Raw genomic sequence first — 72089 nt, forward strand, 5'->3', positions numbered from 1 at the left:
CTGCAAATGTATATATTAAAAATAATTTCCTACCATACTTCATGGCGAAGGAGGCATCTGAAACTGTCCCATACCAGGCTTGCTTCTGGTTGCTCTATTTTATATTTCTCCTTGGCCCACATTTTATAAAGCACGTGGCCACCTAAGGGACGGACCCACCTCCATCTTTTTTTTTATGTCTTCCAGCTTCAGACCTTAGCAGTTCCCAGCCCACCAGGGAGGTTTTCTCTTTCTTTTTTACCTGCCAGTTTTTCTCTTTATCTAAATCATCAAGGCTGGTTTGGTTACCTGGATGCAGCTTGATAACCCTTGGACATCCTTTCTCTGAATATACATTCATATATATTTATCTGAATATACCCTGAAAAATACAGGGCTTAGGCCTATTCCAAAATTCAGGGGAAGTAAGAGAGGCCTAGATGAACTGGCCTAAAGGGCATGTTGCCTTTCTGACTGTTACCAAGTCCTGTTTAGTATTACTATGAAAATTTAACTCCTTTCTGAGAACTTCTGTAGTATCTATAGTGCATTCAGGAAGCCTGCCAGGAAAAGGGACAAAATGATAGAACAGAATTTGGTGATATGCGTACCTAGCTAGAATACCATTATGATACCAAACTTGACGCTGTATCTCATAAATGCACTTCTTTGTCATCACAATTTTAATGCAAAAGTTATTGTCAATCAAAACCACCCTTGCATCACTTTAGCGCCTGCTGTATGTATTTTGGTTTTAAACTGATATCTGAGATAAATTGAAGCTATTAGGGTATTTTTGTCACACCTTTTGTGGAATCTGGGCAAGGGCTGATGCAATCACATTGGCCCTTCTTGTCATGTTACTGACCATTGACCCCAGAGTAAACACCACAATACCATTTTCCTCTGGTATTGCAAGAGCTCTGGGCAAACTTGGATTTCCTGTGGAGAAAGATTTGCTTCATAAAAGAAAAACAGCACAGCAAACACTATTGAAAGGATGGCTACAAACAACTATCAAGAGAAAAGTAAGTATTATCAGGAATTAATGTAGTGCCTTTTAAAAAATTGTAGTAAAATACACATAACCTGAAATTTGCCATCTTAAAATTTCCTAAGGGTTCAGTAATGTTAACTATATTCTTTTTGTTATACAAACAATCTGCAGAACTTTTCATTTTACAAATTTGGAACTATACCCATTACAGAGTTTTTCCTCATTTCCACTTTTCATCAGTCTTTGGCAAATGATATTCTACTTTCTGTTTTCGTGAATTTGACTAGATACGTCATATATTTAGAGTCATGCAGTATTTTTCTTTTGTAAGTAATCCATTTCACTTAGCATAATGTCCTTAAGTTTAATCCATGTTGTAGCATGTGTTAGAATTTTCTCTATTTGAAACTTGAGCATATTCCATTGTGTATAAATACCAAATTTTGTTTTTTAATTCACCTGTTGATGGACACTTACATTGTTTCCACCTTTTGACTCTTGTGAATAGTCCTGCTGTGAAGGTGGGTGTTCAAATGATCCTAATTTCCGTTGTTTTGGATATATAACTATAAGTGGAATTGCTGGACTCAATGATACTTCTATACTTAACTTTTTGAGGAAACTCCATTTCTTTTTCATCAGTAGCTGTTTATAGCATACCTAATCTCCCATTTCCTTCCGGACTGTACAAATGATCTGTTACATATTTCTTTTATAATGTATATTGGTGAAATGTGTGTTTGTGTGTGTAAAAGCAAGAAGTGAAATACAGTCTGTACATAGTACTGAGGAGGAAATGCCCTTAGACAATATTATATCCAATCTTTTCATTTATAATTGTTATTAATTACTAACATAGATTCTTGGAAGGCAGCCAAACAGCAGGCTATTAACTCGCCTTTAGTTCTTTATTTTTATAGTTCTACTTAAATCACTTGTGTTTAATCTCAGCTGGTTTTTTAGAGAATTATATTTTTGTTTTGTTTTTGTATTTTATTTCTCTCACTATAAACACTAAGGAAAAGTATATTATGACCTCACCTTAATCTTTGTCAGTATTTCTGAAACTCTCCCCCTAAATCATTCTTTAAAGGCTGGAGGTTCAAGGCTGTCATTCATGAGTGTGGCTTTCCTGTTTGGAATTTCCATTAAATAGCCCTAAGATTTCTTTTTATAATTCAGAAATGCTATAATTATATAGTACTTATTTGAGTGACCATATTTCTGTCTTGTTTACACATGACAGCTTTTGCCCTGAAATCATATTGCAAAATGGATGTCCTAGTAGAATGTGCTATGTGAAACTGGTTATGAGGGGGCCTTATCATCACCCAAGGGAGCACCTGCCCCACAGTGGGAGAGGTACAGCTGGGCTTTCTGCAGCGGAGATCTGGTCACCCTCTTACGTAGCTCAATTCAAATTCAATTCATATTTATAAGGTAGGTGCAAAAGGAAGTGTGGTTTTGCAATTTCAATCTTTTAAACTGAAATTACTTTTGCACCAACGTAATATATTACTTTCTAGGTTAGAGTAATTCCTCATTGCTCAATGTACTCTTCTACCAATAACACAGTAGACAAAGCCAAAAGTTTCCTTTATATTTTATCAAAACTGCATAGTCATCTTTTTTTCCCCCGTCCTGTTTTAATTTATTATTTGTTATTTTCTCTCTGGAAAACAGTGACCTAGTCCTTCCAATATAAACAATATATTTTCTCATCCTTTCATCCTAATCGTTGTAAAGCTTCTTTTTCAAGTTGTTTGTTTGTTTGTTTGTTTACAGAATAAAGAAAACAGGAAAACTTTTTCAAACTTACACCTTGCAAACTGCATTGTCCCGAATATTCTTCAAAAGTATAATTCCACCCTGATGGCATTAGTTTCATATGAACATCACTGTATTTTTCTATGCTTAACATTGTGAATCCTCATAAGCTGTGGGACTCCAGTAACCTGTAGCAACATTATAGTTACCTGTGTTCAGTGTTTTGTCTCATTACCTCTCTGCCAATACCTTTCTTCAACTGTGCTGTGGAAGATGGTTCCCTAGAGTACTATGGTAATACAGCCTCTCCTTATAGATTAAGTCTTTGACATAGGCTGGTCATTTCATTTTGTGACATCGTTATAAAAATGAGACATGCTCATTGATAGAACATCTGGAAAAGTATGAAAAGAAGTCAAAAGGATCCAAGATTCACCCCTACTTCTCATTCAGGAATATCCTCTATGTGAAATTTATATGCATGTTTACACGTCTGGATTATTTTTATCTATAGTTTCTTATGAGTATATTATAAAGTCAAAATCTATATGCATTTTTAAGAATCTTGTTGCCATTTGCCAAATTCTTCTTTTTAAAAAATTTTTATTAAAATATAGCTAACATATAATATTGTATTAGGTATACCCCATAGTTATTCAACATTTATATACTTAAAGCAGTGATTGCCATGATAAGTCCAGCAACCATCTGACACCGTACCGTACTATCACAATGTTATTGACTATGTAATGCTGTACATTACATCCCTATGACTTATTTCTTCTATGCCTGGAAATTTGAACCTCTTACTCCCCTTTATTTTCCCCCTACCCCTTTTAAAAATTTTCAATTACAGTTGGCATTCAACGTTATTTTATATTAATTTCAGCTGTACAGCATATTGTTTAGACATTTATATAACTGAAGAAGTGATTCTCCTGAATAGTCTAATAGCAGCCTTGCACTATACATAGTTATTACCATATTATTGACCATATTCCCTATACTTTACATCCCTATGACTATTTTGTAACCATAAGTTTGTACTTCTTACTCCCTTCCTCTTTTACACCCTGCCTTCAACCCCCTCCCATCTATCACCCCAACAAATCTAGTACCCATCTGACACCATACATAGTTATTACAATATTATTGACTATTCCTTATGCTATACCCTACATTCCCATGATTACTAGTTAACAACCAATTTGTACTTCTTAATCCCTTCCCCTCTTTCACTCATCCCCAACCCCCTCCCATCTGGCAACCATCAAAATGTTCTCTATATCTATGAGTTTGTTTCTGTTTTGTTTGTTTGTTTTGGTCTTTAGAGTCCACATATAAGTGAAATCACATTGCATCTGTCTTTCACTGTCTCACTTCACTCAGCACAGTTCCCTCCAGGTCCACCCGTTCTGCCACTGCAGATGGCAAGAACCCATTCCCTTCCCTGGCTGAGCAATATTCCATTGTATATATGTACCACCTCCTCTTTATCCACTCATCCCTTGATGGACCACCCAGGCTGCCTCCACATGTTGGCCATTGTAAACATTGCTGCAATCAACATATGGATGCACAGGTCCCCTCGAGGTGGGTTTCTTCAGATAAATACCCAGAAGTGAGATTGCTTGGTCCTTGTCTCTTGTTACAGCTTTGTTTTAAAGTCTGTTTTGTCTGGTATTAGTATTGGTACCCCAGCTTTTTCCCCCCATTATCATGAAATATCTTTTCCCATCATCCCTTTACACTCTGTCTGTGTGTGTCTTTCAATCTGAAGTGAGTCTCTTGTATGCAGCATATGTAAGCATCTTGTTTCCGTGTCCATTCAATCCTCTTAGGTATTTTGAGTGGAGCATTTAATTCATTTACATTGATAGATATGTAGTAGATATGTAGTTATTGCCATTTTTTAATTCATAATTTTGATTATTTTTTTTTCCATCTTAAAGAAGTCTGTCTAACATTCCTTTTAATGCTGGTTTGGTGGTGATGAACTCCTTTAGCTTTTTCTTGTCTGGAAGGCGCTGTAACTGTTCTTCAATTCTAAATGATAGTTTTTCTGGGTCTAGTAATCTTGGTTGTGGGTCTTTGCTTTTCATTACACTGAACATTTTGTGCCAATCCTTTTTGGCCTGCAAAGTTTCTATTGAGAAATAAGCTGACAGTCTTATGGGAGCTCCCTTATAAGTTACTACTTTACTTGCCTTTCTCTTGCTGCTTTTAGGATTCATTTTTTGTCTTTAACCTTTGCCATTCTAATTGTAATGTGCCTTGTGGGCCTTTTTGGTTTCATCTTGATTGGGACTCTGGCTTTCTGAGTTTGGATGTCAATTTTCTTCACCAGGTTAGGAAACGTTTCAGTCATTAGTTCTTCAAATAGGTTCTCAATCCCTTGCTTTCTTTTCTCTTCTCTTTCTGGTACCCCTATGATGTGAATGTTGCTATGCTTCATGTTGTCCAGAGGTCTCTTTTTTTTGTATTCTTTTTTCTTTCTGCTCTTCCAATTAGGTGTTTTATGCTATCTTGTCTTCCAAATCATTGATTTAGTCCTCTTCTTTATCTAGTCTGATGGTGATTCCGTCTAGTGCATTCTTCATTCCAGTTATTGCATTTTTCACTTCTGACTGGTTCTTTTTATGGTTTTTATGGTTTCTATGACATTTTTTATGTTTGCTTTCTTTTGGTTGGAGTTCTCACTAAATTCCTTGAGCATCCTTATAACTCTTGTTTTGAACTCTGTTTCTGATAGGTTGCTTGTCTCCATTTTGTTTAGTGCTTTTTCTGGAGTTTTCTCCTGTTCTTTCATTTGGGATGTATTTCTTTGTTTCTTCATTTTGGCTGCATTTTGTTTGTGTCTATGTATTAGGTAGATCTCCTATATCTCCCAGTCTTAGCCAGGTGGCCTTGTGTAGTAGGTGCCCTGTGGGGCCCATTGGTACAGTCTTTCTGGTCACCTGCACTGGGTGCTCCAGGAGTGTCCCTTGTGTGTGTGCCCTCATAGTTGAGCTTTGATTGCTATCGGCACCTCAGTGAGTGTTACTGACCCTCAGGGTGACTGGCTGGGGGATTTTGCTACATCCACAGCTTACAGGCTGCTGTGCAGGGTCCTTACCCCAATGAATGGGATTTGCCCCAGTGGGCTCTAGTGCCTATTGAGACCACCCTTTGGATGTGCAGCTTGTGGGGCTAATTGGGTAGTGCTCTGCTGTGATCTGAAGCTAACTTCCAGATATGTTGGTTCTGGAGCCTCTTGCGAGGGGCTCTGCTGCAGGCCCAGGTCACCCACCCATAGCCTGTGGCCAGCTAGGGGCAACCTAGTAAGAGCTACAAAACAATACTTGGTTGTTCACTGCCTGCACTAACCCTGGAGGCATATGGGAGAGGACATGCTGTGAGCTGAGGGCGTCTGCCACCAGTGCCAGGCCTTGGGTTGCTTCCCAAAATGCCAGAACACCCTGAGGCCTGCTGCCACCTGCCAGCTCCTTTAAGGTTCAGCTACCGATAAAGCCTTGTGTGGTATGCAAGTTGGGTGAGGCAGGGTCTCAGGGAATCACTAGAGTGGGAAGAGTGATAACCAGGTTAATGTAAATTCTGTGTTGTTGCCAGTGATGAGCCTGAAACTTCTCAGCAAAAGTCTGAGAACACACTGAGGCCAGTCACAACCTGCCTGGGTTCTTTAGGACTCTGATAGTTTTCCAAGAAAGAGTGCAATATAGTTAGGGCTTGCTGCTCTTGGAGAAAGTGCCTCCTTCATTGAGGGAGTTGGGTAGGTTGGGGTCCCAGTGAGTCAGCAGAGTGGAGCTGTGGAACTCATCAGGCCAATCAGGTTCAGATTTGACCGTAAGCACAGGGAGATGGATCAACACAGAAAACCTTGCTCCCACCTGCCAGCTGCACAGGATCAGAACCCCTCACAAGTAAAAAAATGTTGACTGTCCCTCCAGCCCTTAACTCAAAGCCATACAACTCAGTGTGTCCCCATATGTCTCTGACACCCTCCACTGTCCCTCTGCTGGAGCACAAGGTGAGTGCCTGGGAGTAAGAGGGTCTGTGCACAGGACATGTAAGAGAACACCTGGGTTTCCCTCTGCTTTCCGTCCTCCCCGAATGGTCGAAATCCCCAGTTTCACAGCCAGAAGTTATGGGGGCTCCTCATCCTGGAACCGGTACTCTGGGTTGGGGAGGCTGGTGTGTGGCTGGGGTCTCTCGCTCCTCTGGGGTAACCTCCATGGATGAGATATCCCTCCTGGTTCTCAGCCTCCACACGGAGGTTTGGGGTTTGCCTTTTCTGCATCTCCACCCTTCCTACCAGTCTTAATGTGGCTTCTTCTTTATATCCTTAGTCATAAAACTTCTGTTCAGCTGGACTTCTGAAGGTTCTCTACACTGAATGTTCTATAATTTAGTTGTAATTTTAATTTATTCATGGAAGGAAGCAGACAGTGTTTATATCTACTCTGCCATCTTGAATCTATCCTGTATTGTACGTTTTCCCTGTCATCATTTTTGACAGGTAGCTATGATGATGAGAAATATTTTTTGCTGAGGAATCTTGACTGAGATTTTGTACAGGCTTGGTGTATATATGGCAGAGAATATCTGCTGTAATAAGCAAATCTCTTTTATGCTCTAGGTGTCAAACCCTGGGATCTTAAATAAGAAATTGTTTAAATGCTGTAGTGAAGGCAAGTGAACTGGGTTGGGTTTGTTTGCCAATATTATTGGGACACACATTCATATCATTGAGAAATGGTGTTCCCTTTCAGCTAGAATACTGGTGATAAGCCTAAATCCTTACAATTTTTTTTTCAGTATTTCAGCTTGCTCATCTGATCACCAAATTATGTATACATTTACTTTTAAGTACTTCACATGTTCTCATATGTTCTCTATGACTTTGATAGAAAGCAATCTTGATCTATTGGAAACCAGTTCTTATTAAATAAGGAATCATATCAAGATATGATGACACATATTAGGTTACTAATAATATCCTTGGTTATATTAACAAAAATAACAATAGTGATAATAGTTAATACTCTGTATCACTATGTGCCAGAGACATTTTAAATATTTTATGAGTATTAGGTAATTTTTTTCTATTGAATAGAAATATGAGGTTAATTATATAAGAGTAGGTGTAGTCATATTTTTAATGTTTAGCTTTCCATCACGTGTTGCCTGAACTCACGCAACAACCTCATATATGGTCTGCCTTTCCACTCTTGCTCCTGTGCAATTCAATCCAGTGACTTGTAACTTGAGGGGTTTTTTAAAAAGGAAATCTCATCTCTCTCAATTTTCACTCCCTTTTCTCCTTTTCATTGGCTCCTGAATCCTTTTATTTGATGCTTCAAAATACTTATAATTACTTATCTTTAACTTCTCCAGCATCACGTGCCTCTTTATTCAACCCCTTCCTGGTGTATTGAATTGAACTTTTTGGGAACTTGTTATTCTTCTTGCTTTATCTTTTGTGTCTTTCTATCTCCCTATCCCTTCCTCCTATTACTGCACATATTTCAGGTCTCAATTATCAATGATATGAAATACTTTGTTTGATCCCTGCTGGGTGTCTCAAATATTGTGGTTTTTCCTTATAATACTTTTCACACAATTTTTAATTACTTGTTATATTCCATCTTTTCCAGTAGAATGTTACATGTCTATGATGGATATTGTGTCTACATTGTTTCTCTGAATGTCTAGCTTTTTAGTACTTATCTCTGGACTAGGCTAGTCACTTTAAGAATATTCTTTGAATGAATGGTCGACAGTTTCTTATGTGTTGAATAATTTAATTTACTTAATTAACTGACCCTATTTCTAAAGTCAACCAGATATAATACTTTATTTTCTAACGATAATGAAATTCAGATTCTTCTAATGGTATTGAAATATTTAAAATTTTAATTGTCAGTTCATTTTACCCGGTTCCTCATGTCTCTCACATTGTGATCAAACATTCTAAACAAAGCACACAGATATACCCCTACTGAAAATGCAAAAGAAAGCAAAACAAACAGTAGTAGGTTTTATCTCAGGTAGGGCATTAGCAGGTTTGCAGTGGCGTCCTACAACAAATTCAAAATGTGGCAAGAGTGGATGAGGAAATTCAAAATTTTAGTAGCTTCGAATGAGCCACATTTCAGCTTTCCCCTTTTATTATTGTAGTGGGTTTAATTATTTATTAATTATTGTAGTAGGTTTTCCTGAAGGGAAAAGGAAACAAAAGGTAGAAAAATTAGAATATTGTAATATGAATATACCAGGTAATTTTCTAAAAGGATCTTAGAATAATGTAGAAAAAGATGTTTAAATAAGGCGCCTTGGTTTGAAAATACATACATACATACATATATATATATATATACACACACACGTGTGTGTGTGTTTATGTACAAAGTATAATAAACTTTTATGTCTAATGTCACAGCAATATATTCAGAATTATAAAAATTATTAATCTATGTCAAACATTTATTTACTGTGTAAAGCTTCAAAATTAACTAATGCAAATGTAAACAATGATTTCAACTCTTCAATCAATTAACCCTACATTCACATGAAAAGCAACTTTCCGTAGAACACCCAGTTTAGATTCTATAATTTAGCAAGCTATTCCCTTGTTCCTAGATTTTCCAAGTAAACTGTGAGGTTTTTGAGAGTTTGGCTACTATCACACTTGTTTCACGTTAAGAACTTAATTAATATTTGTGTAGTAAATAAAAGCATGTGAAGAAAATAGCTGAAAAGCTTTCACGAAGAATGGAAAAAGATGTGTCCACCCTTAATTTTGGCTCATTTTGTCTTTAATGGAGAGACATAGTTTTTAAAAAAATATTAGCTAATAACTTGATTGTCCACCCTTCAACAAGATTTTAGGTGTTTAAAACAGGTGATTTGTAAGTACTTAGTGAAGGAATGTAATTACTCGGTTTCCTAAGTCTGAAATAGAGCCACTTGATCTCTCAATTGTGAAAGATTCTTCAGGTAATATGGCAAAATAATTTCAATGAAAATAAGCTATAAAAGAGGAAACAATTTTCTTAAAGCTCCATGGGAATCGTGCTAGGAAAAAATCGTAACTACTATACATCTGCTTTGATTCTAGATAGTGAAATTTCTAATGCCTTTATTGAAGATGGATATATATATATACATATATATACACATATATATATATTTATGTGGGATGAATATGCTCTGACTATTCATGTCAGGCAGTGAGACTACTCTGTACAATACTCTAATAGTAGATACATGACATAAATTTGTCCAAAATCATAGACTGTATGTCAAGAGTGAACCTTTATGTGAACTGTGGACTTTGGATGGTGATGATATGCCAATATATTTTCATTAATTGTAACAAATGTAATTCTCTGGTAAGAGTGTTGATAATAGAAAGCACATGTGATAGGACAGGGTATATATGGTAAATCTACTTAATATTGCTGTAGACCTAAAAGTCCTCTGTAAAATAAAGACTATTACAAACAAACAAACAAACAAACAAACAAGAATGGGTATGTGACTGCTTAAATTTGTGGTCTCTAACTTCCTGGAATGTCCTATATTAGTAATTGACAACAGGGTTCAAAATGACCTTATAATTTAAGTATTCTATAATATTTATGAGATTGAAAGATCACTTTATGATTTTATCATTTCCCTTATAAAAGACAAATTCCTCTAACTTACTATTTATACAAACACCTCCCAAGGTACTGCAAAAGTTAGGACTTCATGCTACCAACTGAAAACATGACTTATCTATTACTTCGCTGTAAAACTGATCCCACTTCTTATGAAATGTTTGGAACCAGAAGTCAAAGTAAAACATATATGTTATATTTTGTACTCTCTCCATGAATGTCATTGGATCACTTAATCCTGACATAACAATAGGTACGTTGGATGGAGGCCTGGAAGTCCTCCACTATACTTTTCAATTGTGTACTCTGGAAAGAAGCGGAGACTGTATTTTAAGTAGCTCAGCCAGCAGCTCACCACAGGGTACCACGGCATCTGCAAAAATGACATCAAACCTTGATTCTCTTGTAGTTGTATCATAAGTTTCTTGTTAAAAATGACAATTTACAGAGCTTTTCACCATAGTTAGAAAATTCTGCAAATATTTCTTGCATTAGTGAAAAATATGTCCAAAGTGTATCTTTTGACTTATACATACCCACTTAGAGATCAGCTGTATGAACAAAACCTCCAAATCATCTTTTGTTAAAGATGTAGGGTAAACCTCAAATTTAATAGCAGATGGTGTGTTGGGATCAATAAGAATGGAAGATGAAGATGCCAGAACAATCACTTCATGGCCTCTTTGGACGAGTTCATCCAGGATTGTCTTCATATTGAGCCAATGGCTGTATTCTGTGGGCCACACCAGCACCTTTCCACAACTCCCTGGGCTAAAGTAACAACTCAGCTGTAGCAGAAGCAGAACTGAAATCCACTTCATAGACATCCTGGTGGAATGTAATGGTTCTTTTCAAATCACTGTTCCCCTACTGTCATTGCTCATGCTTATATCCAAGGAGAAATCAATTAGAAAGTTAAAACATAACTCCCTACTCCTCAAAGTAAGTACATTGTACGAACACTCAGAGCATGTAGATGGCAAGTGGATAAAGCAAAAGGTAGATGAATACCTAGGTGATGATGACACAAAAATGTCTCGTAGTGTTCTTACCATACAGTTAGTAGATTTTCACATGAAGATGCACACATACACAACAGATAAATTTGTTAACTGTGTGGCCTGATAATTACTCTTCACTCAGTGGAAGTGTATTATGCTGAATGTCTTCATCCTTGTTTTCTTCATGTTGAGTAGACTGAGGAGGGGTTGCTCTTGCTGTCCAGGGGTGGCTAAGGCAGGAAAGTTAGAGGAGGTGAGAGGAGAGGCAGGCACATTCGATGTAACTTTACGGTCTAATGTCAATTTTTTTTTTTCTGGCTGTACTGCTTCTGTGTCTTCTTACTCATCGAATGGCTCATATGGTAGTTGTATTTTTAATTTTTTGAAGAACCTGCATAGTGTTTTCCATAATGGCTGTACCAATGTACATTCCACCAACAGCACAGGGTTCTCTTTTTACTACATCCTCGTCAACACTTGTTACCTCTTGTCTTTTTGATGATGGACATTCTGACGTGTGAGGTGATGTGTCATTGTGGTTTCGATATGCATTTTCCTGATAATTAGTAATGTTGAGCACCCTTACATGTCTCTGTTGGCCCTTGTATATCTTCTTTGGAAAAACATCTATTCAGATCTTCTGACCATTTCTTTTTTGATTTGGCATAATTTATTAGTATGCATATAAAACCATGTAAGCATCACAAAGCAAATGCTTTATCCCCCACAATAACCAACAGATAATCTGCCATGACCTTCTGACACCCTATTTTAACATACGTTTCACAGAAAGTCATCGTCATACAAATAGGACCATGTTTCCCTGAAAATAAGACTTAGCTGGACCATACTCTAATGCGTCTTTTGGAGCAAAAATTAATATAAGACCCAGTATTATATTTACATTATATTAGCTCCAAAAGATGCATTAGAGCTGATGGTCCAGCTAGGTTTTATTTTCAGGGAAACACAAGATTATAACATATTTTTTAGGGAAAGGATTTTTTGGTCCACATTTTCTGTTAAAATCAACTAACAAACACATATTTTCCTCTTTGACAAAAGAGGTTAAATTCGACACAGTGAACTCACAAAGCAAACTCAGATAAAAGCCACTGAACATGAGGTACAGCTGAGGTCTAATCTAATCTGGAATTAGAGACACATACTCCGGAGGAAAAGTATTCCTTACAAAGTCAGTTCAGTACCCAACCATCTCAGTAGAAAAGCTCTATGTAGATTTGTCCTTGGTCACTTTTGTCAGAAAACACTTGTAATAACTTTTGTGTTTCAGAGTAAAATGTGAAGAAATTTACAGGAAGTGCGGGCATCTGACCTCAACATTATTTTTAATCTGAACTACAAAAATATCTGACACTGTAATTCACACTATAATTGCTATGCCACCTTCATTCAGTTTGTTGGGAGAACAGTTTTGGTTGCTGTTAAGTCTCAGCATTTGGCTTTGCAGATCTTTTGAGAAACTGGATTGGCATGTGAAAGCCATATAGTATCTGCCAGGTCTGAGGTGAGGAAGAAACAAAGTGTGATGGAGGCCAGTTTATAAGGGATCCAGTTCCTTCAGGCGATGGCCCTGATGTCCCCTGCAGGCCAGAAACCTGCTCTATTCATGCTCTGACCGGCCTTTGCACATCCCCATCTGGAGTGGAGCCCAAGAACAGGCATTTGATAAGGTAGTTGTGTGTGTGTGTGTTTAATCTGCAGTTATAATTGCTGACAACCACCCTGGTGTACTTCAACACTTAAGTAATTTCATTCTTTCTAGAAGAATGTTAATGATGTTTTTAATTCTAGTTATCTAAGGAAAGGAAATGAGCCACAATAACAAGATTAAGTTTAAACAGATCTGCTGCTAACACTATCAGATAAAATATATTTAAAAAGTGAACATACTATTGTATACCTTTTTGCGACAGTTGCATTCTCCCACTTAACCTCTATGCAGAACTAAAGTCTGATAAAGACAATAAATTACTTTAATTCTTGTTAAATATAACTGTGGAGATTACATATCCATAAAGCAGCTCAGTATCGCAGAGAAATGAAAATATCTAAAAATTTTCATTTTTCCAGCCCAACAAAAACCAACAGACTCTTGCCCTAAGGGTCAGAACAAAAACAACTGCACAACTTTGTAAATGGTATGAGAGGTGGACTCTGGGAGTCCTGTGCAGAATCCTATTCCCTCTCTCTCTCTCTCTCTCTCTCTCTCTCTCTCTCTCTCTCTCTCTCTCTCTCTCTCTCTCTCTCTCTCTCTCTCATCTCTCACACATGCACACACGCACACACACTTGAACACCTCTCCCTTCTTCCAGTGCTGCACACAGCTCGATGCTCAGTACCACAGCAGGTTTATGTCACAGTGTGTTTACAAAACCGCAGTCACCGCCATGTGGTTGAGAGGTTTGAGGCAGTCTTTGAGGGCTAAATAAGCATCATTCATCTGTGGCTTCTGACAGTCGTGCTCTGCGATTAAGCAGTGGCTGGCTTTCGGCTGATGGAGCTCTACGGCCTTTAGTAGCCTGTGGACGTGGCGCCACCTGTCGCTGCAGCCAGGGAGAAGCCGCCAGAAGAGAAGGAGTGCTTGGGCGCCTGCTGAGGCCCAGGCATAAGGTAGCCGCTCTGCGCGGAGAAGGTGTGCGCGCGGGACAGGTACAGTTCCAAAAGGGTGTGGCATACTCGGGCTCCGGGTTAGTCTAGGGCAGCGCGGGCTCCTGGCCACGGGTGCGGAAAGGGCAGTGGTAATGGCTATGGGCCTCAGCTTGGGTGATCGCCCCGCCTCGTCTGCCTCAGTGTCCATGAGCCTTAAGGTGGAGCACTTCCAGTGACTGTCCCAGTGGCAATCATGAAAGACTTCTGGTAATCTGCCACATCACTTGTGATGATATCATACTTTTATGTCGTCTTCTTTTCATTATCATAGCTGATAGCAAATTCAGTTGACTGATGTCTGGCAGAGGGATATTTAGTCTGCTTCCAACAACTTGTTTTCTGAGTCTTAGTGGATCTATAAGGATTTACTTTCTTCTTCCTCTGTCTAGGGATTGCAACAATTCCCATTCCAGCAATCAGCAAGGAAGAACACCAGTGGAATAGCAACCATTGTGAGGTTTATTCCTGTGGGCATTTTTTCAGAGGGGGATAAGTTTTGTGATAGTTTCGTCATCTTTTTTAGTTGAACCAACAGAATTTGGACTTATTTTGTGCCACATCAATGAGTTGTTTACCTAGTGTAATCTGGCAACCAATGAGCTCCACTTTCAAGGCTATCCTCTGGTGCCATGCCGGAGGGACAACCTGCACATATCTGCCATGGCAGGAAGGAGGAAATCGTTCCTTACTAGATCCTGAAAATTAAAGTTGCCCTGAAACACCTTTTCCTCATTATTCACAATTCCTTTGTAGGTCCTCCACTTGGAGTTCTTGTTTTTGAAGTTCATCACAAAACTCTTAACATAAAAGTTAAAATTTGACTGTGTGGCTTCTGTTGTCCTAATTCATGTTATTTTCTTTTTCTCTCCCAAATCTATCTCTAGCCACTCTCGTTGTGTTTTTTGCTGCTGTCCGCTGAAGCCCATGGTGAGGCCTTGGTCCTGACATCCGGCTTAGCCAAGAAACAGACAATGAACTCCTTCTCCAATCTCATTGACCCACTGCCAAGAAGAAGGTCTGATTTGCCTGTCAGTTTCTCAAATCTAGAATCTGCTGCAACCATTGAAGATAAACAGAAATCGCTTGTCTGAGACGGAACCATCCCTTAAGAGCCCACCATAGGTCAGGATTCCTTCCTGTCCACTTATCCCTTTGCATTGACGCATGCTATCTGACCACCCGATTCATCTCCAATTATTCCTGCATGGATGACGACTGCACAATAAAGAGGTATCTCTATACCCATCCACTACATTCCCAGAAATGTCTCCTGCTCTGTCTCTACAACCAGCTGGGCAGAATTTGCTGTGTTCTGTCTTCAAGTAATGGTTAGCTTCTTCCAAGCACGTTATTAAGTCTGGATGGTTGCTGCTGGCATAATAGCAAAAACCGCCTCCCGGAAATGTGGGATCTACTCTCAGAATGAGCAGTTACTTTGTTTGTGTTCACAGGAGTTCTTTGGGAACATTCATACTTCCACGATATGGTCAACATTGATCTTATTGCTGGTGAAGAGAAGATAGTCAGAAGCACAGGTCTGGGACTCAATATCCAAACCTAGTATCAGAATCAATGTCTTCCCCTTCAGTGCTGTGATTGTTTTTTCAGTGTGATTGGGGTAACCCCTTAGTTGTCATGGTGCCATTGTCCTGATAGGTTACTGTGTGCCCAAAGCCATCACCCAGCTCCTCTCTCTGCAGCCAGCGCCAGCAGAAAGCATGAGCAGCAGGGTCAGATGGCTGCTCTAGGTAGCCCCAGACAGTGGGCAGCTGCTGCGGGCACCAGCTTGACAAGGACAGCCTCCCCACGCCTGGTGCAGCTGGGTTGCTATCGGCGGAGCCTCTTCCGCCACGGCCAAGCGTGATGCCTGCAGTGGGCACACTGCAACATGGCACAGAATCCCATAAAGGCTACCTCCATACGTCCTGCCTAGGGTGTCTCCCGCCCTGCTCATTCGTGCCTGCGGGCCCCAAAGGAAGAAGTATGGTTCTCCCTCAGTGACTATGGGGGAGCTCTTCTGACCATTTTTGAATCAGATCTTTTTTGTTTGTTTGTTTGTTTTGCTGTGGAGTTGTATGAGTTCTTTATATAATTTGGATGTTAACCCCTTATCAGATATAAAATTTGTAACTGTTTTCTCCCATTCTGTAGGTTGTTTTTTCATTTTGTTGACAGTTTTCTTTGTGGTGCAGAAGCTTTTTAGATTGATGTAGTACAACATCTTTATTTTTACTTTTGTTGCCTTGGATTTTAGTGTTAAAAAAAAATAATTGCCAAGACTGATGTGAAGGAACTTATCACCTACATTTTATAGGGGTTTTATGGTTTTAGGTTTTATATTCAAATTTTTAATACCATTTGAGTTAACTTTTGTGTTTGGTGTAAGAGAGTGGTCCAGATTAATTCTTTTGCATGTGGCTGTCCAGTTTTCCCAATACCATTAATTCAAGAGACTGTCCTTTCCCCATTGTGTACAGGCATACCTTGGAGATATTGAAGGTTCAGTTCCAGACCATTGCAATTAAGTGAATATTGCAATAAAGTGAATTACATGAACATTTTGGTTTCCAAATGCATATAAAATTTATATTATACTGTAGTCTATTAGGTGTGCAGGAGCATTATGTTACAAAAAAGGAAATACAGTAATTAAAAAATTTTTATTGTCAAAATATGCCAAACATCATCTGAGCCTTCAGCAAGTCATAAAAAATAAAGTTGATTCTTAACTCACATCATGTACAAAAATTAATATGAATCAAAAACTTTATGAACTATAAAACTGTTAGAAGAAAACATAGGAGTAAATCTTCTTGACCTTGGATTTGACAGCAGTTTCTTGAATATGACATAAAAGCATAGGCAACCAAAGTAGAAATAGATAATTTGACCTAATGAAAAAAATAAAAAAAAGTGTGCATTAAAGGACACCATGAAGAGAGTGAAATGACAATCCACAGAACTGGAGAATATATTTGCAAATCATGAATCTGATAAAGGACTTGTATCAGGAATATATAAGGAATTCTTACAATTCAATAGAAAGACAAAACAACACAGTTAAAAAAAAAAGGGGGGGGAGGGAAAAAACGTAGAATATCACCACCCTGAAATAACAGACAGCAAGAAAAAGGCAAAGAAACAATGAAGACACTGAGCCATCAGAAAACAAAAGATAGAATGATAGAAAAATCCTCATTTATCAATAATCACCCTAAATATAAATGTCAATCAATCTAAATATAAAAAGATAGAATGACAGGAAATCCTCACTTATCAATAATCACCCTAAATGTAAATGGACAACTCACCAATAAAAAGGCACATTGGATAAAAAAACGAAACCCAACCACATGCTGATTCAAAGAGACACATGTCAGCTACAAAGATAAATATAGACTGAATGGGAAAGGGTGGAAATTGATACTCCAAGCAAAAGGAATTCAGAGAAAAGCCAGTGTATTCATATCAGATAAAACAGACTTCAGGATAAAAACGGTAACGAGACAAAGACATATTTCATAATGATAAACGGGACTATACAACAAGAAGACATAACAGTCATCAATATTTATGCCCACAATCAGGGAGCACCGAAATATACCAAGCAACTACTAACAGAACTAAAGTGAGAAATTGACGAAAAAATGGGAAAAGGTTCTGAATACACATTTCCAAGGGAGTTGTCCACAAGCATATTAAAAAGGTGCTTAATATCATTAGGCACCAGTGAAATGGAAGTCAAAACCACAGTAAGATATCTCTTTGCAACCACTAGGACGACTAAAAAGAAAAAAACAAGTTTTGGCACATATGTGGAAAAATTAGAAACTTCATACCTTGCTGCTGAGACTATAAAATGACAGGTACTCAAACCAAAGCTTGTGAATATTCATAACAGCAGCATTCACAATAAGCTACTTATGGATATAACCCATCAATAGATTAATGAAAAACCAAAATGTAGTATGTCTATACAATAGGATAGATTTCACCATTAAAAGGAATGAAGTAATGGTACATGTCATAATGTAGATGGTATTGAAAACATGCTAAATGAAAGAAGTCAGACACAAAAGGCCGCAGTTGATTCCATTTATATTAAATATGAAGATTAGGTATTCCATAGATATAGAAAGCATTGTAGTGGTTTCCAGGGGCTGGGACATAAGGAAATGGGAAGCAATTTTTTAATGAGTTTCCTTTGAGTGACGAAAATGCTCTGGACCTAGACTGGTGATATCACACAAAATTATGAAAGTATTAAATGCCCTAGGAATCACACACTTTAAAATGGTTAAAATGGTACATGTTATATTATATGAATTGTCACGTCCAGCATGACGTGGGTTGTGGGGAAGGAAAAGGGCGGTGCAGTGTTAAGAAAAGACATTAGTCACACGTAGAGTATAAGCATGGGCCAAGGGGAACAGTCTCAATGGACTGAACCCCGAATCGAGCCAACGTGTAGTTTTTATTGGTAAACTTCTAAAGAGGTAATGATTGTTAATCTTAAGATCTGTGTGTTACGCGTAGCCTGCTTGCTGTCTCTCCAAAGGTTCCCATGGTGTTCCAGCCTGAACTTTGCCTTCTCACACACGCACATCTCCAAGGAATCCATTGAAGGGGAGGGACACACATAATTCCATCAAGTCTCAGTTTGCTGAGACTTCCCCTCCAAGGAGCTTTTTCGATATCTCTCCATCGGGCCTCAGTTTGCTGAGGCACTCCTTTGTGAAATCCTGGGAAGAGCGTGGGGGAACAAACGGTTTGGCAGCTGTAAGGCAACAATGAATTTTACCTTAATTAAGAAAAAATGATACATGGCTGGCCAGAATTAGACCAGAGTCATTAGTTAGTAAGCCAATTAATTATACCATAAATTAAATCCCTACATATTTGAAGTAGAAAATATTGTTATTTATAAATTTCCATTTGAAAGATATTACATTTAAAATATATATTAGGTAATTTATGTGTAGACTAAGATTGTGAATGCAAATTTAATTTTGCTATATACAGTAACTATATACAGCAACTGTTTTTAGAGCTTTCTCATATTAATGCATTCATCCTTTAAAAAACCCCTGAAGTAGTTAATACCATTAGTATAAATACATTTCACTGGTGGGGAAACTGAGGCATAGAGAGGTTAAGTAACTTGCTGTGGGGACAGAGCCCCAGAGAGCAGTTTCCAGGCTCTCGGCCTCATGTGGAAAGGTGCTGGCTCGAGTAGTAGATGGCCGTCAGCTGTAACCATTGAGCCATTGGCCAATAATATAACTGTTGTGGCTACGTTGGGGAGTCGAGGAGAGTCGGTTGGTTGGCAGCAAAGCGGACAGCAGGTCACACGTTGTGTGAACCCAGCCTCCAGTGAGAACATAGTGGTGTGACTCCCCTATCTGTGGCTCCGTGGGTGTTCCTTTTTGGCCTCACCACATCCTGTGTTCTTATGTGGGGAGCGGGAGCAGAGACCCCGCAGGCCGCCCCGCATGACACTTGCCCAACTCCACATAACTGTAGTGGTTTTGCAGGGACTGGGTCCAGAGTGCAAGCTATTAACCACCATGCTATAGTGACTCACCATTTTGGATTACAATTATTTTCAAAATGTAACATTTATAATTTCACCTATTTATAGCTATCTATAGCTATAATATTGTTACAAATGTATTTTAAAAAATGTAGAAATATTGTTACAGATGTCTATCACTGTATAACAAACTCCCAACAAATGTAGGGGCTTAGAACATCAATAAGCATCATTCTCTCGGTTCTGGGTGTTGGCTGAGCTCCGCTAGTTGCTTCTTGCTTGAGTTCGTTCTTGATTCTTGGGTTTCTCAGGTGGTTATAGTCATATGGTGGCTGAGGTTGTAATCATCTAAAGGTCATTGTTGTGCGTGGAGGCCTGTGGGGTCTCTGGTCCCACTCCCCACATAAGAACGCAGGACATGATGAGGCCAAAAAGGAACACCCATGGAGCCATAGATGGGGGAGTCATACTACTATATTCTCGCTGGTGGCACTATAGTCTCACTGGAGGCTGGATCCACACTCTCCGCAACCCGCCATCCTAACTGCAATCCACTCTTGCCAGCCACCATCTACTTGCTAGCCCCCATTATCTGCTAGCGTAGCCACAGCAGTTATATTACTAGCCAATGGCTCAATGGTTACAGCTGACGGCCATCTACTACCTGAGTCAGCACCTTTCCACGTGAGGCTGAGAGCCTGGAAACTGCTCTCTGGGGTTCTGTCCCCACAGTCATTTACTCACACTTCTGGTGATTGGTTTGTGAAGACTCAAACCATTGGGGGCTGGGGAACTGGGAGGCTGGAACAACTGGGAATCTAAGGCACATTATTGTCATCTATCTACTACTTGGTCTTTTATCTTGGGTATTGCTGGTGTGGCACAGGGTTCTAAAATGAGTGGATACATTGTTTCCCCCAAAATAAGACCTAACCGGAAAACAAGCCCTACCATGATTTTTCAGGACGCTCATAATATAAAATAAGCCCTACAGTATTTCCCTGAAAATAAGACCAGGTCTTATATTAATTTTTGCTCCAAAACACACATTAGGGCTTATTTTATATTACGAGCATCCTGAAAAATCATGCTATGGCTTGTTTTCTGGTTAGGTCTTATTTTTGGGGAAACGCGGTAGAAAAAGAAAGGGAGGGTAAAAGAATGAGAGAGAGACAGAGACAGAATGTATTGCCTTTTCTATCAGAACCTTGGAAGTTAAGCTGCATCACTTCCACTGAATTCTTTTTGTTAAGACAGTTGCAAGGTCTGCTAAAGTTCAAGGGGGAAGAAAGATGTTCAAGGGGGAAGAGAGATGGAGGATTTTCAAAGTATTTGTAATCATGTCTCAAAATCACCACAAATATATCTTGCAAAGTAAGCCAGCAGAGGTCACTAAGCCACTACAAAATTCATGAAATGTTAACATTCAAAACACAGTAAAATCATTAAGAATTGTGAGTTTAGTTCTCCTTCCATCACCATATATTTGATCCCCTTTACTCTCATCTACCACCACCCTCCCCCCTTACCCCAATAAACTTTAATTTAAAAAAAATTGTGAGTTTAGATTTTCACATGCATTAAAATTTTTAACATATTGTAACATAAATATTGTAATATATATTTACTCCTATATATTTTAAATAAAAGGTTTTTTAAATATGAAAAAAGTGCCCCAATTTGATACAATAGATAATATACAGATTTTTGGTCAATTCAAGTACTCTGAATGACACCACCAAACTGATAATCCAAATGTTTGAACTTGTTATCTTGAATCAATATGTTTATTTCACTAATGAAGATTTTATTCCACATAATACATGAAAACCATGTTGTGATACTTACAAACATTTAAATTACCATCACTGGAAATTCTATGTATTTTTCTGGAATATGTCCTCTGTTTAATACAAATTTGCATATATTTTACTTTAGAAGAGTATATATTTTAAAAGTATATATATTACTTTTGCATATATTTTACTTTAAAGAAGAGTATTATACTTATGTTTTTTTCTGGAACTTATTTATTTAGCAATGTGACATGGAGAACATGCAAGAATATTGCCTGTAATCTAATATTCTTTGTTATTACTGTATACCTTATACCTTTCATTGGATGTAAGTGTGTTCATTGACTGATAGGTATTTAGGTATCTGAGGGAACATGCTATACATAAATATATGCCTGTGTAAGTTTTTACATGACAGATCATAGGAGTAGAATTCCAGAGTTAAACAGTATCTTTAGATTTTATTTGAAAGCATTATTTCACATTATACTCCCTAAAAATATTTTTCTCGGATTATTTTTCTAATAGAAGAAAATTTCTTCAATCAGCAAAGCAATAACAAACCATATTTGTCGAACAGTCAAAGTTTTCCACCTGACATTGGAAAGGAGATAAGAACGTTCACTATTCTGCTTTAATTAATCAATATTGTATTTGAGGTCCTGGCCATACAATAAAGCCCAAAATAAAAATAACAGATGTTTTAGGGAAAAGGGGTAAGGGAAAGAAAAGAAGGTTGGGAGTTGGACTTGAAGGTCCAAAGCAAGCCAAACTATAGTACACAGTTTAGAAAATGTTACATTTGTACAACATAAGGCGGACCCTAAAGCTAACTTTAAGAAAAAATCAGCAATTTATAAGAGAAACTGACTTACTGTAAAGGTAATTGGCTTTATCTTGCTAAACTGTAAATATCTCACTTTGATATTACTTCACAATATTTAATAGAATGACCACTTCCCACATAATTAAAAAAAATTACATTTTAATCATTTCTGTAGAATATATTTTATTATTTGAAGTAGAAATAAGACCCAAAGAATGTCTTAGTAAACAATAAGCTGACTTTAAGTATATCGTCTGTGATCAGTTCAGTAAGACAGTTTACTACACCTTAATTCCAAGCATAAAATGGATAATTTAGAAAGCTTTTTGATTGGGGAAGATGGAAAAAAAACTGTCAGGACACAAAAAATCTACAGGTTAAAACACAAAATCCTGTTACTTATATTATAACTCACATGTTCAAGACACCAAACGCTGAAAACACAAGACAGTTGTCAGAAACACTATTATAACCTATTAATAACTGCTATCATACAACAAATTATAATAAAAATGCCTCTTATAATAAGGAGTCCATTTATTATTCACAGATATTGTAGAATCCTAGGCTCTTCTTGTACATTACTGAAAAAAATTGCAAATCAAAATAGTTTTAGGGTAATGTAGCAGTCCATCTCTTTCCCAGGATAGACTATATCAGCTACTCAGAACTTTGGAAATGTACCCTCAATTTTGGCAGCATGGGCCATGAAGCCCCCCATAACATGATGGACTCTTAAAAAGAGTCTAACTCTTGGACAGCTGTCAAGAATTGCAGATCTTCACGGCTTTCTGGGATTCACTGACCAGTTTGGCATATCACATAAATGGGGAGACCTGCTCCTTCCTATGTGCTCTGCTTCCTTTCCCTGATAGTCTCTCCTAAGAATTGCAGGCTGTCCGTATCTCTTGGTTCCAAATGTTTCAAAGGGATGTGTAGGGCATGAGGCAAACAACACTTGTCCACCTCCACTAGAGGCCAGATGTCTAGCAACAGGTAGTATGACCCAGAATCTGGAAATCACTTATAGTTGGTGATGGAAACTCGCTCTTCCGGGCTCAGCAACTGCAGCAAGTGGTACTTATTGGTGGCTGAGGAGCGCAAATGTCTTCTCAGTTCTGCAAGTTAGTCACTGGGCAGCTGCTGACATGCTGCACATTCGGGCCTGTGGCCCAATACAGCAGAAATGTCTTCTGTAGGCATCAAAGAGCAACCGGTTGCCACTGTCTGAGGGGCCCAAACCTGCAGCAATCTTCAACACCTCCAGTGCCTGCAGGCCACCCAGGACCCCAGTTACGACTCCAAGCACCCTGCCATCCATGCAGTTGGTCACCGTCTCAGCTGGAGGTGGCTGGGGAAATACGCAGTGATGGCAAGGCTCGCCATTATAGTGGTAGGCTGTGGTTTGACACTCAGAGCACATCACGCTTGTCAACACAGAAGGCTGATCCGCCAGCACCCAGGTGTCGTTAACCAGGTAGTGAGAGGGCACGTTGTCTGAGCAACCAGCCAGCACGTCCCAGCAGCCGCCTCCATCTAGCACCATGGTTGACGTAGGTGCTAGAGCATAGGACACGCATTGTGGGGACGGAGTCCCAGAGAGCAGTTTCCAGGCTCTCGGCCTCACGTGGAAAGGTACTGGCTCGGTTATTAGATGGCCATCAGCTGTAATCAGATGGCCGTCTGCTGTGGCTGGGTGGTCATCAGCTGTTACCGGTTAGCCATTAGCCACTAATATAACTGCCATGGCTACGCTGGCAAAGGGGTTGGTTGGTTGGTTGGCAGAGAAGCGGAGGGTGGATTGTAGCTAGCAAGTGGGGTTAGCAAGCAGACTACGGATTGCAGATCGTGTGGAGCCAACCCAGCCTCCAGAGAGAATATAGTGGTATGAACCCCCTATCCATGGTTCCATTGGTGTTTCCTTTTGGCCTCACTATATCCTGCATTCTTGTGCGGGTAGTGGGACCAGAGATCCTGCATCACACACACTCCTCTCGGAACTGAGGTGGTGCAGCAAGGTGAGGCCCAGTAGACCCTGTCCTGGAGGGTCTGCTCATTTCTACTACGTTCTAATTACAAGGCCAAGGCAGGCTATACCTGCTGGCTGCTGTCAGGTGCTGAGCCTTAGGCAGCTGAGTACACTGAAGCCAAGGACTAGCCGGGACCCATTTGCCAGGCACAGCAGGGTGCAGGCCCAGCTCAGGCAGCACTAATGGCTTGCTGGCTGTAACACAGAATCTCATCTTGGGACAGGTAGCCTCGGTGGCAGGGGTGACACCAGAACCAGTTATTTTGGGTCCTGCTGTGCCAAAAGAGCTGCAGCCAGCCTCTGCTTCTGGGAACTCAGTGCCTCTTCATGCTGGGCAACTTCAGCCTTCAAGGTGAGTACTTCCTGGAAGTCAGAGAGGCCTTACCCCACATCAATTCTTGTGTTTGATAAACGTTATATGGTAACAATTTGTTGACTCAATTTGCGTTTACCTAAAATCAGTGCCTTTGCCATTGTTTCTGTGTTATTGTCCATTTTTACTTATGTGAATTGTCTGTTCATATCCTCCATGTATTTTTGTCTTAGACTGTTTGTCTTTTTGTTTGTGATTTGTAAGATTTCATACTATAGAATGATTACCAATTTTTATTTGTTGCATGTATTACAGGATAGATTTGAGGAAAATTATTGATTTAACAATATTATTTACTATGGCATTATACTAGTTCTATTTTTCTTTAAATTTTTTTATTACTAATTTCAAAACAACATAATGATTAGACATTAACACCGCTCATAAAGTGATTACCCCAACAAGTCTACGACCCATCTGATATCGTACATAGCTATTATAATACCATTGACTATATTCCTTGTGCTATACTTTACATCCCGTAAATGAATACACACACGTGCGTGCGCACAGTGCCAAAAAATGTATACACGTTTTAAGAAGGGAAAAAACTGTATTAAAATTGAAATACTCAATATATAGTCACGTTTGTGGATTAAGAAGCTGCGGTACATTTATACAATGGAGTATTACGCAGCCATAAAGAAGAAAGAAATCTTATCATTTGCAGCAACATGGATGGATCTAGAGAACATTATGTTAAGTGAAATAAGTCAGAAAGAGAAAGACAAGTACCATATGATCTCACTTATATATGGAATCTAAAGAAAAGACTATGTGAATGAACTAATCAGAGTCAGTTTTGGGGACGCAGAGAAAAAACCGAGAGTGGTTAGATGGGTGTGTGGGAGGGGGTTGGGGATAAGGGGAAAGGTGAAGGGATTTGGAAGCAGCTGGTAACCACAAGATGGCCTCAGGGTTTTTCTTTTGAAAATTAATTTGGGGAAGGTATTCTATAATGTTGTAAAGATTTTGTTGGGTATCCGATGGACATGCGTCCTATTTGGGAGACCACCTCAGGGATACTGTGGATACCTGATCATGGCATTGTACATCAGAAGCTAAACATTAATGAATGCCAACTATAATTTTATATATATAATGTGATGGTTCAGTGTGAGGTCGGAGGGATAGTGGATGGGGGGAGGGGGGTTCACAGTATGAGGGATATAAATGATGAACGTCTAAGTATTACCTTGTTTTGTACACCTGAAACTAATAAATAAATTAATTAAAAAAAAAAAAAAAAAAGAAAAAAAAATATATAGTCATGTTTGACTTCTGCAATTACAAGAGGTGCTCAAAGTGGTTACCGTCAGCATCCAGACACTTCTGATTATGGCAAACTACTACTGTTACATAGATAACATCGCTTGAAATGTGTATACATTTTTTTGGCACCCTCGGGGTGTGTGTATAAAATTATAGTTGATATTCAATATTATTTTATGTTAATTTCAGGTGTGCAAACACAATGGCTAGGCATTTATATAATCTATGAAGTGACCCCCCCCATAAGACCAGTACCCATCTGACACCCTACATAGTCTTTACTACATGACTGACTATATTCCCCATACTGTATTTCACATCCCTGTGACTACCAATTTGTACTTCTTAATCCTTTATCTTTTTCACTCATCCTCTAACCCCCCTCCCAGCTAGCAACCATCAATTTATTCTCTGCATCTGAGTCGATTTCTGTTTTGTTTGCTTGTTTATTCTGTTCTTTAGATACCACATATAAGTGAGATCATACGCTATTTGTCTTTCTCTGTCTGACTTGTTCCATTTAGCATAATATCTTCTAGGTCCAGCCATGTTGTTGCAAACGGTAAGATTTCATGCTTTTCTAATGGCAGAGTAATACTACATTGTATAAATGTACCACAATTTCTTTATCCAATTGTCTATTGATGGGCATTCCGGTTAGTTTCATATTTTGGCTATTGTGAATAGCTTTAAAGTAAAACTAGGAGTGCATATATTTTTTCAAAATACTACTTTGGATTTCTTTGGATCAATCACCCAGAAGTGGAATTGCTGGGTCATAAGGTAGTTCTGTTTTTAATTTTTTGAGGAACCTCAAACTGTTTTCCATAGAGGCTGACCCAATTTGCAATCCCACCAACAGTGCATGACGATTTCCTTTTCTCCACGCACTCGCCAGACCTTGTTTGATTTATTGATGATAGCCATTTTGACAGTAGTGAGGTGTTATCTCATTGTGGTTTATGTTTGCATTTCTCTGATGATTAGTGATGTTCAGCACCTTTTCATATATGTATTAGCCATCTGTATGTTCTCTTTGAAGAAATGTCTGTTCAAGTCCTCTGCCCATTTTTTAATTGGCTTGTAAGTTTTTGGTGTTGAGTTGAGTATTTTAAAATTAATTTTGGATATTAATCTCTTATCAGATGTAGCACTGGCAAATATCTTCTCCCTTTCAGTAGGATGTCTTTTTGTTTTGATGATGGTTTTCTTTGCTGTGCAAAAAGCTTTTAGTTTGAGGTAATCCCATTTGTTTATTTATTTATTTTATTTGTTTCCCTTGCCTGAGGAGAATTATCAGTAAAAATATTACTAAGGGTAATGTCTGAGAGTTTAATTCCTGTATTTTCTTCTATGAACCTTATGGTTTTGGGTCTTACATTTAAGTCTTTAATCCATTTTGAGTTTATTCTCGTATATGGTGTAAGAAGGTGGTCCAGTTTCATTATTTTTTGCATGGATCTGTCCAGTTTTCCCAGCACCATTTATGAAATAGACTGTCTTTACCCCATTGTGAATTCTTGCTTCCTTTGTCATCGATTAAATGACCTTATAAGCATGGGTTTATTTCTGGGTTCCAAATGCTGTTCCATTGATCTATGTGTCTGTTTTGATGCCAGTACCATGCTGTTTTTATAACTATAGCCTTGTAGTATAATTTGATATCAAGTAGCGTGATACCCCCTTATTTATCAGGATTGCTGTGGCTACTGTGTTTCCCTGAAAATAAGACCTAACCAGACAATCAGCCCTGATGCATTTTTTGAAGCAAAAATTAATATAAGACCCGGTAGTATGGTAAAATAAGACCGGGTCTTTATATTACAATATAATGTAATATAATATAAAATAATACCAGCTCTTATATTAATTTTTGCTCCAAAAGATGCATTGAACTGATTGTCCAGCTAGGTCTTATTTTCGGGGAAACACGGTATTTAGGGTCTCCTATGGTTCCATATAAATTTTAGGATTATTCTAGTTCTGTGAAATTTGCCATCTGTATTTCGATAGGGATCGTGTTGAATCTATATATTTCTTTGGGTAGTATGGACATTTTAACTATATTAATTCTTGTTGTCCATAAACATGGTATATGTTTCCATTTATTTGTATCTTCTTTAATTTCTCTCTTCATTGTCTTATAATTTTCTGAGTACAGGTCTTTTACTTCCTTGGTTCAATTTATTCCTAAGTATTTTATTATTTTTTTGATGAAATTGTAAATGGGATTATTTTCTTAATTTCTCTTTCTGATAGTTCGTTATTGGTGTATAAAAATGCAAGCAATTTCTGAATTATTAGTTTTGTATCCTGCTACTTTACTAAATTCATTTATCAGTTCTAATAGTTTTTTGGTGGAATCTTCGGGGTTCTCTCTATATAGTGTTATGTCATCTGCAAATAATGATAATTTTTGTTCTTTCTTTTCCATTTGGATGCCTTTCATTTCTTCTTCTTGTCTGATTGCTGTGAGTAGAACTTCCAGTAGTATATTGAATAAAAGTGGTGACAAAGGACATACTTGTCTTGTTCCTGATCTTAAGGGGAATGTTTTTAGCTTTTCCTCATTGAGTATATTAGCTGTTTGTCATATATGGCTTCTGTTATGTTGAGATATGGTCCTTTTATTCCCACTTTGCTGAGAGTTTTGTTTTATTATTATTATTATTATTATAAATGGATGCTGGATTTTGTCAAATGCCTTTTCCACATCTATTGATATGACAATATGATTTTCATTTTTATTTTGTTTATGTGGTGTATCACATTAATTGATTTGCATATATCGAACCAAGGTTGCATTCCAGGGATGAATCCCACTTGGTTGTGGTGTGTTATCTTGTTAATGTACTGTTGACTTCGGTTTGCTAGGCTTTTAGCATCTATGTTATTAGGGATTTCGGCCTATAGTTTTCTTTTTTTTGTAACGTATTTGGTTTTGGAATCAGGGTAATGGTGGCCTCTTAAAATGAGTTTGGGAGCCTTCCTGCCTCTGCGATTTTTTGCAATAGTTTAAGAAGAATAGGTATTAATTCTTTTTTGAATTATTGTTAAAATTCACATGGGAAGCCAACTGGTCCAAACTTTAGTTTGTTGGGAGCTTGTTGATTACTGATTTTATTCCATTTTATTGGAGGTAATCAGTCTGTTCAGATTTTCTGTTTCTTCTTGATTGAGACTTGGAAGATTGTATGCTTCGGGGCATTTATCTGTTTCTTCCAGATTGTCCAATATGTTGCTGTATAGTTACTCATAGTATTTTCTTTTTTTTTTTTTTTTGTATTTCTGTGCTGTCAATTGTCCCTTCTCTTTCATTTTGGATTTTATTTATTTGGGTTCTCTTTTTTTCTTGATGAGTCTGGTTAAAGATTTGTCAATTTTTTATTTTTTTATTTTAAAACATATATTTTGTTTCTTTTTCTGGAGGGTTTTTTTTTTTTTTTTTTAAGATTTTATTGGGGAAGGGGAACAGTGTGTATTTTTCCAGGATTTTTTCCAAGTTGTTGTCCTTTCAATCTTAGTTGTGGAGGGTGCCATTCAGCTTCAAGTTGTGAAGGGTGCCATTCAGCTTCAATCTTAGTTGTGGAGGGTGCCATTTCAGTCTTAGTTGTGGAGGGCGCAGCTCAGTTCCATGTCCAGTTGCCATTGCTAATTGTAGGGGGCGCAGCCCACCATCCTTTGAGGAGTCGAACCAGCAACCTTGTGGTTGAGAGGACGCACGCTCCACCCAACTGAGTCATCCAGGAGCTCAGTGGCAGCTCAGGTCAAGATGCTGTGTTCAATCATTAGTTGCAGGGGGCAGAGACCCCCTCCCTTGTGGGAACTCTAACTAGCAACCTTGTGGTTGAGAGTTCACTGGCCCCTGTGGGAATCGAACTGGCAGCCTTCGGAGTTAGGAGCACGGAGTTCTAACTGCCTGAGCCACCGGGCCAGCTCCAGGTTTGTCAATCTTTTTTATCTTTTCAAAAATCTAGGTCTTGGTTTCATTGGTCTTCTTCACTTTTTTATTTTTAGTCTCATTTATATCCACTCTGATCTTTATTATTTCCATTCTTGTACTCACTTTGGGCTTTGTTTGCTGTTTTTTCCCCAGTTCCCTTATGTGTAAAGATAGACTGTTGACTTGAGATTTCTCTTGTTTCTTTAGATAGGCCTGCAGTGCTATGAATTTTCCTGTTAGGACTGCTTTTGCTGTGTCCCATAGATTTGGGGTTGTGTTTTCATTTCCATTTATCTCAAGATGTTTTTTTGATTTCTTCCTTGATCTCATTGTTGATCCATTCATTATTTAGTAACATGTTATTTAGTCTCCATATTGTTGTGTGTTCTTCAGTTTTTGTTTGTTTGTTTGTTTTGTTTTGTGTTTTGTAATTTCTAATTTCATACCACTGTAGTTAGAGAAGATGCTTGATATGATTTCAATGTTCTTAAACTTGTTGAGATTTGGTTTGTGGCCTAAGATATGGTCTATCTTGGAAAATGTTTCATTTGTATCTGAAAAGAATGTATATTCAGCTGCTTTGGGTGAAATGCTCTAAAACTATCAATTAAATCCATCTGGTTTAGTGTGTCATTTAAGGCTGCTGTTTCTGTGTTGATTTTTTTGTCTGGAAGATCTTTCTATTGGTGTCAGTGGGGTGTGAAAGTTCCCTACTATGAATGTCTTACTTTATGTTCATCAATATGTGCTTTACATATTTAGGTGCTCCTGTGTTTGGTATATAAATTTTTACTAGGGTGATGTCCTCTTGTTGGATTGACCCCTTTATTATTACATGATGCCCTTTTTTGTGTTTTATTATAGTCTTCATTTTAAAGTGCATTGTGTCTGATATAAGTATTGCTACCCCAGATTTCCTGGGTTTGTGTGTCTATTTCCTTTGCCACATTAAGGAATTTTTCAGTCATTATTTCTTTAAATAGGTTCTCAATACCTTGCTCACTCTCTTTTCCTTCTGGTAACCCTAAGGTACAAATGTTGTTACACTTGATGTCATCCTACAGGTCCCTTAAAAGGATCTTAATTATTTTCAGTTTTATTTTATTTTTTATTGTTGTTCTGATTGGGTGTTTTCTACTACTTTGTCTTCTAAATTGCTAATTTGATCCTCTGCTTCATTTAACCTGATGTTGATTCCTTCTAGTGTATTCTTCATTTCCATTATTCTTTATTTCTGACTGGTTCTTTTTTATGGTTTTTATGTCCTTCTATATGCTTTTTATCTCTGTTGAAATTTTCACTAAGTTCCTGACGCTTTCTTATAATCAGTGTTTTAATCTGTGTCTGGTAGGTTGGTTGCCTCCATTTCATTTAGTTTTATTTCTGGAGGTTTCTACTGTTCTTTTAGTTGGGGCATGTTTCCTTGTTTTCTCATTCTGGCTGCTGATCTGTATTTGCTTCTGTGAATTTGGTAGATGTCCTGTGTCTCTCAGTCTTTGCATGGTGGACTTATGTAGTATGTGTCCTGTGTGGTAGAATGGCGCATTCTCCTTGATCTCCCATGTGTGTATTCCAGGAGTTTCCCTTGTATGTGTTGTCTATGTTCTCCTATTGTAGTTGAGCCTCAATTGCTTTTGGTGCATCAGTGAGTGGGATTGACTCCCAGACTGACTGTGAGGAGTGGCTATGCACAAAGTGTATGAGCTGCTGTATGGGGGCTGACCCCTTAGAGGAGGATTTTCCCCCCGTGGGTTCAAAGAGGAGTAGAGAACCCCTCTGGGTGTGATGCCTGTGGGGCTAACTAGGTAGTGCTCTGGAAAGGTCTGAAGCTGGCCTCTGGGTGTGTTGTTTCTGGTGTCTCTTGGGAGGGGCTCCCATGAAGGCCAATTTCAACCTTGCCTGTTACCAACCCATGTCTATCTAGTAGAAGTCCCAGAGCTATATGTGGTTGGCTGCTGCCTTTGCTGGACCTGGAAGCATGTGAGGGTGGCCTTACTATGAACTGAGGCTGGCTGCCACCAGTAGTGGGCCTGAAGCTGCTTAGAAAAAGGCTCAGGGCCCCCAGCTCATTGCCACCTGCTGGCTGCCCATAAGGCTCAGCAGTTGAAAGAGCCTCCTTAGGTGTACAGGCTGGTCTGGTTGACCTTGTATTGAGAATGCCCATGGCGATGCAGCACTTGTGGGCAAGGTGGATTCCTAGGGCGTCATGAGATGTGGCCAGTGGTTTTTACAAAGTTAATGCAGATTCAGTTCTTATGCCAGTGCCTGGCCTGTGACCACTTTGAACGGTGCTCTGAGAACACTGCAGCCAGTCACCCCTTGCCTTGGAGCAGTGCCTGTCCTGTGACCATTTCATGAAATACCCTTAGAATACCGCACCCCACCACTGCTTGCCTCAGGCTCACAAATTCCCAAGAGCTGCCCAAAAGTTGCCATGGCACAGGATTTGGGTTGCTGTACACCACCAAAATATCCCAGGATTGACATGGGCCATCCTTTGCTATTTAAAGCCTTCTACTTCCTGTGAGGTGGGGCTAGCAGCCCAGCAGTCAAGAGCATCCCAGGAGATGTAGCACCAGCTGTGTTTGGGGGTGGGGACCCAGGATGTCATAAAGGTGGTGTGCCCACACGGATTCCATCAGGTCATTGTGGTCTCAGACTTGGCACTTTGAGGGAAGACTTAACACTGACAATATGGTGTCTTCCTGTAGGCAATTGTGTCAGGCTCCAGCAGGGACAGCAATGGCTCCTGTTCTTCCAGCTCCTGCCCAAAAGCCGTACAACTGTCCCACATGTCTCTGAGACTCGCAAGCTGCCACTCCTCCATCAGAGACCAGGTGAGTGTTTGCTAGCGAGTGAGTCCATGTGCTGGCTCTGCAAGAGGGTGTCTGTGTTTCTAGCTGCCCTCTGCCCACCTGGAAGGGCAGACAGCATCCTCTCTGATTTTCACTGCCAGACGCAATGGGACCTTTTCTTCCTGGCTCAGGACCCCTGTGCTGGGAAGCACGGCATGGGGCTGGGACACCTCACTCTTCAGGGTGGACCTCTGCCATCAAAGTGTTTTCCCGGCATTCAACCACCACCCATGGGCTTGAGATCAGTCCACTTTCATCTCCAGTCTTCCTACCAGTCCCGATGTAGCTTCATTTTTATGTCCTTAATTATAGAGTTATTGTTTGACTAGTTTTGAGATGATTCTTGAGGTTGATTGTTCTATAATTTATTTGTAATTTTGGTGTGATCCTGGGATGCAGTCGGCATAGCATTTACCTAACATTCCATCTTTGGCATGTCTCAGATTGTTTTAATTATCTAGAGGAGTTCTTTTGAAAATTCTGTGGTAAACTTTTCCTATAATGCCGCCAGCATAAAATTTTAACTTTTTTAAAAAAATGAATTCATGCCTCATGCTGGAGAATGTTTGTTATGAGACTTTGATGATGGTCTTTTGACCAATAAAGGAAGGGATGTTTTTCTCACCTGGACCCCTTGGATCCTAGTGTGTAGGTTTTAGGAGGAGCTTGAGAATCCTTGTGACCTGATTTTCCTATTTTCATAATATTTACACAATATTTGTATTCTTTGCATTGTTATTGATTATGGTCATTTATAGTGTGCCCAGGTGTAAAAGAAAATGATGATTGTAATATTTTTGTCATGCCAAAGGATTTAATGTGTCAACATTAGGTTAATGGTTGGGAGGAGACAGCAGGTTTCTGAGGAAAGAGAGCAGGAATGAGACATGCCGATCTGGTATGGTTATATAGAATAATAATCATTATTTCAGACTCCGTTCTACAAAGACACTGAGTTGCTCACCATATCTGTAAGTAGCTAAGTGATGCTGTACCTATTTTGAAAGAAGTGGACAAATGTAATTAATTACTTTTGCACCAACCTAATATGTGTACACACACATTGGAGAGAATGAAAATTCAAGAAGTTTCTTTAGAGTATGGATTCTACATTATCAAACCTACAAGTGGGGGGACCTTACACCACTATGAAAGGCTGATGAGAGTGAAAGCAATCAAGTGAATATTTTTAAGGGCTGTGAGATAAAGATAATTAGGTACTGAAACCAAGTCTTTCATAAATAGCTCAGTTTTATAATAGGAATCAGCTATAGCTGTAGTTATATTTTTAAATCCACATTCATTTTGATGAGAATTGACTTAAACTGGATGAAGGCAAATGGCTTGACATGTTTTTAGGTAAGAGTGATGCTGAGTCTGGATGCTCAGTAAAACCAAGGAGCATTACTGGTGTCCCAAAATGAAATGGAACGGTGAATCTTTTTACATAATTCTAACCATTGAATAATTTCTTTAGCAAAAGATGAAACTACAGAATTCTGCACCAAAATGAAATTAAAATATTCTGAATATTTGCAAAATAATCTTGATATGTGTATAGATCTCTTAGTGTTCATATGTCCATGTGTAATGTTTGAACACAGTTAAGCTCAGTTATTTTTTCTTTCTTTTTTTGATATGACTTTTGTATTAAAATAATAAATTTCAGTATATACCCATATAGTTTTATTTTTACTTAATTTCTTTGCCAGTTTGTATCTCTGGCATGACATATTTATAACTCTTAAATCAGTAGTAAATCACTTGAAAACAAATTTTAATTTGACAAGCTAAATTGTGAAACATTGTTCTGTCACAGGAGGAAGGGATCCTAACATCACAACTTCTTGCTGGAATATACTGGTGGATCCCATCTGTGAGGCATACTAGCCTAAATCCTCAGATACAATTACTCTCTCTTCTCTCTCTTTCCTGTTTTAGCAAACTTCTGGCCACAGAACAGACAACATTTTATGATGACAAATATAGCAGTTGCCACACAGGCCAGTAGAAACCCAATCACATCCAAAGAGTGGTACTGGAACCAGGTGAGGTCATAGGAGGCTGGTCGCAGGTGTTTGGCTCCTTTGTGGCGCATGACAAATTCAATCCAGAAGATTGCTCGATCTAGAGGTTTCATTGGCTGATCATGGTGAATTCTCGATAATTTCATAGCATTCTCTTTATATCTAAAAGACAAACAGAAAGACACCGACATTGAAAGGAAGTTAATTTGCCTAAACGTATCATTCCCATGAAAGGTTTTTAAGTGTTATACATGTTTCAAAATAAATGTCACAGAATTGAAAAAGGTATTTTTATTTGGGTCTTCATAGATGGTTTGGTTTTTACATTGGAATTTTGTGATGACAAGTATTTTACAAAGTGAAGAAGGAAGATAAGGTGGGAAACTTAAAAATCTTTTTAGCAGAGTAAATGAAAGAACCTTTCTAATGGCTGTAAATGGGAATGAAAAAGGGTCTATATAGCAGGCCTGACTAGCTCAGTGACCAAAAATAACCATGCAGAATGATCTGATCAGACTGGGCAAGTCCTGGTGAGTAGTCACATCCCAGACCTAGTGAAAGGTTAATCTTTACCTTTAGGGAGCCTGTCTATTGTTTTTATACACCTAGGATACCTTACATTTTGGTTGTCAGAGTGATTTCTTTTCCAGATGCCTTGGAAGCAGAACCATAGGCACCAGAGCCTAATGACCACAAATTTTCCTTTGTTGTCTTGTTGCCCACATACCATGACTACTTACTATAAATGTTACATGTTAGCTATCCTGTATCTACCAGTACAAAAGAAGTTTGTATCTCTGCATTTTACTTTGTATCCAATCCTAGAGATCTCTCCTACTTCCACTTTGCTTTCTCCCTCCTAATCTACCACTTCATGAGACCTTCCTTTTGTTTTTTCCTTTAATTCTGAATGTATAAAAAGGACTGACAAACTGCCATTCTCTGGAACATTTTCTCATTCGTTGAGATTTTTCTTCAAGTTGGTTCTCAGTTATTAGCTCAAATAAACTCTTAAAAATTTTTTTTCTGTAGGTTCAAAGTTTCCTTCGTCATAAATTGCGTGATAAAATGCAGCTTTAGGATGATGCTTTTGAGTTTTAAAAAGGAATTGTGTCATGGTGGAAGAAACGCGTCTCACTAGCCCCTGTGTTTTAGTTCCCTTCGTGACTGTATTATCATTTTCCACTCAGTAGCCAGAATGATACTTTTTTTAAAAACAGATCAGATTATAACCCTACTCTGTTTCTAATTTCCATCTCGCATATCAAGTCGGATGATAAAATGCAGTTTTAGGATGACACACTTGAAGTTTTAAAGAGGAATTGTGTCATGGTGGGAGGAACACCTCCTCACTAGTCCCATAACTGTATTGTCGTTTTCCACCCAGTAGCCAGAATATCTTTTTGAAACACATCAGATTCTGACACTCCCCTGCTCAAAATTTCCATGTAGCTTCTCATCCTATTTAGAATAAATTCCAAATCTGTTCTTTGTCTTACAGGACACTATGTGGTGTTAAAGAGAAAACCACAGGCCCTAATTTATTACTCCTGCTAAAAGCCCATGATGCCAAACCTAAATTTTCATACTGGATTTAATCGAAATTCCAACCTCTTCCAGAAATATAATCTTAATCAGTCAGTCTGGAATTGTGTGGTCAACATAATGAGCTACTCTTACTTGGGCCCTTTCAATGGCAAGGATTTTATCTTGTAGAGAAGAGACAGTTACATGATGAAACCTATGCCATTCCTTTCCTAGAAAAAGATATTTTTGTCTGAAAACAATCCTGTTTTTTTTTTTTTTAACTAAATCCGCTGCCACATTGTTTTTCCTATACAGCCTTACCTTTTTGTACAACCCCTCAGAAAGTCCTTATATTTTTTTATCAGATGCAGCCTGCTTCATCAATTGTTTAATAAATTTAATTATATCTTAAAATTTACTGTGTTGAATTTTGCATTTTGAAAGTTGACAGACCCCTGGCAAACTCTTTCCTATTATTATGTCCCATGCACACACTATTGTAGGCACATTGGCCTTTAGGCGGTTCACTGAAGCTGCCAAATATGTTCCTACCTCAGTACCTTTGCACTTTCTCCTCACTTTGTCTTACTTGGAATAGTCTTCCTATAACACCCCAAGGCTACTTCTAAATTCTTATGGAGGTATTGGTGTCAGTGTCACATCTCAGGTAGGTTTTACCTGGACACACTAAGAGCACCCCTTAGGCATTTCTTCTATTTTTATTTTATTTTATTTTTTACCGGATGTCACAGTACATGGGATATATTGCTTTAATATGATTTCAACTCCACTTGTTTGTGATATAAGTGAAGTTTTAATGCACTTGTTTATGACAAAGACAAAACCAAAGTTGCTTTGCTATAAGAATGAAGTAAATCATTCCTGATGTCATCCTTCTACACCTGGTGTTCTTTGGTAAGCAGAGGGGCCCGCCTGGGGGCTTATCAATAAGAACCTGTGGAGAAGCAACTGTGACAAGGGGACAATTAGACCATAAATACTGAGTTTGTGAGCACTATTTGAGAGTTCCAGTTTGAGGAGGTGACTCGTCATTACTAACCTAAACTCTACAGGACCTTTCGGGCATTCCTTCCTGTCTTGAAAAACTCTTCTTAGTGGTGCTAAACCTCAGAACCACCCTGTGAAAGAGAGCAGCCAGGCTACCAACACTGGCATCTTTGTGCCCTAGCAGCCTGCTCCAGCAGCAAGGGAATTTACTTTGGTGCTGGATGATGGAAATCAGGTCTTGGTTGCTGACTGTCAGCAGTGCCTCCTGTCAACTGATGGTCATTGGTGTCAATTCAACACCAACAGGAATCCCTAATTTGGGGTGCAGTGCAGAGGAAAGCTATTCAGTACAAATAGCTCAATAGTGTTATAGCTCAATTATGAAAGAGCATAGCTGTGAGGTGGCCCTGAGGCCAGGCCCCTCTCTGGCTAGATAGCTGTGCTCTGCTCCTGTTAACTCCACCCTGCCCTGAGCTGGACTGCTCCCCTCTGCTCTGCTCTGGAGAGGTATTTTGGTTTCAGCTCCAGCTGGGAAACAGTCTTCTGACTTCCTTGGAAAGAGAGAGTATGTTCCCAGAGCTAGAGGGGAGCTGCCCGTGGTCCCTGATTAGTCCATCCAAATGCAAATGGCACTTCAGATCCTCACAGTTTGATTGGTTCAAAAGGTACTGTTTTGATTGGTCAGAATGGAGTCACTGTGGTCAGTGAAGATGCTGATAGGATATAGCTGCACAGCTCTAATTGGGCGGGGAAAGCCTCAGTCCTACTGGTTGAAATGTTATTCCAGGAACTACTTATAAGGGCTGGCTTAGATGGCAGGAACACAGTGCAGGCAGGCAGTTTAGTGCAGGAGGGACGCCGTCTAGTACAAGACTATCCGATGTGCAGCCCATGCAAGAGACCTTTCTGTAGAAATGGCTGCCAGACTCTGTTTTTGTTTGTTTGTTTGTTTGTTTTTTTAAATTTCAGCCTAGTTAGTTACCTGGAGCCCTTCTTAGTAAGTATCTTCTTTTTAAGAGTCCACACTCAGCTGAAAAAGTACAACTCTTATTAAATTTGGGCTTTATTCCTCCGTCTCCCCTTGCCTGGAACAACAGTGTGATTAATTGGTCATTTATTTGGTATATATTATTTCTTTATTTGGTTTATGAAGATGTTATCCTGTATTGGCTTGTGAAATTATTATATTTCCCAGGGTGAACCGGTGCTATATAAATTCCTGGCAAAGACAGAAACCAGTCTATTTTGCTGCTTCTCCAAAACAAAACAAAGGAAAACAAAACGAAAGGAAAGAAAACATTTCTAAAATATGAGCTTAATTTAAGTATAAAAATCTAAGAAAATGGATATCCTAAGCACATATCCTGTGTAAACAGCTCAAAATTTTATAATTACCTAGAACGTTGTCATGAAGTAAATATAATAATGCACCTACTCCTAGATACTGATATAGGATACCACAAACTAATAGAGGCTCCCCATTTTCTTGGACCTTTTAGTCACTAATCCCTTCCACAAACTAACTACTATAATGACTTTTAACATCACAGATTAGTTTTCCTCATTTATATATTGTAATCAAGTAGTAGTAAGTCCTTGTTTTTGTCTTTTCTGAAGTAGTTGTTTGTTAATTCCAATGCTGTATAGTATCCAATGCTGTATCATCTGTCAGTACCACAGACTATTATTTCATAATGTTCAATGGACATTTGGATTGTTAAATTTTTTTGGCCATTTTTACTAATTCTGTTGTAAATATTCTTGTATGTGTCTTTTGGTTTACATATTACACATTGCTGTTGTGTATATACCTAGAAGGGAAGTTGCTGAGGAGAAGGTTCATGTATGATTATGATTTCTATTGACACTGAACTATTTAGAAATATATTGCTTAATTTTCCAAATTTAGAGATATTTATTTGTTTATTTATTTTATTTAGTTTAGGATTTGTTTGATTTTTTTTTCTCTTAATTCCTGACTTAAGTCTAGTCTGGTCTGACAATATGATCTTTATGATTTATAAAATTTCCAATACTGAGTTCTTGGTTTTGCCCCAGTAGGTATGTTCACTTCAATGAACTATGCCTTATGCTGTTAAAAAAATACATGTTCTCCACTCTTGTATATATCTCAAATAGGGTGCACTTTAAAATTGTGTTTCAGATATTTTATGTACTTATTTATTTTGCCATTCTTTTTATTTTTATTTTCTTTATTTTTTATTTTTTGCCATTCTTTTAATGTTATAGAAAAAGTTCTTTAAAAACATACTATTATGGCTATAGATTTATTTTGTTTTTTCTTTTTGTCTACCTTTACTTTTTTTTTAATTAAAGGTATTGGGGGTGACAATTGTTTATAAAGTTACATAGATTTTAGGTGTACAATTCTGTAATACATCATCTGCATATCAAATTGTGTGTTTACCACCTAAATTCAGTTCTTTTTCCATCACATTATTTCATTCCCTTTACACTCATCTACCACCCCCCTCTTCCCTTACCCTCTGGTAACCACTAAACTATTGTCTATGTCTATGAATTTTTCTTTCTTCATTTGTTTGTCTTGTTCTTTTGTTGTTTTCAGTTTTATATACAACACATCAGTGAAATCATATCATTCTCTACTTTTTCTGTCTGACTTATTTCACTTAACATTGTAATCTCAAGATCCACACATGTTGTCACAAATGGTCCTATTTCATCTTTTCTTACCGCTGAATAGTATTCCACTGTGTATATGTACCACAACTTCTTTGTCCATTCATCTATCCATGGACACTTTGGTTGTTTCCATGTCTTGGCCACTGTAGATAAAGCTGCATGAACACTGGAGCACATATGTCTTTATGGATAAATGGTTTCAGATTTTTTTGGTAGATACCCAGGAGAGGGATTGCTGGGTCATATGGTAATTCTATTCGTAATTTTTTGAGGAACCTCCACACTGCCTTCTATAGTGGCTGCACCAATCTGCATTTCCACCAGCATTGTATGAGGGTTCCTTTTTCTCCACAGCCTCTCCAACACGTGTTACTATTTATCTTGTTGATGATAACCATTCCAACTTGTGTGAAGTGATATCTCATTGTGATTTTTATTTGCATTTCCCTGATTATTAGTGATGTGTATTTTTTCATATGTCTATTTTCCATTTGTATGTCCTCTTTGGAGAAATGTCTCTTCAGGTCCTCTGCCCATTTTTCAATAGGATTGTTTGTTTCTTTGTTTTTTGTTGAGTTGTATGAGTTCTTTATATACTTTGGATATTAGCCCCTTTTTGGAGGCATTGTTTGCAAAAATCTTTTCCCATTCAGTTGGTTGCCTCTTTATTTTGTCGATGGTTTCTTTTGCTGTGCAGAAGCTTTTAAGTTTGATATAGTCCCAGTCATTTATTTTAGCTTTTACTTCCCTTGCCTTTGGAGTCAAATTCATAAAATGCTCTTTGAACCCAAGGTCCATAAGTTTAGTACCTATGTTTTCTTCTATGTAGTTTATTGTTTTAGGTCTTATGTTTACGTCTTTGATCCACTTTGAGTTAATTTTGGTACACTGTGATAGATAGCAGTGTAGTTTCATTCTCTTGCACATGGCTTTCCAATTCTCCCAGTACCATTTATTGAAGAGGCTGTGTTTTCTCCATTGCATGTTTTTGGCTTCATTTTCAAAAATAATCTGTCCATATTTATGTTGATTTATTTCTGGGTTCTCAGCTCTATTCCATTGGTCTGTGTGTCTGTTTTTCTGCCAATACCGTGCTGTTTTGATTATCGTTGCCCAGTAGTACAAGCTGAAGTCAGGGAGTGTGATACCTCTAGTAGTGTTTTCTTTTTTTTTTAGGATTGCTTTGGCTATTCAGGGTTTTTTGTGGTTCCATACAAATCTGATATTTTGTTTTTGTTTTATTTCTTTTAAAAACGTCATTGAGATTTTGATGGGGTTTGCATTAAATCTGTATATTGCTTTGGGTAATAAGGCCATTTTAACTATGTTGATTCTTCTAATCCATGAACATGGACTGTCTTTCCATTTCTTTGTGTTTTCATCAATTTCTTTTAAAAATGTCAACACTTAATAAAATAGGTATAGAAGGAAAATACCTCAATATAATGAAGGCCATATATGTCAAACCCTCAGCTAAGATCATAATTAACGGTGAAAAAATGAAGCCCTTTGCCCTATAATCAGGAACACGACAGGGCTGTCCCCTATTACCTCTGCTTTTCAACATAATGTTGGAAGTCCTCACCAGCACAATCAGGCAAGAGAAAGAAATAAAAGGCATCTAAATTGGAAATGAAGAAGGTAAACTGTCACTCTTTGCAGATGACATGATGCTATATATAGAAAACCCGAAAGACTCCACCAAAAAGCTATTAGGAACAATAAATGAACACAGTAAAGTGCCCGCTACAAAATCAACTTACAATAGTCCATTGCATTCCTATGTACTAACAATGAAATTTCAGAAAAAGAAATAAAAAACCAAACAATTTCTTTTGCAATTACAACAAAAGGAATAAAACACCTAGGAATAAACTTAACCAAGAATGTGAAAGACCTATATACTCAAAACTACTTTTACTTTTTTTACTTGTGATATTATAAGTAGGTGTGTCCAGTTAAGAATTTGTAGTGTTTTGAAAGATTAACCTATTTATCATCATCCTTATTATTACAAGTGCTTCTTATCTACTGTGCCTGATACTAGTATAGCTACATCTTTTTATGGTTACCGTTGAAATAGATCTTTTTTTTCTACCTTTGTACTTATAATCTTCTTGTCACATCTATTTAATTATGGCTTGAAAATAGTATATATTGTTAATTTTTCAAATCTTGTCTGGCAGTATTCTTTAAAAGTAATTTAGTCTATTTTCATTTGTTGTAAGTACTGGCATCTTTACTTATATTCACACAAAATCAGAGATAGCAATATTCATAACAGGCAAACATGGAATCAATCAAAGTGTCCATGGACTGATAAATGGATACATAAAATGTGCTTTATCGTATCATAGATTGTTATTCAGCAGTGCAAAGGTACAACAGGTAAGAAACTCAGAAACATTATGCTATACGAAAGAAGCCAGTTGTAAATGACCACATATTATATGATTCTGTCATTATGAAATGTCCAAAAGGACTAATAGAGACAGAAAGTTTATTAATGGTTATTTGGGCATGGGGGGATGGGAAGTGACTTCTAAGGCATATGACATTTCTTTTTGGAGTGATGAAAATGTCCTAAGTTTATATTATGGTGATAGTTTCATAGCTGTGTAAACATCACATATATTAAAATTTTATAATTTTAGCTATGAAATTTTATGATATGTAAATGATATCTCAAAATCTGTTAAAATGTTTATAATATAATCAAGTTTTTGAGTGTAAAGAGATTATAGTTTCAGAAATTTTAGGAACTGAATGGAAAGAATTTATGATTTTTCTTGTAGTTCATTCTTTCCTTCTGTGGGTTCTATCGTATTTTTAAAAATGTGTTCTTTTTACAATTACATATAGAACTTTACATTATTTGAGGAGAAAATTGTTGCACCAGTTGGCTACCCATTAAATATATGGGGTTAAAAATGCAACTTTGGAATCAATGTGTGGTTGAAAACAAAAGTAGATTTAAGATGTTAAGTTATGTTACTGTCAAAATTAACCTCTTAAAAATGGGACGAAATGCATATGACATTCTCATATTCACAAAAGCACCTAACAAATACATCTATTAAAATAATTTGTGATACTCACAAGGGGTCATTAATGACTCTCTTCAGTGCATTGAGCAAATCTGTACTTGACATTGCATTGAAGTGCAAACTGACAGCTGCTCCTTTGGCTTCCACACGAGCGATGTTATCAGGTTGATCCGCAAACAAAGGAATGCCCACCATGGGGATCCCATGGTAGATTGCCTCATAGATGCCATTAGTTCCACCATGAGTTATAAAGGCTTTGGTTTTTGGATGACCTAGGATTCGGTGAATTTCAGCAAATTATTAATTATAGTCTTAGACTAAAATGAGAATAGGGCAATATAAAGCACTAAAAGAGGCAGTGTATTCTAGTTAACTCATTATTATACACATAAAACTGAACTAAAATTTCTTCTAGTACTCAAAGGAAGAAGCACATAAGTCAGCTGGCAAAGTAAATGAAAGATACATAGAAGATACGTGTGTGACTTGAGACTTAAAAATGAATACAAGATGGCCCGGTGAACAATTTGAAAAGACCGTGGTGGATTATAAAAAAATTAAAAAATGCATGGGGAAAAAAGAGGGAGGGGAGTATGTTAGAATGTATCCTCTTAATGAAATAGTGAAATCACTGAGTCTGATATGTAGGGTGTCAAAGCAGCAGGAAATGTAGTGATAATGCGTAGGAGGCAGAGGAAGGAAAAGCTACACATTACAATGAAATACGCTATTACTTTGGAAAGAGGTTTTGAATTTTTCTCTGGAAAAGGGAAACTCAATGGAAATAAAAGACAAGTGGTCATTTTTCAGGGACACCTGTCCACCCTTACATTGGGTTCAAGGATTAGTGTAAGGAGAGAACTAAGAGATAGGGTGACAATCCAGAAAGTGTTGAAATAGCCTCTGTGAGAGGTAATTATGCATGTAATAAAGACAATTTGTTTCTGGTCATAAGAAATTTGAATGTGTATAATAAGATGCCACCTGTTTTATCTGATGATTTCCCCCTAGGACTGGGAAATACATAAGAAAGATAATTTATATTTTTGAGGTTTTCAATAAGAAATGTTTAATAAATGTTTAGTTCCTGATGAATTGTTTATCACTCTGGTCAGATTGGCCCTCATTTCAGTGTTTTCCAGAGTCTTACCAAGAAGGTCATTCTGGGGGATCCATTTATAGAGCCGAGTATTTGCCCCTAAGGTATCTGGTTTTTTGCCATCAAATTTCCATATAACCTGTTAGGGAAAAGAAAATAACTTATTTCCATAGTCAAACTACAAATTTATAGCGTGTTAGATTCTAAATAGATTAAGAGACATGTCGTTAACTCCCTTACATATTACAGCTAAGGAAATGAGGACAAGAGATGTTAGATAATGAGAATGAATAAAACACTGATGTAGGAGGAATACTCATATTACATGTACTTATTTTTGTATTGAGTTGGTATGAATGCAGTGGTTTACTCTCAGGACAAATGAGATTATCAATGACCATGTCAAGCATATAAAACATTTTAGGTAATCATGTAATTTTAGTGCAAAAACAGTAGCAAATTAATAATTTGAACTTATATTTTGTTTTAACTATTTGTTTTACTAGCTCTTTTTTCCGGATTTAATATTAACCTGTTTCTTTCTTTTTGAATTATGAGAGAAGTGCTTTACTTATATCCACTAGTTCCATAAGTTATTTTATCAGAGTTTTACATGTTTTGATTTACAAAATCAATGTAATCAGCTCTGTGTGAGAAGTAACTCTGAATTTTAACAATTTGTAATGATAAATAATTTCTGCTTAACAAATATGCTGAGCTTATTTTAGTATACTCATTACAAACTTACTGTTTGTAAGAAAAATTTAAAGTGGTAATTTATACATAAACATAGAGTTATCACTGTAGGTAGGATTGAAAATTCTTAAAATACAGAAGAGCACATTGGCACTTCATAAAGGAAAGTATAGCTGTAGAAAAAGATCAAATATGATGATGCCAAATTTTATTCACCCTACTGTTAACACTTCATGATGTGCTACAATGTACTGTCAGCATTGATTAATATGGTTAATTAATCATAACTGGCCAAGCCATTTCCAGGCTCGATACCAAAATTAGGTCTTGATTTTGGAATTCCCAAGCAATCCTCATAAGCTGGATTCTAGGTTAGAAGTAGTTAACAGGTATTTGCTTTTGAGTGTTCATGTAACTTCAGGTTCTCAGCAAACTAGCATGGGAGATATGGAGGAAGCTACATCAGTTAGGAAGTGAAAGAGTAGTACACAGTACCCAGAGACTGAAATTTTATATGTTAGAAATAATTTCCTACCATATTTGGTGGAGAAGGGATCATCTGAAACTGCCCCATACCAGACTTGCTTCTGATTGACTCCACTTTATATTTATTTCTCCTTCGTCAGTCAAGGGGAGTTACTCCGATTGTTTGAAGCCGAGTTGTGGTGGGCCCACATTTTATAAAGCGCACGGTCACCTTAAGGGCTGGACCCACTTCCATCTTTTCTTTTATGTCTTCCTGTTTCAGACTTTAGCAGGGCCCAGCCCACCAGGGAGGTTTTCTCTTTCTTTTTTACACGCCAGTTTTTCTGTTTATCAAAATCGTCATGGGTACCTGGATGCAGCTTGGTGAGAGCCTTGACATCCTTTCTCTGAATAGCACCCTGAAAAAAACAGGGCATAGGCCTATTCCAAAATTCAGGGGAAGTAAGAGAGGCCTAGATGACCTCGCCTAAAGGGCATGTTGCCTTTCTGACTGTTATCAAGTCCTATTTAATGTTACTGTGAAAATTTAACTCCTTTCTGAGAACTTCTGTAGTATCTATAGTGCATTCAGGAATCCTGCCAGGAAAAGGGACAAATGACAGGACAGAATTTGGTGATATGTGTACCTAGCCAGAATACCATTATGATACCAAACATTTGCTGTATCTCATAAATGCACTTCTTTGTCATCACAATTTTAATGCCAAAGTAATTGTCAATCAAAAACATCGTCTTTCTTACTGTAGCATCTGTCATGTATATTTTGGTTTTTAAATTGCTCTCTGAGATGAATTGGGGCTATCATCGTAGTTCACCTTTCATGAAGAAAATTTCTATAGTCCGACTCTACAGAGTTTAACACACTCACTAAAGAGTTTTGTACTTTATCTGACCTTTTGTGGAATCTGGGCAAGGGCTGATGCAATCACATTGGCCCTTTCTTCTGTCATGTTACTGACCATTGACCCCAGAGTAAACACAACAATCCCGTTTTCCTTGGAGCTCTGGGCAAACTCTTCCATTTCCTGTGGAGAAAGAATTTGGTCCATCACAAAAAGAGTATCAGCACAGTGAATACTATTGAAAGGAGTGCTACAAACAACTAAAGGGAGAAAATCAAGAATTATCAGGAATCGTTAGTATACTATCTGGTTTCTTTTTCTTTTTTTCTTTTTTAATTGTGGTAAAATACGCATAACATAAAGTTCACTATCTTAACCATTCTTAAGTGTACATTTCAGTTATATATATGTGTGTGTGTGTGTGTGTGTGTGTGTGTGTGTGTATATATATACACTTACGTAAGGTATGTAGACTACTAAATTTCATAAAACAAAAAGTATAAGGACAGTTGTAAGGAAATAGTGAATGTGGGCAATGGAGGATTACAGAATAATGAATACAGTTCCAATTAGCAAAATAAAAGTTGTAGATACAGATTGCAAAACAATAATAACATAACCATTCTTAAGTGTAATCCTCCATTTCCCACATTCACTTGTCTCTTACAACTATCATTCTACTTTTTGTTTTATGAAATTTAGTAGTCTACATACCTTACATAAGTGGAATCATACAGTATTTGTCTTTTTGTAAGTGGCCTATTAACTTAGCACAATGTCCTTAAGATTCCACCATGTTGTAGCAGAGTTTCCTTAGTTTTAGGGATGTATTAGAATTTCCTCAGTTTTAAGGTTGAGTATTATTCCTCTATAGACTCCCTGACCCACAAGAAAAACAAGTATGTTATGGAGCAAAGGAAGCCAGAAATATTGCTGGAGGTAAAAATGACAAAACTGAGATTGTCGTTGTTCAGGCACTCACGAGAAGGCAGCGTTCTTTGAAAAGACAGTAATGCTAAGAAAAAAAGAAAGCTACAGGAAAGAGGAACATCAGATACAAGATGGATTGATTCCATCAAAGAAACCATCGGCTTGAGGCTAAACTTGCTGAGCAGGGCTGTTGAGGCTAGGATTCTCTGGACGTCATTCATAAGGTTGTCTGGGGTTGGAGCTGACTCAACAGCACATAACACACAGTATTACATTGTGTGTAAATACCATATTTTGTTTATTGATTCATCCACCAGTGGACCCTTGGGTTGCTTCCATCTTTTGGCTCTTGTAAATAGTGTTGCTGTGAAGATGGGTGTGGAATTATCTCATCAGGATCCTAATGCCATTGTTTTGGTTATAAACCCAGAAGTAGAATTGCTGGACCAAATGGCAATTCTGTTTTTAATTTTTTGAGGAACCTCCATTCTGTTTTTATCAGTGGCTATTTTTAATAGACCCAATCCCTCAGTTCCTGTGGTGAATACAGTTGATATTAGTTTGAATTCCTCTATTATGTATATTTGTACAAACATGTGTGTGTCTGTGTGTGTATAAAAAAAAATGAAATAGAGTCAGTACACAGTATTTAAGAGTAAATGCTCTTAAGATGAGATTATATCCAGACTCCTCATTAATGATTTATTAATTCCTAATGTAGATTCTTGGAATGAGGCTACACCGCAGGATCTTAACTTACCTTTAATTCTTACTGTTATAGTTGTACTAAATGTGCTTATTCCTGACAGGTTTTCTGGAGAATTATTTTTGTTTACTCATTAGTATTTTATTCCTTTGACTATGAGTACTAAGGAAAAGTTTTCATCAGTAGGATGATTTTATATCTTTCTTCCCTTAGCTATGATTATTTAAAGCTCACATTAAAAGCTTTGTCAGATTTTTCCAAGCTCTCCCCCTGCATCACTTGCCAAAGGTTATTAAAATATAGTTGACATATTAGTTTCAGGTATACAGCCTAGTGATTTGACATTTATATACCGTACCATGAGATATCTGTGATAAATTGAGTAAATCATCTATCACTGTACAAAGTTATTATATTACTGACTGTATTCCCTATGCTGTACATTACATTCCAAGGACTTATTTGTTTTACACCTAGAAGTTTGTATCTCCTATTCCTTTTCTCCTTTTCCCTCCATCCCCCTTCCCTCACCCCTCTGGCAACCATCAGGTTGTTTTTTATATCTACAAGTGTTTTTCTGTTTTTGGTTTGTTTTGTTCTTTAGATTACACATATGTATCGTTATATTTGTCTTTCTCTGTCTGATTTATTTCCCTTAGCATAATTGCCTCTAGGTTTGTTCTTTCTCAAGTTATCTTTGGCTATTTGGAATCTTTTTAGGTGTTGTATGAATTTTATGGTTATTTGTTCTGGATCTGAGAAAAAATGTCATTGGAATTTGATGGGGATTGCAATGAATCTGTAGATTGCTTTGGGCAGTATGGACATTTTAACAATATTAATCCTTCCAATCCATGAGCATGGTATATCCTTCCATTTCTTTATGTGTCTTCAGTTTTGTTCATCAATATCTTATGGTTTTGAAAGTGCAAATCTTTCACCTCCTTGGTTAAATTTATTTCTAAGTCTGTTATTCTTTTTGAGCCATTTTGAAAATGGATTATGGTCTATATTCTTCTGATAGTTTATTATTTGTGTATAGAAACACAGCATATTTAAGTACATTACTTTTACATCTGACAAGTTTATTGAATACTCTTATTAGTTCTAATAGTTTCTTTGGTGGAGTTCTTATGGTTTTCTATATATAATATCATGTCATCTGCAAATAATGGAGTTTTATTCTTTTCCAATATGAATGCTGTTTTATTATTATTATTATTATTATTTTGCTTTTTCTTGCCTGATTGCTATGGCTAGGAACTCTAATACTTTCTTGAAAAAAAGTGGTGATAATGGGTATCCTTCTCTTGTTCTGATCTTAGAGGAAAAGATTTCAGCTTTCTTCCATTGACTATGATATTAGTTGCGTGTTTATCATATATGGTCTTTATTATGTTGAGGTATGTTCTCTCTGTAGCCACTTTATTGTGCGTTTTATTATTGTCCAATGCTTTATTTTTTGTGTCTATTGGTATGATCATGTAATTTCTAACATTGGTTTTGTTGATGTTGTGTATTACACTGTTTTGTGGAATTTGAACCATTCTTGCATCACTGGAACACAGTATTCCACTTGAGCATGATGTATAATCCTTTGACTATATTGTTGTATTTGATTTGCTAATGTTTTGTTGAGAATATTTGCATCTACGTTCATTAGTGATATTGGACTGTAATTTTGTTCTTTTATAGTGTCTTTGTCTGGTTTTGCTGTCAGGATAATGCTGGCTGGCTTCACACAATGAGTTTGGGAGTGTTATTTCCTCCTCAGTTTTTTGGGAATATTTTGAGAGGGATAGGCATGAATTGTTTGGTAGAATTAAATGTTTATTGAATTCGGCTGTAAAATCATCTGGTCTTGGACTTTTGCTTGTTGGGAGTTTTTTGCATTACTGCTTCAATTTTCTTGCTAGTAATCAACCTGTTGAGATTTTTTGCTTATTCCTGGTTCAGTCTTGGAAAGTTGTATGTTTCTTGAAATTTATTTGTTCTAGGTTGTCCAGTATGTTGACATAAAATTGGTCATAGTATTCTGTTATGATGCTTTGTTTTTCTGTGGAGTTGGATATAACTTCTCCTTTGTCAGTTATGATTTTATTTATTTGGGTTCTCTCTTTTTTCTAGATAGGTCTGGCTGAAGGTTTATGGATTTTGTTTATCTTTTCAAAAAACAACTCTTACTTACATTGGTCATTTCTATTTGATTTTTAGTCTGTCTATTTTCACTCTGATATTTATTTTCTTCTTTTCACTTTTTCAGGCTTTTATTTGTTTCATTTTTTCATGACTTTTTAGGTGTAATGTTAATTTATTGAATTGGGATTTTTCTTCTTCTTTTTATTTATTTTTTGACTTAGGCCTGTATCACTATGAATTTCCCTCTTGGAACTGCTATTTACGCATCCCATAGACCCTGGAAGGTTGTGGTTTAAGTTTCATTTAGGTCTCAGGTAGATTTTGATGTCCCATTTGATTTTGTATTTGATTCATTGGTTGTTTAATAGAACCTTTTTTAGTCTCTATGTGTTTGGGTTTATTACAGTTTTCTTTTTGTAATTGACTTCTAATTTTATACTGTTGCTATTAGAAAATCTTTTTGAATTTATTCAGACTTGTTTTGTTACCTAACATGTGATCTATTCTGAGGAATGTTCTATGTGCCTCTATAAAGGATATATATGCTGCAATTTTTATATGAAATGTTCTAATCCATTTGGTCTAATGTGATGTAAGGTCATTGTTTCCTTATTAATTTTTCTGTCTGGATGATCTATCCATTGATGTAAGTTGGATGTTAAAGTCCCTTGCTATTATTATTGTAATACTTGCAGTTTCTCCTTTTAATATTTGTTTTATATACTTAGGTGCTCCTATTTTGGGTGCATAGATATTTACAATGTTATATCCTCTTCTTGCATTGTCCTCTTTATCATTACATAATGCCCTTCTTAGTCTTTTTTATAGTCTTTGTTTTAAAGTCTATTTTGTCTGATATGAGTATTACTACCCTAGTTTTCTTTCACTTTTGTTTGCATGGTATTTCTTTTTCCACGCCTTCACTCTCAATTTGTGTATGTGAGTCTCTTGTAGTTACCGTATAGATGAGACATATTTTAAATCCATTCTGCTATCTTTTGACTTTTCATTGCATCATTTAGTCCAGTTTTATTCAAAGTAATTAATTATTGATAAGAATGTACTTATTGCCATTTTTACTTTTTTTTTTTTGTAGTTCTCTGTCTTGTCTTCTTGATCTCTCCTCTTGGTATACTGGTTTGGTTTAGTGTTTGTTTGATTCTCTTTATTTTTGGGGTATTCTTTGTAAATATATGGGTGGTGGTTACCACGGTTCATATATACCAATCATTATCTATAATTGGTATTTTGCTATTATGCATTTAAACTCAGAAGCACTCACAAAGAGCTACATTTATACTTGTCACTCCATGTTTTATGTTTCTGACATATTTTATATCTTTTTTATTGTTGTAGTACCCTAAATGCTTATTGTAGTTATAGTTGATTTGCTACTTTTGTCTTTTGAATCTTCATACTTGCTTTTTAAGTGGCTGATCCACTGTGTTCATTATATATTTGATATCCAGTAAGATTTTTTTATTTTACATATTATTTCTGGTTATGGCCTTTCTGTTCAGCTTAAAGAAGGCCCTTTAACATGTTTTGTAAAGCTGTTTTATTGGTGATGAAATACTTTTACTTTTACTTGTCAGGGAATCTTTATCTCAACTTCCATTCTGGATGAATTTTGCCTGGTAGAATATTCTAGGGTGTAGGTTCTATTTGCTTAGCACTTTGAATATATTCTGCACTACCTTCTGTAACATTTCTCCTGAGAAATCTGCAGAAAGCTTTATGAAGTTTCCTTTTTATGTGAGTAGTTGTTTTCTCTTGCTGCTTTCAAGATTTCCTCTTTAAACCATCAACAAAACAAAGAGGCAACCAACCGAATGAGAGAAGATATTTGCAAACAACACCTCTGATTAGGGGCTAATGTCCAAATATATAAAGAATTCATACAACTCAACACCAAAAGAATAAACAATTCATTTAAAAATGGGCGGAGGAGCTAAACAGAAACTTCTCCCAAGACGTGCAAATGGCTTACATACAAACATACAAACAGATATATGAAAAAATGCTCAACATTACTAGCTATTAGGGAAATGCAAATCAAAGCACAATGAGCTATCACCTCACACCTGTTAGGATGGCTGTCGTTAAGACAAGTAATAACGTGTTGGAGAGGTTGTGGGAAAAATGGAACCGTCATACACTGCTGGTGGGAATGCAAATTGGTACAAGCACTATGGAAAAGAGTATGGAGTTTCCTCAAAAACTTAAGTATAGAATTACCATACAACCTAGCAATCTCTCTCCTGGGTATCTACCCCCATAATCAGGTAACATTTAACCAAAGATATATGTACTCCTGTGTTCATTGTAGCATTATTCATGGTGGCAAAGACATAGAAACAACCCAAGTTTCCTTCAATAGATGATGGAATGAAGAAGTTGTGGTACATATACACAATGGAAAAGTACTGAGCCATAAGAAAAGATGAAATACTGCCATTTGCGACAACATGGATGGATCTTGAGATTATCAGGCTAAGTGAAATAAGTCAGACAGAAAAATTCAAGAAGCATATGATTTTACTGATATGTGGGATATAAAACTGAGAGCACCAAAGGAATAAGACAAACAAACAAGGAAACGAAAACGCCATATGACTCAGCAATCCTTCTCCTGGGTATCCACCCAAAAAAATATGAAAACATTTGTACATAAAGACACGTGCTTTGTTTATGGTGGCCAAGACATGGAAACAACCAAAATGTCTTTCGATAGGCGAATGGATAAAGAATTTGTGGTATATATACACAATGGAATACTATTCGGCAGTAAGAAAAGATGATTTCTTTTTAGGAACATTTGTGACAACATGGATGGATCTTGAGAGTATGATGCTAAGCGAAATAAGTCAGACAGAAAAAGTGGAGAACCATATGATTTCACTGATATGTGGTATATAAACCAAAAACAACAAGAGAACGAGACAACAAATGAGAAACAAAAACTCATAGACACAGACAATAGTTTAGTGGTTACCAGAGGGTAAGGGGGGTGAAGGGAGGGAGATGAGGGTAAGGGGGATCAAATATATGGTGATGGAAGGAGAACTGACTCTGGGTGGTGAACACACAATGGGACTTATAGATGATGTAATACAGAATTGTACACCTGAAATCTACGTAATTTTACTAACAATTGTCACCCCAATAAATTAAAAAAAAAAGACTCATAGATACGGACAACAGTTTAGTGGTTACCAAAGGTAAGGAGGGTAACAGGGTAGTAGAAGAGGGAAGAGGGTGTTAGATATATGTTGATGGAATGTAAACTCACTCTGGGTGGTGAATATACACTGCAAATTTAGATGATGCATTATAGAAATGTATACTTGAAGCATATTATTTTACTAACCAATATCACCCCAATAAATGTAATAAAAATTTTGAAAAAGACTATTTTTTGCCACTTGATTATAGTATGTCTTGGTGTGGATCTCTTTCGGTTCATCTGTTTGGGACTCTCTGGTCTTCCTGGATCCAGATGTCTGTTTCCTTCCCCAGGTTAGGAAAAATTTTAGCCATTATTTCATTAAATGGTCAATCTCTCTCTCTCAATCTCTCTCTCTCTCTCTCTCTCTCTCTCTCTCTCTCTCTCTCTCTCTCTCTCTCTCTCTCTCATTTTTCTTTTCACTCTGAGACATCTTTAATTCAAATGTTAATACGCTATGTTGTACCTGAGGATGCTTAATCTATCCTTGTTTTTTAAAATTCTTTTTTTATTGCTCTTTTGATTGTATAATTTCTATTATTCTGTCTTCCCAGTTGCTAGTCCATTCTTCCCTGTTATTTAATTTGCTGTAGATTAGTACATTTTTCACTTCAGTTATTATATTCTTCAGCTCTGATTGGCTTGTTTTTGTTTTTTCTAACTGTTAAAGTTTTCCCTGTGTTCTTCTATTCCTCTACTATGTATTCGGTAAGCATCTTTATGACCATTCCATTGAATACTTTATCAGAAAAATTACTTATCTTTGTTTTTTAGGATTTTATTTTTTCCCCGGTTTTCTTTATTTGTACTTTCATTTTGATCATACTTTTTTCTCCTAATTTGTTTTACTTTCTATATTTATTGGTATAAATTAGGTGGAATAGCTGCCTCTCTCGAACTTGATGAGAGGCCTTGTGTAGGAACGATCTCTGTGTGTTCTTGGTGGCATTGGAAGGCAGGCTGGAGCCAAAGTGTTGCTTGATGCACGAGGGGTGTTCTACCCAGCAGGCCAGTCAGAGTTGGGGCAAAACATGGGCCAGGTTTACCAGGGTGCATGACTCTGCGGGCACCTTGTGAGGCGGGCTGGCCTGGTTTGGAGCAGCCCAGGGGATGTGGCGATAGCGGTGCCATGGCAGACTGGCTGTGTGAGCCTGGTGTGGGTGTAGGAGGAGCATCCTAAGGCACACTGTGGTGGCCTTGCAGCTCGACTAGAGCATTTGAACTCTGTTCCTGCCCATGCTGCCTGTGTGGAGAGGGACCATAAGCATTGGTACTCACTGGTACCTCCAATCCCACAGCGTTCCCACAGAGCCTGGAAAGTTCTCATGATTCCCCAACCTTCACTATGCAGTCTCTCTCTCTCTCTCTCTCTCTCATGTGCTGTGCACAAGCTGTTCCATTAACCCTCGGTTGTTCTTCAGCAGGAATTGCTCTATATGTGGATGTACATTTGGTGTGTTCATGGGAGGATGTGAGTTCAGGGTCATCCTATGCCAACATCTTAGGACCCTTTCCTTAAATCCCTTTTATAAACTAAAGAATCACTGTAATTCATGAGTCTGGTATTACTGTCTGGAATCTCCATAAAATAGCCCCAAGATGCCTATTTATAATTCAGAAATATATTTGTACAGTTACTTATTTGAGTGACTGTCTTTCTGATTAGTTTACATATGACAGCTTTTTTCCTGAAATCAGATTAGCACAGTGCCCTTCAGGTCCCTCTAAGTTGTCCCAAATGGCAGGATTTCCTTCTTTCTCATGGCTCAATAATATTTCATTGTGTGTGAGTGTGTATGTATGTGTGTTTCACATCTTTACTTACTCATCTGTTGACAGTTGTTTCCGTTTATTGACCATTGTGCATAATGCAATAAACATGGTATTATGGATGTATTTTTGATATATTGTTTTTCTTGGATATATACCCAGAAGTGGGATTGCTGCATCATATGGTAGCTCTATTTTCAATTTCTTGAAGAACCTTCCTACGTAGTGGTTGTGCCAAATTTACATTTCTACCAGCATTGCACAAGGGTTCAGTGTTTTCTTGTACATCACTGAGTTAACTTAAAAGAGCTATTTTGAATTTTTTTTATCAGTGAAATCGTATATCTCCATGTCTTTATTTGGTTACTGTATAATTATTGCAAAATTTGGTGATTTTGTGTTTCCTTGCATTTTCATGTTCTTTGGAGTTTTGTGTTGCTGCTTTGCATTTGAATTAGCAGTCACCTACTTCTACTATCTGCTTTCAGGGTAGAAACGCCTTTTGTCAGTCCTGCTGTACATAAGGCTTTCTCAGACCTTGTAGGAACATACCTGCTCCGTGCTTCTTGCTTCTTCCTTCATGTGGAAGAATTAGTAAACCTGTATGCCTACTCTCCATCCTGTAAAGCACCAGGCCAGATACTGACTGCCTGCCTTTTGTTTTCCTGAAGGTGGTGCACAGCTCAGATTTGTAGTTTGTCTTTTGCCAGAAATCTTGGCGTGCTTTCTGGTCATGCTCCCTAGCCTCCTATCAAATCATGCTCTTCTTGTGGCTGTGCTTGGCAGCATGTACAGGGAGCTGGCCACAGAGGGGAGGAGGTGTGGGTTTGGAATGCAGTCTGCTGTCAGTGTCCACAGGCTCATGGAGGGGATCTACAGGAGAGGTTTTCTTTGTGGTTTGTGGTCAGCCTTCCTGTAGGAGTCCAGAATGCATTCAGGAGGAACCATGCCTCTGGAAATCTTGTATGTCACTCTCCTGATCTGCTTCTTTTCATCGGTCGCTGAGCTCCAAATTTAATACTGTGGATTCTGTGAGAGAGAAATAAGCCTTTCGGAAGCATCCTGCACAGCTGAAAAAGCTGGGGGTATCCACTCAGTAACTGTCCCTTTTCCCTACATGAGAAACCATGAGGTTCTTTCTAATCTTAAATTATGGTGCCTTAGGGGAGACTTACGTGATCCTCGCAAAGTCAAACTTCTTACAAACAAGAACACATTCACACTCATATATTTTGTGGTCCAATAGAGTGCTGGAACTTGTCTTCTGGAATTCTGGACTTCCACAGAGGCACTTCAATCCTTAGGCCACTGCCCAAGGTAGGGTTCTGTAGCTGTTCGTGGACTACAGCCATGAGGGGCTGGAACAATTCACCATCTCCTGTAGGTATCACAGCTGGTACTGGAGTCTTTCTGCCTATTACCTCTGCACAGGTTGGCAAGACTTTTCCCAGGTCTCTTGGCATCTGATGCTGGACCCTCCAACTCCCACTTTTATTCATGGATAGATGCCAAATTTTTGTGTTGCAGGGGGACAAAAACGTGGGATGTTTATGCTCACTTACGGCAGATTGCATCGTCAGTCCTGAGGTATTATGATCCATTCCCATGGGATGTTCTCTAGCATTATAGCAGCATTGCTCTTTCCTTATTGTAATACTTTTCACACAGCTTTGAGTCACTTGCTTATATTCTATGCATATCTAAGTAGAATATCTGGTGTAAAAATCTGGGGGTAGAAAATGTGTCTACACCGCTTCTCTGCATATCCAGTTCTTTAAACGGCACTCCTGCATTATGCTAGTTACTTTAAAAATACTCTGAATTACTGGCTGATACTTTCTTATGTGTTGAATAACGAAGGCCTTAATTTAACTGACACTATTTCCAAAGTCTCCCGAGTGCAACAGTTTATTCTGTAATGATAATGAAATTCAGATTCTTGTTCTAGATAGAAATATATGAACTTCTAATTGGCAGGTCACTCTATCCAGATTCTTATCTCTCTTTCTCAGTTTGACCAGATATTCTAAATAAAGAACACAGATGCTTTCCTACTGAAAATGCAAAGTAAATAGCAAAACATACACAGATGGGTTTACCTTAGGAAGGGGTTTAGCAGGTTTGCAGTGAAGTCCTCCAACAAATTCAAAATGTGGCAAGTATGGGCGGGGAAATTCCAAATCCCAATAGGTTCGAATGAGCCACATTTCAGCTTTCCCTATTAACTCAGATAATGTTGTGGGTCTTCCTGAAGGGAATAAAGCAAACAAAAGGTTGAGGAAATGAGAACATTGTGATGTGACATACCACGTAATTTTGTAAAAGTAGCTTAGAATTATGTAGTCAAAGATGTTTAAACTGTCTGTTGTTTTATAATAGAAATATACATGCATATATACATATGTATATGAACAACATATGAGGCCTGACAATTAAGTTTGCGAACTCAACCTAGAAAAAGTGCTACATACCTCATTGCTGAATATCACTATGGTCACCTTCGAAGTACTCCCTTTGGGAAGCTGTGCATTGATGCCAGCACCTAGTCCACCCTTTAAAGCAATTTTGGAACTCTTCTGGAATGGCCATCAGAGCTGTCTTCTATTACCTTTGATGTCCTGAATGTCATCAAAATGACTTCCTTTTAATATTTCCTTTATCTTCAGGTAAAGAAAGACGTCATTGGGGGCCAGATCAGGTGAGTAGGGAAGGTGTTTCAATACAGTTATTTGTTTACTGGCTAAAATCTCCTTCACAGACAGTGCTGTGTGAGCTGGTTCATTGTCGTGATGCAAGAGCCATGAATTGTTGGAGTAAAGTTCAGGTAGTCTAACTTTTTCACCCAACCTTTTCAGCACTTTCAAATAGGTACCCTGGTTAATGTTTGTCCAGTTGGTACAAATTCATAATGAATAATGCCTCTGATATCAAATAAGGTTAGCAACATATTTGCAACAAGTTCGCAAAATTAGTTGTGAGACCTTGTATATATAATTACGTGTATAATCTTTCATCTCTAAATCACATCAGTACAATCACAATCATAAAAAATAATTTAACCTAAGACACTATAGAATTAAACACACATTTGTTTACTCTGTAAGCTACAGAACTAACAGATGCAAATGTAAACAATGATTTCAATTCCTCAATGAATTAACCCTACCATAGCCATGGAAACACTTTTCCCTAGAGTACTTAGTCTAGTTTTTACAATTTACTCTAGTTTCTACTATTTTTTATCCCAGAGTTTTCTTGTAAAGTGTGAGGTTTTAAGAATGTGGCTCAATTCCTTAGCCTGTAACTGCATTTAGTTCATATTAGCTTAATAGTAATTTTTCATTGATAAAAGTATTTTTAAATAACAGCTGGAAAATTTTCATAAAGTATAGTAATAGATTTGCACACTTAATTTTGGCTCCTTTTGTCTTTAATGAAGGGACAGTTTACAAAAATACATAGTTTAGTAATTTATGTGTCCATTTTTTGATAAAAGTTTAGGTCTTTGAACTCATGATTTGTAAGTACTTAGTGAAGGAATGTGAAATCATTAGAAACCTCAAATTACAGATTCCTGATCTGGGATAGAGCCACTATATCTCTCTCTATTGTGAAGGAATCCTTCAGGTAATATGGCAAAATTGCTTAGTTCTTAAATGAAACTAAACTACACAAGAGGAAACAGTTCCTCAATGACCCTATGATTTGAACATTTCCATAATACTTGTGACACTGAAAGATCATTTGATAATTTTATCATTTTCCTTATAAAAGACAAATTCCCCTGACTTAATATTTATCCAAACACCTTCAAGGCAGTAGAAAAGTAAGAACTTCATACTACCAACTAAAAACATGACTTACCTAGTACTTCGCTGTAAAACTGATCCCATTTCTTCTCATTAAATGTTTGGAACCAGAAGTCAAAGTAGAGCACATATATCATATTTTGTACTCTCTCCATGAATGTCATCTGATCACTTAATCCTGACAAAATAATAGGTACGTAGGATGGAGGGGTTGGAAGTCCTCCACTATACTTTTCAATTGTGTTGCCCGGAAAGAAGCGGAGACTGTATACTAAAGGTATTTTAAGTAGCTCAGCCAGCAGCTCACCACAGGGTAGCACAGCATCTGAGAAAACGATGTCAAACCTTGATTTTTGTAGTTTTGCCATAAGTTTCTTGTTAAAAATGGCATCTTTACAGAGCTTTTCAGTAAATTCAGAAAATTCTGCAAATATTTCTTGCATTAGTGAAAAATAAGTCCAAAGTGTATCTTTTTTCCGATCATATGTCCATTTGTTGATCATTTCCTTGATAAAACCCGAAAAATCATCTTTTGTTAAAGATGTAGGGTAAACCTCAAATTTAATAGCAGATGGTGTGTTGGGATCAATAAGAATGGAAGATGAAGATGCCAGAACAATCACTTCATGGCCTCTTTGGACGAGTTCATCCAGGATTGTCTTCATATTGAGCCAATGGCTGTATTCTGTGGGCCACACCAGCACCTTTCCACAACTCCCTGGGCTAAAGTAACAACTCAACTGTAGCAGAAGCAGAACTGAAATCCACTTCATAGACATCCTGGTGGAATGTAATGGTTCTTTTCAAATCACTGTTCCCCTGCTGTCATTGCTCATGCTTATATCCAAGGAGAAATCAATTAGAAAGTTAAAATATAACTTCCTACTCCTCAAAGTAAATATAAAACAGAACATGTTTATGGCAAGTAGACAAACACAAAAATTGATATCTCTTTTTTATATCAATGTTTGTAATGTCTACAAGTGCTATTATCCAGCTAAGAGTTAATCTTTCTGTGCATACTCCTGAATTATGTAATATACAGAGGGTAACAAAAATTTGTATACACATTTTAGGAAAGGAAAATACTTATATTAAAATTACATTGATGGTAACCACTGTGAGCACTTCTTGTAACTGCAGAAGTCAAACGTGACTTGTATTTACCTTTGTTATTAGTATATACTGAGTTTACAATTTTAATACAGTTTTTGTCCTTTTTAAAATGTATACTTTTTTTTTTGAAATCTGTGTATATGAGAATTAGAACCATAAGAAGCGAGAGGTGATTGTGTCTGTAGTCTCTTTTCCTGAAGAACTAGAGATAAAGCTATTTATAGCTCACTCAAAATTTCCTGGATGATGGTTCAAGAGATTTTTCTTTTTTAATAAAACTTTGTTGACATGTAATCCACACACCATTCAATTGATGAACTTAAAAGGTACAATCATGGTTCATAGTATAGATTCATAGTATGGTTCATAGTACAGATTTTGCTACCACCGTGATGATCATAGGAAGAGCATGTTCATACTCCAATAGAAACCTTTACCCTTACATGGTAATCTCTAACTTCTGACTCCCCAAGCCTTATCCAACCATTAAACTAGTTTGTGTCTCTACAGAAATAGAGTTTTTCCTGTAAATGGAATCATGGAATATGTAGTCTTTGGTAACTGCCTTCTTTCACTTAGCATAATATTTTAAAGTGTCATCTGTATTGTAGCATGTTCAGGACTTATCTCTTTTTATTGCAAGATAATATTCCATTATAGGGATATATTACCATATATGGTATTATATGGATATATGGATATACCACATTTTGTTTATTCGTGTGTCATTTGATAGACAGTTCCCCTCCCTAATTTTTGGCTATTATGAAAAATGTTCTTTTTAACATTCATGTGTCCATTATGAGTGAATGTATTTTCCTTTCTCATGGGGATATACCTAGAAGTGGAACTGCTGCATCATATGGTAACTCTGTTTAATCATTGAGAAATTGGTAGACTTTTCCAAACTGGCTGCACCACTTTCCATTTTTAGTAACAATATGTGATGGTTTGAGTTTCTCCATATCCATACCAACACATTATTATTTGTTCCTATAATTATAGCCAAGCTAAATGGGATGAAGTCATATTTCACTTTGGCTTTGACTTATCATTTCTGATGCCTAATGATGTTAACTACCTTTACATATGCTTGTTGACGACTTGTATCTTTTCCTTTGAGAAATGTCTTTTCAGAAACTTTGTTACTTTTTAATTGGGTGTTTGTTGTCTGATATTGACTGTAAGAGTATTTTAAATAATGTGTAAATTCTGGATATAAATCCTTTATATGTATTGTATACAAACACAGCTGATTTTTGTATATTGATTTGTATCTTGCAAATTGACTGTGTTTGCTTGTTCTTGTATTTTTTGGTGGAGTCTTAAATGTCTCTACCTTTAAGTCCAGGTCATCTGCAAACATATAATTTTCTTTCATTCTTTCTGATTTGGATTTATTTTTATTTTTATTTTATTTTATTTTTTAATCATCTTGGAAGAACATCAACAAACTATTGAGTAGAAGTGGTTAGAGTAAGTATTTTTGCCTTGTTCTTTATCTTAGAGGAAGTGCTTATAGTTTTACACCTTTGAGTATGATGTTAGCTATAGGCTTGTCATATATGACCATCATTATGGTCAGAAAATTTCTCCTGTTCTTAGTTTGTTGAGATTTTTTTACACGAAAGGCTGTTGAATTTTCTCATATTGTTTTTCTGTATCTGTTGAGATGTTCATTAGTTTTTCTTTTTCATTCTGTTATTGTGGTGTATGACATTAAATGATTTTCATTTCTTGCATCCCAGAGATATACCCCACTTGGTTATGGAATATAAGCTTTTTAATATGCTATTGAACTTTGATAGTACCTCAATGATGATTTTTGCATTTTTGTTCATTTGAGATATCAATCTATATTTTTCTTGTATGTGTTCATCTGACATTGGTGTCAGGGTAATGCTGGACTCATAAAATGAGTTTGAAAGTGTTCTTTCCTCTTCAGTTCTTTTTTTTTTTTTTTTGAAGAGATTATGATGTGTGGTAGAAAATTCCCATGAGGTTACCTGGTCTTGTGCTTTGCATTGTTGGGAAGTTTTTGATTACGGATTCAATGACCTTACCAGTTATAGGTCCCCTCAGACATCCCATTCCTTTTTTTTTTTAAATTTATTGGGGTGACAATTGTTAGTAAAATTACATAGATTTCAGGTGTACAATTCTGTATTACATCATCTATAAATCTCACTGTGTGTTCACCACTCAGAGTCAGTTCTCCTTCCATCACCATATATTTGATCACGCTTACCCTCATCTCCCTGCCCCTACCCCCCTTACCCTCTGGTAACCACTAAACTATTGTCTGTGTCTATGAGTTTTTGTTTCTCATTTGTTTGTCTCGTTCTTTTGTTTTTTTGGTTTATATACCACATATCAGTGAAATCATAGGGTTCTCTGCTTTTTCTGTCTGACTTATTTTGCTTAGCATCATACTCTCAAGATCCACCCATGTTGTCTCAAATGTTCCTATATCATCTTTTCTTACTGCCGAATAGTATTCCATTGTGTACATATACCACGACTTCTTTATCCATTCACCTATCAAAGGACATTTTGGTTGTTTCCATGTCTTGGCCACCGTAAACAAAGCTGCAATGAATATTGGAGCACACGTGTCTTTATGTATAAATGATTTCAAATTCTTTGGGTAGATACCCAGGAGAGGGATTGCTGGGTCATATGGTAATTCTATTTGTAATTTTTTGAGGAACCTCCACACTGCTTTCCATAGCGACTGCACCAGTCTGCATTCCCACCAACAGTGTATGAGGGTTCCTTTTTCTCCACAGCCTCTCCAACACTTGTTGCTATTTGTCTTGTTGATGATAGCCATTCTGACTGGGGTGAGGTGATATCTCATTGTGGTTTTTATTTGCATTTCTCTGATGATTAGTGATGTTGAGCATTTTTTCATATGTCTATTTGCCATTTGTAAGTCCTCTTTGGAGAAATGTCTCTTCAGGTCCTCTGCCCATTTTTCAATTGGGTTGTTTGTTTTGTTGCTGCTGAGTTTCATGAGTTCCTTGTATATTTTGGATATTAGACCCTTATCAGAGGAACTGTTTGCAAAAATCTTCTCCCATTCAGTCAGTTGCCTCTTTATTTTGTCGATGGTTTCTTTTGCTGTGCAGAAACTTTTAAGTTTCATATAGTCCCATTTGTTTATTTTAGCTTTTATTTCCATTGCCTTTGGAGTCAAATTCATAAAATGCTCTTTGAACCCAAGGTCCGTAAGTTTAGTACCTATGTTTTCTTCTATGCAGTATATTGTGTCAGGTCTTATGCTTAAGTCTTTGATCCATTTTGAATTAATTTTGGTACATGGTGACAGATAACAGTCCAGTTTCATTCTTTTGCACGTGGCTATCCAATTCTGCCAGCACCATTTATTGAAGAGGCTGTCTTTCCTCCATTGTATGTTTTTAGCTTCTTTGTCAAAAATTATCTGTCCATATTTATGTGGTTTTATTTCTGGGTTCTCAATTCTATTCCATTGGTCTATGTGTCTGTTTTTCTTCCCATACCATGCTGTTTTGATTATTGTAGCCCTGTAGTACAAGCTAAAGTCAGGCAGTGTGATACCTCCAGCACTGTTCTTTTTTCTTAAGATTGCTTTGGCTATTCGGGGTCCTTTGTGGTTCCAAACAAATCTGACGATTTTTTGTTCTATTTCTTTAAAAAATGCCATTGGGATTTTGATGGGGATTGCATTAAATCTGTATATTGCTTTGGGTAATATGGCCATTTTAACTATGTTGATTCTTCCAATCCATGAGCACGGAATGTCTTTTCATTTCTTTGTGTCATCTTCAATTTCTTTCAAAAATGTCTTATACTTTTCAGCATAAAAATCCTTCGCATCCTTGGTTAAGTTTATTCCTAAGTATTTTATTCTTTTTGCTGCAATTGCAAAGGGAATTGTTTTTGTATTTCTTTTTCTGAGTTTTCATTGTTAGTGTATAGGAATGCAATGGACTTTTGTACGTTGATTTTGTAGCCAGCAACTTTACTGTATTCATTGATTGTTTCTAACAGCTTTTTGGTGGAGTCTTTAGGGTTTTCTATATATAGCATCATGTCATCTGCAAAGAGTGATATTTTAACTTCTTCATTCCCAATTTGGATGCCTTTTATTTCTTTCTCTTGCCTGATGGCTATGGCAAGGACTTTCAACACAATGTTGGAAAGCAGAGGTAATAGGGGACAGCCCTGTCGTGTTCCTGAACGTAGAGCAAAGGGCTTCAGTTGTTCGCCATTAATTATGAGATTAGCTGAGGGCTTGTCATAGATGGCCTTTATTATGTTAAGGTATTTTTCTTCTATACCTATTTTATTAAGTGTTTTAATCATAAATGGATGTTGTATCTTGTCAAATGCTTTTACTGCATCAATTGATACAATCATATGATTTTTGTCCTTTATTTTGTTTATGTGATGTATCACATTGATGGATTTGCGGATGTTGAACCATCCTTGTGCCTCAGGGATGAACCCCACTCGGTCATGATGAATAATCATTTTAATGCATTGTTGTATTCGATTTGCTAAAATTTTGTTTAGGATTTTTGCATCAGTATTCATCAGAGATATAGGTCTGTAGTTTTCTTTCTTTGTGTTGTCCTTACCAGGTTTTGGTTTCAGGGTAATGTTGGCCTCATAAAATGAGATAGGGAGTACTGACTCTTCTTCAATTTTTTGGAAGAGTTTGAGCAGGGTTGGTATTGGATCCTGTTTGAAGGTTTGGTAGAATTAACTAGTGAAGCCATCTGGTCCTGGACTTTTGTTTTTGCGAAGGTTTTTGATGACTGATTCAATTTCTTTACTGGTGATTGGTCTGTTTAGATTTTCCAGATCTTCATGGTTCAGCCTTGGAAGGCTATATGTTTCTAAGAACTTGTCCATTTCTTCTAGGTTATTGAATTTGGTGGCATATAGTCCTTCACAGTATTCTTGAATGATCCTTTGTATTTCTGTGGTGTCTGTGATAACTTCCCCTTTCTCATTTCTGATTTTGTTTATTAGTGTCTTCTCTCTTTTTATCTTAGTGAGTCTAGCCAAGGGTTTGTCGATTTTATTAATTTTTTCAAAGAACCATCTCTTTGTCACATTAATTTTTTTCTATTGTCTTTTTGTGCTCTATTTCATTGAGCTCTGCTTTGATTTTTGTTATTTCCTTTCTTCTTCTGACCTTGGGTTTCACTTGTTCTTCTTTTTCTAGTTCTTTGAGGTGTAACATGAGGTTATTTATTTGGGATTTTTTTTGTTTCTTGAGATAGGCCTGTAATGATATAAATTTCCCTCTTAAAACTGCTTTCGCCGCATCCCAAAAATTTTGGTAGGATGTATTTTCATTGTCATTTGTTTCTATATATCTTTTGATTTCTCCTCTAATTTCTTCTTTGACCCAGTCATTCTTTAAAAGCGTGTTGTTTAATCTCCTTGTATTTGTGTTTTTTTTTGCTTTCTTTTCGCAGTTGATATCCAATTTCAAAGCCTTGTGATCAGAGAATATGCTTGGTATGATTTCAATCTTCTTAAATTTGCTGAGGCTGCTTTTATGTCCCAATATATGGTCTATCCTTGAGAATGTTCCATGTACACTCGAAAAGAATGTATAGTCTGATGTTTTAGGATGAAGTGCTCTATATATGTCAATGATGTCCATTTCATCTAATGTGTCATTTAGGGCTGCTATTTTGTTATTTATTTTCTGTTTGGATGATCTACTCATAGCTGTCAATGATGTATTTAAGTCTCCTAGTATAATTGTCTTTTGGTCAATTTCTCCCTTTAGTTCTGTTAGTAGTTGCTTGGTATATTTCGGTGCTCCCTGATTGGGGGCATAAATATTGATGACTGTTATGTCTTCTTGTTGTATAGTCCCCTTTACCATTATGAAATGTCCGTCTTTGTCTCTTGTTATCTTTTTTACCCTGAAGTCTATTTCATCTGATATCATTATGGCTACACCTGATTTTCTCTGGGTACCATTTCCTTGGAGTGTCAATTTCCACCCTTTCACTTTGAGTCTATGCTTGTCCTTGTAGCTGAGATGTGTCTCTTGGAGACAGCATATGGTTGGGTTTAGTTTTTTGATCCAATCTGCTACTCTGTGCATTTTTATTGGTGAGTTCAGTCCATTTACATTTAGGGTGATTATTGATACATGAGGATTTCCTGTCATTCTATTTTTAGTTTTCTGGTAAGGCTGTGACTCCATTGTTTCTTTGCCTTTTTGTTGTTGTCTATTATTTCTGTGTGGTGGTATTCTATGATGTTTCCCTCTGTTTCTTCTTTTATTACATTATATATTTCAGTTCTGGATTTTTTTTCAGTGGTTACCTTTAAGATTATGTAAAAGAAAGTTTGATATTTAGAGTATTCCGTTTTCTTCAGCACGCTTACTTTCTCCATTCCCATATTCCGCTTCAGGCCTTTACGCTCCCCCTTTTTATGTTTCGGTTGCCACAAATTGTCCCTGTTGATGGTGGTCGAATAGCCACCTTTAGTATTTCTTGTAGTGCAGGTTGTGTATTAGAAAATTCCCTCAGCTTCTGTATGTCTGGAAAGGTCTTTATTCCTCCTTCATATCTAAAGGATATCTTTGCTGGATACATTATTCTTGGCTCATGATTTCTGTCTTTCAATAGTTTGAATATTTGGTTCCACTCTCCTGGCTTGTAGAGTTTCTGCTGAAAAATCGGATGATAATCTGATGGGCTTTCCTTTGTAGGTTACTGTCTTCTTTTCCCTGGCTGCCTTGAGGATTCTTTCTTTGAGGATGCTTTCCTTGAGGATTCTTAGTTTTATGCAGCTTCAATACAATGTGTCTTAAAGAAGGCCTGTTGGGATTGAAGTAATTAGGTGTTCCATTTGCTTCTTGGATTTGAGGATCCAGTTCTGTCCACAAATTTGGGAAGTTCTCATTAAAAATTTCTTTGAGTATATTCTCTGTTCCCTTCTCTCTTTCTTCTCCTTCTTGTATGCCCATTATTCTTATATTGCTCTTTCTGATGGAGTCAGAAAGTTCTTGTAGAGTTCTTTCATTCTTTTAAGTCTCAAGTCTCTTTCTTCTTCCAGCTGTGTAATTTCCAGGTTTCTATCTTCGATGTCACTGATTCTTTCCTCCATCTGGTCAACTCTACTACCTAAGCTGGTTATTTCATTCTTAATTTCTTCTATTGAGTTCTTAATCTCCAGAAATACCATTTTGTTCTCTTTTAAAATTTCAATCTCTTTCGTAAAATGCTCATGTTGTTCTTTGATTGCATTTCTGAGTTCATTAAATTGCCTTTCTGTGTTTTTTGGCCTCTCATTGAGATTTTTCAGAACTGCAATCTTGAATTCTCTTTCATTTAAGTCACATATTTCCATATCTTTAAGTTCCTTTTCTGGAGACTTTTCACTTTGTTTCTGAGCTGTGTTGTTCCCTTGGTTATTCATGGGAATTATTGATTTATTATTTCTCTTCCTAGACATCTACGGGAGTGGCTTCTGCGACAGGTTGATAGGAAGAGGTCTTTCTTTTGTTTTCCAATACTGTTGGAAGAATGTTTTATTTTCTCTCCGACTGCAGCCTTTTTTTTTTTCTCTCTGACACAGTAGTGCTATATTTTCTCTGCACTTTTCCAGCTTCTCACACAATGGGGGGATTCCCTGGGAGACGGGTCTCTCCTCTGTTAACAGTTCACCTGGGTCATAGGGCACCACGTCCCTGTGGGGGTGCGGAGAGCTTTTGAAGTTCCAAAGCTCTTTCTGTACCCGATTCAGAGCCCGTATGTTTCAGCAGTTCTGTTTACTCCTGCAGGGATCCGCCCAGATAGGTGGGGCCAGGGGCGTGGTGAGTTGTGAGAGGTGGCCCTGAGCAATGGTGGCAACCACCACCATAGCCGGTCCTGCTTCCACAGCTCCCTCCCCTTTGCCGGAACTAGTTGGGCTGCGAATCTGTTTCTGCGGTCCACAGTTCTCAGAACAGCAAAACTCCTGTCCTTTTGATCTGACTGCTACTTTATCGCTTCTAGCACCGGGCAGGTGGGGTTGGGGCGAGCTCTGGGAGGGTAGGGAGGGGCGGCTAGTCTCAGTGCCTAAGGCTTCTGTTCTCCGCTCGGCAGTGAGGGCTTAAACCACAGTTTTCAGCCTTCTTCCCTCAGTCTTTGCTCCGAGGTGTCTGCCGGGAGCGTTGGGTTCAGCCATGTTATATGCTGCCCCCTCAGCCCTGTGGGCCGTAAGCGGAGCCCTAGCAGTCCGAGTCCTTCCCTCTCCCGCAGCTGCGGTAGTTTCGGGATGCAGCGAGCTCGGAGCACTGAGCTAGGTCTGCGTCCTGCTCCCGCGCGGCTCCGTCCCCGCAGTTCTCCTCTCCCTCCTCCCCCGCTCACGTGATTCGCCCACCTGGAGGTGAATTCAGTAGTGGACCTCTTCGTCTTGCCTGTCTGCTGTGCAAGGAGTCCTTTGTGGAGTTATTGTTGTCCGATTAGTTGTAAATTCCAGGAGAGCTTTACAGAGGCTCACCTCATGCCGCCATTTTGATCCGAAAGCCCCCATGGCAATTTTATTTATGGTGGCCAAGCCATGGAAATGACCAAAATGTCCTTCAATAGTTGAATGGATAAAGAAGTTGTGGTATGTATACACAATGGAATGCTATTCAGCATTAAGAAAAGATGAGATAGGACCATTTGCGACAACATAGGTGGATCTTGAGATTATAACGCTAAGTGAAATAAGTCAGACAGAAAAAGTAGAGAACCATATGATTTCACTGATATGTGGTATGTAGAACTGAAAACAACAAAAGAATAAGACAAACAAATGAAGAAACAAAAATTCATAGACATAGACAATAGTTTAGTTGTTACCAGAGGGTAATGGAGGAGGGAGGTTGTAGTAGAAGGTAAATGGGTTTAATATATCGTGATGGAAGAACTGACTCTTGGTGGTGAACACACAATGTGATATATAGATGATGTATTACAGAATTGTACACCTGAAATCTATGTAACTTTATTAATAATTGTCACTCCAATAAACTTTAATTTAAAGAAATGAACCTGAATAATAACATAGAATTTGGCATAAGAAATTAAAAGCATTTATTATGAATATTTAATATGAATAAATAACTCAAGACAATATTTAATAACATGTATAATTGCTGTGGTCCTACATAGGAATTGAAATTGGACCCAGTGATCAGCAACGGTTCATGATTCTTCAAAAGAGATGCTTATTCCTTCCCTCTGCTGGAAGCCAAGACAGGGCTGCCACTGGAAACTGGACTCAATTAGGCTTAGCGGAATGAAAGGTGATAATGGTGTTGAGATTCATTTACCATCTTGAAAGAGAAACCACTGCCCTTTTCACTGAGTGGTGAAAAGATCAGAAATAGTACAATCTGGGCTTCAGGTTCCACACAAGAAGGTGACAGAGGAGGAAGAAGTGAAATAGTGGGAGATAATGGGGGGAAAGGGAGCTGAAATTCCTCTCCCCTCACTCTTGCAGTTCAAGAATTCAAGATTTTTCTAGAAGGATCCTAGAAGGATACTGACTCTGTTGTGAAAAGAGCTTGAGTCATGCTACTAGGAAGACCTAAGTTTACATTCTAACTTTACCAATTACTTAGTATTTAGAAGCTTGCAAGTTATTTAATCACTCCCAAGCATCGAATTTCTCTTGAATAAAATTGCAGTGATGTCACCTTCCTTATAAAGTTGTCTTAATTAGCAAAATATGATTTAAGTGCCTACGAGAAAACAGATACTCAATAAATTCCATTCCCTTTTCCCTTCTTTTCCTAGCATATACTAAGGGGTGGAACTTAAGAGACAACTCTTTTGCCTTAAAATATCGCCCGAATTTCTAAAATCCTCTCAGTTAATGATTCATTTGGATAATGAAAAAACTCTCCTGAGAAGACTGAGAAGTGGGGGAGCTTTCATTGGTTCATATGGTAGTGAGATCTGTTTAATTAAATTTCAGAAAAAACAGGATCCAAGAATTAGCTGTTTCAGAAATGGACATATGTGGGTGAAATGCCAAAGAAAACCAGCAAACTACTCCAGATTGGTAGGAGGCGGGTTTAATAAGCAAGGGAATTTATGAGGCTTGTTTTGGGTGGCCACTACATGAGTAGTTTTCCAACTCCTGCCTGCAAAATCTTAAATGATTAGAGATCCTAACTTGGGTTAGTCACACACACAGGAGGCTTTCACGTGGCCTAGTTACATATTCATCCAGATAGTCTCTCATATTTCTATATCAACGCTGTGTCCTTGGGCAGCTCATAGCATGGGAAGGCCAGTGGAGCGTAGTGTAAGGGAGGGGATGAGTAGCTTCCAATTGACTGGGTCCAGCCCATGGGTCAAACAAATGGTCACATCTCCTTGATGACCTTCCCCAACACTCCACCCCTCATGACCAGTTCTAGAATCTCACACACCCTTGTCTTCCGCACTGTGTCCTGAGTATTCAGCAAGGGGTTTCACTAGCATGGAGGTGGCTCATTTGGTGGCTATCTGGCTGCACTGGAAGTAGATGCTACAGCAATAATTACAGGCACATGCAAAAGGAAACACAGGTTAAAATAATAGTTCCCCAAATCAGTGACATCTTTTTCCATCAAAAGTCCCATGATTTTAACAATTGATTTATTAAGTCTTCTAGGCTGTGGGTCAAAGCACTCAGGGCACTCACTGATGTTCATGTGATTTAATAAAGATAATACATTGGCAGACTCAAAGATAATTTCATTGTGAACATGAAACACTTTGTTTGGAAAATGGCACAAGTGCCTCTTTGCAAGGCAGTAGTAATGTCCATGGCCATCCTATTTCTCATTAGAGATATCTCAGTGTTCAGTAAGGACAGGCTTTGTTGGTTATCATTAAAGGATTGCTGGGTGAGTTTAGTAAACGCTTCTATGTGTGTTGTAATGTTCTCCAGGACAATGGAAGGACCAAAGATGGTAAATAAACTGATTGTACTAGAGGGAAATAGAACATGCCAACCTGGCCCTGAGGAGAGGGAGGTTGGCAGCTCTAGTAATTCACCCATCCCAGCCGGATGTTCCATTGCAAATTCCAATAGATAATTCCTTTTCCAGGCATGATGAGGTTAGGTAATCTCAGCAACATAGCATGTTGATACACGAGAGCTGGGGCAATGGCTGTTTGCCACGACTTCCATACCTTTACAGACAGCTTGTACAAAGTAACCTAGAAGTCTGTGATACTCTAGACCTCCCTTCAGTTGGACATTGATTTACTATATTTATATTCTTACGACTTATTTATTTAAACAGATACATATGCACTGTGGTTTTCATAAATAATAATGTCTCTAGGGTGTTCTTTTTAATGTCTCTATTATTTATTGTTATATAACCCACCATCCTAAAACTTAGGGTTTAAACCAGCAAACATGTTATCTTCTCATAGTGCTGTGGATCAGTAATTTGGGCTGGGCTTAGTGAAATGTTGCTTCTTTGGGACTTTTCTGGGCTCATTCATTGGGACACAGTTCTCTCTCAGCTTGACTGGGGTGGAATTGTCTAAGAAAGCCTTACTCACATGTCTGGGGTTTGGCAGATTAGCAGTAAATTTTGATTCTCACTTCATAGGACATCTATGGCAATAGGCAAGGGTGGGCTTTATCGCAGGATAGCAGAATTCTAGAAGAGCTTGCCTGAAAGTTATAGGCCTAGGTTTAGAAATCACACAATATTACTTATGCCAACTTCTAGGTAAAACAGGTCATGAGCCAAGCCCAAATTCAAAGCGTAGAGAAATAGCCTCCATGTCTTTCGATAGGAGATGTTGCAAAGAATACGTAGCCATTTTAAATACACTACAGAAAGAAACTTCATTAAATATATTTATAAAATCAAGTGAAGGTCAGTCATGTGGTCAGGCATATATTTTTCAAACCTAGTTCTAATAAAAATATCTATTTTGTTTATAAGAAAGTATGACACTTTGTGTAAACTTTATGTTTAGTTGCTTATACAATTAAACGTTTCCATGAACTCACAGCTAAGGAACCTTAGCTGTGAGTTTTCAGAATCAAAATCTCTGATATCTCTCATCTAGATTTGATTTTTCTGTTTTATGTGTAGTATTTCTTTGCTCTATCTAATATTTCCATTAGGATGAGAAATTGCTTAGTTCTGGATGAGTTTTCTTGGGACAATATCTCATATTACTCCTACCTTCCCAATGGATAAAAAGGCACCAGTAAGTAAACCTAAAATTTTGGATATTAACATTAGAATTATCAATATCCGTTTTGTGATTCTACA

The 72089-nt window shown here is 37.4% G+C and overlaps 1 protein-coding gene and 3 pseudogenes across 4 annotated transcripts; all 4 read right to left on the reverse strand.

Annotated features, from left to right (window-relative positions):
• Positions 1 to 10493: 10493 nt before the first annotated feature.
• LOC308499258 (UDP-glucuronosyltransferase 2B31-like) lies at positions 10494 to 11231 on the reverse strand (annotated as a pseudogene). The gene has a single exon. The product of its transcript is annotated as a UDP-glucuronosyltransferase 2B31-like (transcript).
• A 2563-nt stretch (positions 11232 to 13794) lies between these two features.
• LOC308499264 (discoidin, CUB and LCCL domain-containing protein 1-like) lies at positions 13795 to 18684 on the reverse strand (annotated as a pseudogene). The gene is made up of 2 exons: positions 18609 to 18684; positions 13795 to 15945 (listed from the first exon to the last, which is right to left on the reverse strand). The product of its transcript is annotated as a discoidin, CUB and LCCL domain-containing protein 1-like (transcript).
• Positions 18685 to 22897: 4213 nt separating this feature from the next.
• On the reverse strand, positions 22898 to 23779 carry LOC308499268 (adenylyltransferase and sulfurtransferase MOCS3-like; annotated as a pseudogene). Its single transcript has one exon. The product of its transcript is annotated as an adenylyltransferase and sulfurtransferase MOCS3-like (transcript).
• Positions 23780 to 34614: 10835 nt separating this feature from the next.
• LOC308497246 (UDP-glucuronosyltransferase 2B31-like) lies at positions 34615 to 59460 on the reverse strand (the record flags this gene model as incomplete). The annotated part of the gene is made up of 6 exons (XM_081047706.1): positions 34615 to 34894; positions 43031 to 43250; positions 44129 to 44216; positions 46153 to 46284; positions 56972 to 57120; positions 58737 to 59460. The coding sequence occupies 6 exons, from the start codon at positions 59458 to 59460 to the stop codon at positions 34615 to 34617; spliced, it is 1593 nt and encodes a 530-aa protein (XP_080903832.1).
• Positions 59461 to 72089: the final 12629 nt, after the last annotated feature.

Source organism: Rhinolophus hipposideros (assembly GCF_964194185.1).
Source record: "Rhinolophus hipposideros genome assembly, chromosome: 1".
Lineage (NCBI taxonomy): Eukaryota > Metazoa > Chordata > Mammalia > Chiroptera > Rhinolophidae > Rhinolophus > Rhinolophus hipposideros.